General features: G+C 39.2%; 2 protein-coding genes across 6 annotated transcripts; both read right to left on the bottom strand.

The window, feature by feature from the left end:
- Positions 1-3,146: 3,146 nt before the first annotated feature.
- On the bottom strand, positions 3,147-44,168 carry LOC117434145 (rho GTPase-activating protein 33-like). 5 transcript variants are annotated; one of them, XM_059009323.1, is made up of 24 exons: positions 44,094-44,154; positions 33,270-33,338; positions 30,569-30,603; positions 30,157-30,248; positions 25,737-25,821; positions 22,756-22,842; positions 21,843-21,980; positions 21,564-21,650; positions 20,791-20,913; positions 20,293-20,370; positions 19,708-19,789; positions 18,793-18,858; positions 17,788-17,937; positions 17,200-17,302; positions 16,200-16,344; positions 15,770-15,852; positions 15,145-15,252; positions 14,501-14,646; positions 9,513-9,708; positions 8,517-8,656; positions 7,944-8,018; positions 6,518-7,336; positions 5,983-6,323; positions 3,147-5,755 (listed from the first exon to the last, which is right to left on the bottom strand). In XM_059009323.1, exons 1-24 carry the CDS (start codon positions 44,110-44,112, stop codon positions 3,329-3,331), a joined length of 5,694 nt encoding a protein of 1,897 aa, XP_058865306.1. In that variant the 5' UTR covers positions 44,113-44,154; the 3' UTR covers positions 3,147-3,328. The 5 variants fall into 5 exon arrangements, with proteins under 5 accessions (XP_058865306.1, XP_058865308.1, XP_058865309.1 ...); XM_059009325.1 differs by lacking the exon at positions 30,569-30,603 and having other exon boundaries at positions 44,094-44,111; XM_059009326.1 differs by lacking the exons at positions 30,569-30,603; positions 33,270-33,338 and having other exon boundaries at positions 44,094-44,168.
- Positions 44,169-51,993: 7,825 nt separating this feature from the next.
- On the bottom strand, positions 51,994-59,574 carry LOC117433932 (guanylate-binding protein 5-like). The gene is made up of 8 exons (XM_059009361.1): positions 59,483-59,574; positions 58,110-58,529; positions 57,471-57,710; positions 56,409-56,545; positions 55,860-56,152; positions 55,294-55,486; positions 54,676-54,755; positions 51,994-54,052 (listed from the first exon to the last, which is right to left on the bottom strand). The coding sequence occupies exons 2-8, from the start codon at positions 58,514-58,516 to the stop codon at positions 53,327-53,329; spliced, it is 2,076 nt and encodes a 691-aa protein (XP_058865344.1). The 5' UTR covers positions 58,517-58,529; positions 59,483-59,574; the 3' UTR covers positions 51,994-53,326.
- Positions 59,575-60,948: the final 1,374 nt, after the last annotated feature.

Genomic DNA, 60,948 nt, shown 5'->3' with positions numbered 1-60,948 from the left:
CACACGCACACGCACACGCACACACTCCAAGGATCTATGCTGTTGCATAGTTGATAATGGTTTGCAAAAGACACGCAGTGAACACTGGGTCTAACGTCTTACACATACTGTAGGTAGCATCACTGAAACATGTCTATTATATACTGCATAGGTACAATCACCAACCCCTCCCTGCAATACATTAAAACCTCAATTATGTTTTTACACCAGTATCCAATGTGCAATGCTATTTTGCACCCCACCCCCTCCTTTTTTAAAAAAGAAAAAGTCACTTTTTTTGTAGTTTATCCCAGTTCCTCTAGCTTTGCACACCTTATACATTGCAAACCTTTCTCCCCTACAATATACTGTGTGTTTATGCCTCAATACCTCCAAAATAATTCAGGGATATGTATTGCAAGTACTAGCAACAAGTACTGAGCAAATGTGATTTAGGTAGTTCGTAACTGTGCTGTGGGAATACACAGTACACAAAGCAGCAATGGATTCAATTGCAGGGGTATGGATGGGAATTAAATATGTATGACCTTCGAAGCATTTCCATGGAGACTAATGCCTCGTTTCTATCTACACCTTGAAAACAAGTCTGTAAAACTCATCTTGTTCAATTGTGAAACGGTGTCTGTTGCCAGTTTCATCTATATGCTAGAATGAAGTGTGTCAAACGCAGCAGGTATGTTTCGTGGTTTTGTACACATCTTTTCATTTACTCCCAATCCTTCCCCGGATATTAAAATGAATTGATAGGACTTTGAGGTTCAAGAAAACAAGCCTCTACCATCTTTTGGATTGGATTCAAAAGTAATATCCTCCACTTGACGAACTGGGGCTGACTAAATCCCAATTCAAACTGATTTTAACTGGGTCTGCCATTAGGAATGAACTGGACTTCAGCTCCCAAAGACAGATGGAAACAATGCATTAGATAACTCGGTCTCCTCGCTTGAAAAAAACTTTAGGAAGAACACACAGCGCTCCTTTTAAAATGTTAAGGTTTATCATTTAATAAATGAATGCAAGTGTCTAAGTTGGGAAATAATACTTCACAAAGTCTAAAATTGCTTTACATAGAATGTGCGCAAAATGCTTGCCTGCCTTTTACCATACACAGAATCTCACATTTTAAAAGGCCTCCAGGAGCCCTTCACAACTTGGTATGTGTGGAAATTGAGTGCCTAGCCTTCAGTCCAAGCCAACGCTCTGGGCTAGTTTAACTTTTGTACATATCCCATATCCTTTCTATTATTGGACAGTTCTGCTGCTGTTAAGTTCAATAGAATAGACCCCAGTGATGTAAAACTAGACAATTCTGAATACCATTCAGTCAGTATGCGAGTTCAACAGTGGTTTGGTGATATTTTGTATGCATTGGGAAGGGTTTTCCCTTCTATAATTGTGTGTGAATGTCAACCATAAATGACAAGCACCGTCCTCTACGGTTTCCTGTAACACCGATTAATTTTATGCAAATAAACTGTTTAGAAAATCCATAAACTACTGTATAAAATGAACAGAGGCGTTGACAACTATGTTATAGTTTTGTCTGTATTGTATTGCAGTAAAAACATTGACTCAATTCCTAACTCTCTCTGCACGAAGTACCTTAGTCGGTTAACTGGTCCGTTTCTTACAGTCATGTTCCCTGAACTGCTGGTTGTCCGTTGTCTTGAATGTTTCCTGGACCTCCTGGGCAGACATGTAGTGTTGAAAGAGTTAACTGTTTTCTCCAATAACAAAATTAAATGCATACATTTCCAAAACCAAAGCTGAACAAAAGCATTTGAATGAGGCTTCAAATGAAGCTAAATGCCCCCCCCCCCCCTTTTTTTTTTTTTTTTACAGGTCACCAAAAGGAACAGAGTTGAAAAAAAAACCAAACATTTTTATTAAAAGAGCTCATCCTAATACAGAGAGATGTTCAGAGTAAGAGGTACTGACAGAGTGGAATGTTAAGGCGGCCATTACATGGGGCTGATTAAAAACGGACTACATTTCCCATAACCCATTGCACTTAAATGGCCATATTAAAACCATGTATAAAATACAAAGCAGCTTTCTTGAATGTTAGGCTAAAACAGACATTCTACTAAAAAGGTAGAATCCATTATGGATTCTATTAGGGCTGCAGGATATCAAGCAGGTCGGAAATGATGAACTTCCATTACAGTTTCAAAATGTGCTTTTCCTTGTTACATACATAATTACAATACTATTAAAACGGATAGTTACATTTACTGTGAAAAAAACAATAGAAGAAGAAAAGCAGGAGCTGGGGAAATTGGCCTTGAGTCCCAATATATATATATATATATATATATATATATATATATATATATATATATATATATATATATATATATATATATATATATATTATTCCTGAAACAAAAACAAGGCTGTAGTCTGCATAGGATATGTGCAATGCAGGTAAACCGAGTACCTTTTCATATTCTTATATGTTCTGTGTGAGCAAGTCTAAAAGGTGTGCAGAAATGTTATCATATATTAATTGGAATGGTTTATATGTAGTTCCAAAACACTTTACAGCAAACCTTCGTCTGCAAATGTTTAATTTTTTCAAAAGGTTTTATTTTCAATAAAAAAACGTTTTGAATTTGATGTTATTCTTTGACTTTATTTTCTCTTCAACTCCAGTAAAGTCCTTGTTTGGCAAATGTTAATTTCCTGAGTTACCGGTAATAGGACCACCCTCACCACATGCAGTCTGAGCGGCAGTGTACAGCGCAGGAGGGTTCCTATTACATGTAACAGCAGTGAGTGACCTATAAGGGTGTTACAGGAAAACTAGTTTCATCCGAGCCAAGTTCAATAGAAAAAGCAGAAGGGACTTCTGGGAGCAATGGCGTGCTCATGATAGGTGGTAAGAAGTCTCTTCCGGCACAAAGTGACTCTAGAAACGATACCCTGGGATCAAACAGTTTTACTGTCTTCTACTTAAAAATAATAATAAAAAATGGCCATGAAAAATACATATTGGTATATTGTAATTAGTGTACTGTGCTGTTTTGAGTGGAGTTATATTTATTCAATACTATTGCATTCTGCAATTTTGAGTGGTGTTATCTTTCCTAGGTCTGTATACTGGTCTGCAGTTTTTAAAGAGTTAACAGTCTTGGTCATATTACACCTTGGTAGTGAATTTACTCAAGGGTTATCTTGTGGGAGGGGGATTATTGCAATATTGGGCCAGAATTATATATATATAAAAAAAAAAAAGTCCCAGCTCCCATGGGTGAATTAGTATATACAACGCATCTCCCAAACAGTTAGTGTCGAAGAAGTAAATTGTTTAGTTTCTACAAGTCAGTCAGCAGTAGCTCCGTGTCTGTCCTTCTGAATGGACAGTCCAGTTTGGGGCTGGTAAACTGCCCTGTCGGACTACACCTGCTGGTGTCCGGAGGCCTGGACGGAAAGACGGATCCAGTGTGGAGACCAGCCCCTCTCTCCTGGGTACATTCCCATACTGAGGGAGTCCTGGTACAGCACTGGAATTAAACTGGCAAGCATTATATTGCTGAGTGCGGAGGATTCCAGGGTTGAAGCCAAGCTGGGGTTGGGGCCCTCTTGGAGATGCGGTCGTTGTCAGAGAAAGCTGCGCCATGCTGGTAAAAGGAGTTCGAACAGCAGATTCCTCTGTTACCATGGAAACTTGATTGGAATAGGTAGGTCTGAAGTTTGGCTCCGGTTGCCTGGTGCTGCAAGACGGGCTTGATTTAGCATGAGCTGGATTCGGGGTGAAGGAAACACAGCTCCTTGGGTGAGGGTGGTTCATAGCGACCTGCGCTGCCCTGTAGAACTTAAGAACCTGATCCCCGGAAGGCATGACATCAAATGCTTGGCTGTAGTGCCCGGCTGAAGAAGAGGACCTCCTTAGAGGCTCCTCCCGCAGAGTGTGGGTGCCTCTTGGTGCAAAAGGATTGCCATCCCACTGGGGCCTCACTGGACCTGCGGCATAGACATTGAAGCCAGCTCTTTGCTGTTGCTGCTGTAGGTGCTGATGTTGCTGTTGTTGGGGATGAGAGGGCATCTCGCACAGCGTCGCAAGACACCTTGAAGCTCCATCGCTTCCAGATTCAGACGCAGGCGTTTCAGTCGGGTGGTTCACGTGATCTTTTTCCTCTAGATTTTGCAACTCTCCAGGACCTTCAATACCGCCGTTTCCAGGATCCGACTTGCTCCTGAAGTGGATTGCATCTGAACCTTGTGGTTTCTCATCCAGAGATGGAGAAAAGTTATCGTACTGAGATACCATTGAACTTCCAGGCCTCTGCCAGGGGTCAGATGAAGATTCCTGACTTGCGATATTCTCTTCAAAGACTAAAGGAGGCTCTGTACCAGATCTATCATTGGAGTTCCCAGCTGGGGGTGGCTCGGAATGTTGGTCTCCATCTAAGTTGGTTGTTGTCCAGGCTTTGCCTGGGTTGAAAGGAAAATTGACATATATTGGCTCTGGTTGCTCTTGAAGTCTGGGAGGCTTTGGGGCAGACACAGCAGCCTGAGGCCGGTAATCTTGAAGGACCCTGGTCTCACCTTCATGGGCGGCCCCTTCTTCAAGGTACCTGTAACAGACTTTCCCATTTTCAAAGTAGGGGTGTAGCTGTGAGGCTGAGAGATCTGCAGAAGGGGACCGCTGGGTCCTGTAGAGATTTCTCTGGTAGGTAGAGGTCCCCTGATTAGGAGCCCCCTCAGTCCGAGAGACAGGAACCATTCTAAAGGGTGCAGAGGGCTGATGTGCAGGGCTTTCCTGGGGCACTGTGGAGTAGGGAACACCAGCTATTTGTGTGTAACCAGCAGCATTAGCCTGCATGGCTAAGGATCGATCCACGGTAGGGTTCAGGTTCTGCGAGATACCAGTCCAAAGATGAGGTCTAACTGAAATGTCATGGCTCCTCAAATGCCTGTCCGCAATGGCATGTTCAAACCCAGGCCTGGGAAGGCGGTAGGGAACTCCTTCAAACGCCATCTGGTTTCCAACATTCTGATAATTGTATCGCGGGATCGGTACAAAGGAGGGCTCTGGCGCAATCTCATAGTAAAAGTTTTCGTGCTTGACTTGGTCCTCTGACCTCCCAGCGAATATCTGGGGGTTACTGCTAGCTCTATTGTGGTAGACCTGAACCGAGGAAGCGGCAAACCCCCTGGATTGATCCAAATGACTGTGGGTTTTTGGATCCACATAGCAAACTCCTTCCGAATCATTCCTGGAAAACGGAGGCGTGGACTGTGATGACAGAAGCATTCTGGGTCTTGTCTGGTCTTGAGATCGCCTGGAATAGCTCTCATTGCGATGCAGTGGAAACCCAGTGTTCAGTTCTGGTGGCTTCGGGGGCACTTTTGGCCTGGCTGGCTGGAAGGCTCTTAGGTGAGAGGAGCTGTGAATGATAGGAGAGCTCTTGCATTTCGAGTGATGGAATTGTGGATGGTGGTGGTGGTTAGTGTGCTTGGCGGGAGGGGCAGGGTGCTTATGTTGAAGATGGGGGGCAGAAAACTGTCTGGAATAGGCTGGTGGCTTCTTGCTGGGAAGCTGGTTTTCAACGTTCAACTCTGGTACAGAAGAAGAAGTAGTAGCAGCTTGATTAGAAAAGCTTGGGGGCTTGTCTTGTGGCTGGCAAGCCGTAGCTGAAGGAACCTTGGGCTGAGGAGGTTTGTAGGGTGAATCCGTTTCGGCAGAGGAACTACCTGTGGATGCTCCAGACTCGGAGAGAGAGGTCTGGGATGAAAAGGTACCAGATTCCTAGATGGAAAAACAAAAACAAAACTTTTAGAAAAAAAAAAAACAGGTAAAAAAACACACCCTTACAGAACATTTATAGAACTGGTTCTTTTTTAAAAATGTCAAAATCGAAAAAACAGGTATGCCATTAACTTACAACGATAATAAAATACAATAAAAACGATAGACAAAATTATATTTTAAAACAGCACGGTATGAACTTAAAAAACCATGAATATTTTCCTTACCTGCGGCTGGCTCCGGATGTGCTTCTGCCCGTCGGAGTCTCCTTTCTCGCTCTGTAGCTGGGGCCCTCGCTCAGGCTTCCACACAGACAAAGACTGTACGGTGGAGTACAAAGGGTTGGCCACCGAAGAGACGCATTCGTTGGAGTCCACCGACAGAGACCTCATGAATCGCGCCTCTAAGGAAGCCCCTCCCCCTCCCTGTGGGCGGGGCTCTCGCTGGCTCTGCTTCATAGCCTTGTTGGCGCTCTCTGCCAGGGCTAGGGCCATCAGCCGGGCAGGGTTTTTCGGAGGAGGTGGCGGAGGCACCTGGGAAGGCAGTGGGGCGGCTGCCATCAAAAAGCCTGGGAGAAAGAAAATAAAACAGGCGATCAAATTAATTTTTCGTCGAAGCGTAAATACAGAAAACTTCAGTACATGCCTACCTTTGAAGCAACTAGCCAACAAGACAAGATGAAGTGCAATGTACTTGTTTAGATAGCTTCATTATACAAAATTATATAGAAGAATACAAAAATGATAACAAGTAAGCGCTTACCTGCTTGAAGCTGTGAATGGTCCATCACACTAGAGTGTTCCGATAACTGGAAACTGGGGACAGAGTGGCCCTTGACCTTTGACTCTGTGAAGGACAGCTTACTCCTGATTTCCTGTTGGCAGCTCTCGGTGAGCTGAATATCACATGACCTCAACAGCATAGAGATCATCTGAGGGGGTTGGGCAGCAGCAGTAGCCAAGTTCTGAGCTCCACTTGCACTTTGGAACTCTCCAGCCCTTCCACCAATCATCTCCAGGACTTTAGCAGGCACTGTGATGGAGATTGGCTCAGAGATATCCATCGGTGGGGACTTGTTGCCTTTAGGGGAAAGGGCGTGAACCATCTTCCTGGTAAAAGAGGTTGATTTGCTGAGCTTCTCAGGGGCAGGGCTGGTGATCTCTGAAGTCTGGGTCAAGGGGTTCATTACGGCTGAAGTCTTGTGCTGCTGGCAGCATGACTGAACTCGCTGAGGAGGCTGATTAATAAAGCTTTTCCTTACAGCAACTTCTGACTGGTTCATCAGGGAGTCGGGGTCTTCAGTGATAAGCCGCTGTGGGCCGCAACGGAAGGTCAGGGGTTCCAATTCCAGGCCAGCCTCATCTAAATAAGTAGGGCTGAAGTCCATTTCGTCCTCTGCCAGCCACAGTGAGGCCTCGTGGGAAAAGTCAGGCAGCATGTAAACACCCTCGGGGTCCTCAGCCTGAACACTGTCGTAGGAGCGGCAGTGCTTCAGGGTGGACAGAAGTTCTGTTTCCATAGTAACGGAGAGGGCATCACTACTGGACCGAGGTCGACGCAGACGCTGATGCTTGGAGAGGCCTTCAGACAAAGAAGAGAAAATATGAGAGGGCACGAAGAAAGCAACAGATTACTGTTTGGTTTGTCTCTCCATCTCTGTGTACAAAGGCTGTCAGTCATTAGGGCAAGTAGCCAGTCACAGAGAAATCACTGTAATTAAACAGCTACACCTCCCTTTATTATACTAGATTTAATTATATACAATGTAAATAAGTGTTGGGCGTAACATGTGCCTAAATAGCAAACAGAGGTAAGATTTATGAAATTTTATAATCCCTTTAAAATGATTTGCTAGCTACAGACATCCACATCCTCTTCAGTCACTGTGTGTATAATTGTACTATATTAAAGTTTCCTATCTATAGATCTATTTTATAATGCATGTATGTTTTGGCAGGGCAACCTCTTAAATAGAGTACACACGAACGGTTTTAAATTTCTAAAAATTAAAATACCAAAAATCATGATCGAAGGGGATATACAGCCCCAAACAGGCAAGGCCAATTTAGAAATATAACAAAAAAAACTATTTTGATCAGATATACTAAAAGTTCTGCAAAGAAAGAAAGAAAGAAAAGAAAAAAGACAGAAAGACAGAAAGACAGACCAAAATTGGTCTTTTCCTTACCAGCCCCACTGTGTTGAGAACAAAGAGATTCTTCACTCTTAGCTGACCGGAGTGTCACGGTTTCAATCCGCGTTCCTGCAACAAAACAGGAGATTTGAAATTCATACAAACCTGAACTGGAGTAACTTTGTCTTTTGTTTACTGTAAAAAAAAAAAAAAAAAACTCTTGTACATAATATGTACAATAAAAGAAGGTTTCCTGTACCATATAATTGAACGACAAAAGTGTACAGCAACAGTATGTTTTAGTATGCGACGTCTAGGAGTAAGAATATTATTAGATTTTTATTTTACACCCCAAACGGCAAAACACCAAAAAACTAGCGTCGTTTTTCATATTCATCAGATTAGTCGTCCCGCCACTGGTATTGTTCAAACCTGAAGATTATGCTAAAACAATGCTTGGTATGCTACTGACACCAACAATAATAAACCCTGATCCACAAACAGACGAGAACATGAAACATATACGGGAGGTACTGTAAAATCATGGGCAGTATATTAGGTCTAAAAACAAAAAATGCTATCCCTCTTTATAAGATCTGGTACCTTTTTGTTCCCTGATGCTCTTACCCATTTCAGCCTGTGAAGCCTGGAACAGCGATCCAACTCGTGCAGATTTTCTCCGCTGGGATCCTGGCGTTTTACCGATGGCAAAGAAGGCTCTCCAGCTTCCACCTGCCGATTTCCTCACCTTCATGCCGCTCTTCCTCCTTCAAAACGAAGGACAGAATCGCATTACACCGACTGATCCTGCGCTGGCATCACACTGTCAACAGTATTTAATCCTAAACGGCTCAGATAAGAATAAAAAGGTGTATTCATAGTTCTAAAAAAGTTATGCTAATGAAGAGATAGGAACAACTTTATCAGTAGTAATTGTTGTGGATCCTTATTTCCCCCACAAATATTGAGCCCACCTATCCTGCCACACCACCACAGGAAGTACGTACCCCGTTAACTTCCTGTTTCTTGGTTAAAGCCGTGGCATAAGCTTTAGTGGTGTCAAAATGAAAACAACGCTGAATGCAAAACGGTGGTCCTGTGGTTAAAGAAAAGGGCTTGATACCAGGAGGTTCCCGGTTCAAATCCTGGCTCAGCCGCTATATTATTTAGTATTTTAACCATATAAAAAATGTGCAATGTTCTAGTTCTGGTGAGCAACCTGTTAATTATGTTTTATTTTAATTTTTTATACATCTGCAAGTGTTTATCACAGGGTGATAAAAGTTCAAACAACTGTGGAAGTTTAATAAAAGTTTTTGTCTTTAAAAGAAACCAGCACCTTGTGCGATTAATGCAGACAATGTCTGCCCGGCTACTCATTGTTATATCAGTCTTCATGTATAGCAAACTTCCCGGTTCAATCCCAGCTCAGCCAATGACTTGCTGTGTGTGACCCTGAGCAAGTCACTTAACCTCCTTGTGTTCCATCCTTCGGATGAGACGCAAAACCGAGGTCCTATTGCAAGTGACTCTGCAGCAGCAGTTGTGATGCATATTTCACCCCCACGTCTCTGTAAGTCGCTAAATGACTACATTAATAATAATGATAATAATAATAACAACCTTTCTGCAGGTATGTCAATAACTGTGTGGTATTTCCCTTGGAAAGTCATCGGATCTGCCTGCAGTGTGAGAAGGCCGGCCTGTGCAGAGCAGAGGAGGTGGGCCTGGGTCCTGGCTTGAGCCTCTTCCAGAGACAGCAGTCGAGAGGACAGAGAGGAGACCACAAAGGACTTGGGCCTAGTCAACGAACAGAGTCCTGCAACAACAAAAAAAACATGTTTGGAATCTGTGCCGTTGCTAACCAAGCAGGACTCCCAGGTGGCATTGTGTGCAGACCACATATTGTACGCATCTGAAAAGAACACTGTACAGCTTTATTTGTTTAACCCTTTCATGCACGCCGACCTTATACACTCTCTTCTATTCTTTATATGGAAGATACAAATGCATGATGACCTCATAGGTGCCATCTTTTCTCTTCCCATATAAAAAGCAATGGTATTTTAAATGAAAAACATATTCATTATGTATCCAAAATTACTTTTTTTTTAAAATATTTCATGCATGAAGGGGTTAATATAAAGTAAATCAATACAATTCGCAAACACAGAAATACAGCGCCGCAGACTTAGGATTGGGTTCAGACACAAGCACTAAAGTTAATTCGCAGAAGCAAACTCCAAGCAGCAACAATCATGGCAGCAGGAAATGAATTCTCCAATGGGAGAGAGCTGAATCTAGATCTCTAGATTTGTTGTTATTTGAAAACCAGACCGTCGACTTTTTTTTTTTTTTACAAAAGCTGAAAAATTGTCCAGATAAGTCAAAACCACTACAGAATGCTCTTGAAAAGAGAAGGGAAAAGGTTTAAACATGAAAATACAAAATGAAGCCATTTAACTTTAAACTGGTAATAAAAGCAGCACAGCACATTACAGTATGACCAAAGAGGTCCTAAAATCACAAGGCGCTTGAGGCAGCTTCAAGTTCATAATCTCCTATTTTAAACTTAAGAGTCACAGAATCCCCTGCTGCGTTTACAAGACACATTACAGGGATGGAAATAAGACTCCTATTGCATAGCAGTTTCACCCATTCCAGGTTTTATTATGTTCTTGATTAGCCCCAGTGCAGAGGTAACAAGTTCAGGTGTGTCTTATTAAACATGTAGTGAAACCAGGAATGGATCAAACTGCTATGCAATGGGAGTCTTATTATCCCTGATTTTACCTTTGTTGCTTCCTCTGTTGTGCACATCACAGCAATTTTTGACTGCACAGCTGATTTGTGAGGCATGATGTGCGATGAACAGAAATCAAGAATTTGAAATACGTTTAAAACACACAAATGCTGCAGGACGGACAGCACGGGACACAGCAAAGGTAACGAGATGCGTTTCTTGTAAACTTTGCAGGAAGTTCTGTGACACTAAGTTGCCACACGTACTAGAAACCTTGGTTTTGCTAAACCGGACTACAGACACACTGCCACCAACATTGCACCATTCATTACCTTCCAGATAACAAAAGTAAAATCTGCAAACACTGGTGCCTGTTGATACTGGGCTTGACTGTAACCAGTGCCACTGCCCCTCGTCTATTATAAGCCCATAAACAAAACATTTGATCAACAATATACAAGACTTCAGATAGGTAGCTTTTCAACGTCTTACATAAAAAGGTCCTTGCAATAATCTTCACTCATTAACACAGCAAGCGCAACGGTACTGCAAAGCTTTGGCATTGTCAGGCAATACAGCGAGTATTCAGTAAACACTGCATTTAAGTCTTTTTACAGACCTATTACGAAGCACGTGGAGATTATACAACAAATGTTACACAGACAGAATCTGCAGCTGTTGCTTCAGAAAGGACAACGAGAAACGAGAGACGTTAGGAGACAGCTGGACCAAAACATTACCTGCTTGATGTCACTGACTAACTTCCATCTCTGAGGGGGAAAAACAAACAAACAAACAAACAGTCCATCTTGATGACTCTCGGCAGAGTTATTAAAAGATCAATTTTAAGCTTCTTCCTTTAACTGGTCAAGAGGCTAAGACATGGACTGTATCAGCCGTGTGTATATTGAAGTATACTGAAACGGTCTGTGGCCTATGGCAGAACTGACCTTACTTGCTTTGTCCTGCCATGTCATATTCCTGTATACAACCTAAATATTAAAGTCTGTTTTATATTCTACTTGAAAATCGTGCTGCTGCTACAATCTCTACCTCGTTGCTACAGTAAAGAAACTTGCCTCATGAACAGCTAGACATATTTTTGACTGAGATGTAGGTGTTCTTTGATGCCAGTTTACAGGGTGTTTTACAGTGTTCCTTATTTTTATTCTTCAATATGGGTCGTATTTTTGGTGAATGGTTCTAAGCTTCACTGGCAACTTTGTTTCCTACACACAATTCAACTACAACACATAGAGCTACGAATTTTACATTTTACTTTCTGAATATTTTTGGTGCACTTCAAGGATGGAAATAAGACTCCCATTGCATCGCAGTTTGATCCATTCCTGGAGTTTAATAAGACACACCTGTACACTGTGGCTAATCAAGCTTGAAGTAAAACCTGGAATGGGTGAAACCATTGTGCAATAAGAGTCTTCTTTCCAGCCCTTCAGTTCTTCCCCCCCCCAGCCCCATAACATATAACAACAGTGCCCCCTGGTGGACAGACAGTGACTATACCTGCCTGGTTATTAATGTTAAGATATTAAGTTCATTATTCTACACCATTGAGATATTTCTCAAGTAGGAGGTGCTATTCTATTTAACATCTAAAACCATAGTTACCATGATAGCTTGTTGGTACAGCTTTGTCTAGTCCTGTACTAACAGCTATAGATACAGGACTAGACAAAAGAAAGCACAAGCACTGCTTCATGCCAATGGCATTTTGTGTCTTGGCATGGAAAGTTTTTTATGGAACTAGCCGATTACCAGTACATTGAATACATTATACAGCCTGCCTTGGCTACTACAGAGCCTGGATCTTTCTGTGTCCCGAGGACAGATCCCCTACCCACCCCACCCCACCCCACCCCACCCACTTCCCTTTCCCAAATGTGCTAAAATATGCCAACTCTAAAATAATCTACACATCATCTAAAACAAAAGGTTTATTAAAACACCTCTTCCTCCATACAAAAGTAGAATAGGCTCTTATAACAACAAAAACGTGATCATTCATTCATTATCATTATTAAAAACAAAGTGAACTTATGAGCAAGCATTTACATGTGGCAGCAGCTGGCAATTTTAACAGAAGCCTTTAGGAGGCAGTATTTTTTTATACATTCGCCCCGGCCCGTGTGTTCCAGTTAACTTCCGTTCAGTTTTCCTCTGCTTCACTGATGCTGTGTTCCCGTTTAAACCACCTGCTATCCAGCCCTTCATCTTGAGGCTGCTGGCTCTTATTCATAGCCTCAGCCAGGCTCAGCAGCTTGCGTTTTTCAGACGGGCGAGAGATCTTTCTCAAACCTGGCTCCACAGCTAAAGAAATAAAGATCTATCTGAATTTCTACATCCACAGTTAAATCAAACATTACAGTTAACCATCTAAAAACACACACGCATGCACGCACGCACGCACGCACGCACACAGACTGAATGGCAGGGAGGGTTCAATACGGGATTAACATGTGGTTGCAGAGTTTTGAGGCATCCAACATTGTGACCATCCTATTTATGCGCTTCAAAAAACAGCATGTGTCAAATTCAGCAAATTTACTAGCAAATTACCAAAAAACACTGTGTCCCACTTTTTTAAACACAACAGTTTGCAACTGTTATAATAACTGTAATAAGTTCACTTTTTTTTTGCTCTGTACTGGTAGGTATCAAATACTGCTGTTTTAGGTCAACTCTGCCATGTAATACTTTGAGGACACAACTTCCTCAAATGGCTTCAATTGATAGACACATATAAAGAATTAAACTCTCATGCAACTTTCACACTGAGTTTGCGTGAACGTGCATACTGCTGTCTGAGCCCAATCCCTAAACCCTTGGCTTTTCGCAGTCTTTTTTTTTCTGCGTCAATCAAGCAGCATCCTCGTGACACACAGACGGAAAAAACACAAGGTCAAACATGTTCAGCCGTTTAAGATACTATGAATGAATGAACAGGTAAAACGAAACCCGAAATGGCAGATATATGAAGTGGATGAGACTATAAAAATCAGACACTCCCAACAGCAGCTTGGAGGAGGAAAGTGAAAAATACAGGCAGGTTTTAAAACGCTAGCATGTGAACTGGCATTTCCCCCACTTTGTTTCATGATCAATTCAACGCAGCTGGTAACAGCAAGTCACTTTCCTGTAGACCTTCCTTTTTACATATACTGCAACTGCCAGTGAATTCCAGTTTGATTTAGATTAGTTTTTAAAGGCCTCTTCTTTAATAACATTATATTTCAAGGCTTGTTTAACAAACCACTTCTAGGTAGCTGTCTGCCAATTCCAAAAAATAAACTTACATTTATAGTCACTTGTAGAGAGGATTATTGCAAAACAATACCATTTTAAAGCTAATATTGTGTTTTGAAACAGGTAGAAAGATGACAAAGTGCTAGGTAGAATACTGATTTTCAAAAGTTATTTAAACAAACCGTACAGCTAAATCTTTGATTAGGACTTATCCCTTAGTGCCGTATGTTATCACATTGGAACCTCACGGGACTCCTATTGTAGTTCCGTGTCTGAGGAAGTGTATAAATATGTAAAAAAAATATAATAATTGCACCCTATTCTCATGTATACTCAATAAAGGCAGCAGTGTGGAGTAGTGGTTAGGGCTCTGGACTCTTGACAGGAGGGTCGTGGGTTCAATCCCAGGTGGGGGGGGACACTGCTGCTGTACCCTTGATCAAGGTACTTTACCTAGATTGCTCCAGTAAAAACCCAACTGTATAAATGGGTAATTGTATGTAAAAAATAATATATATAATCCAGGACTCAAAGGGTTAACAGAGAGTTGATCCTAATATAGATCTTGAGCTGGTCAAAAGGAGGATGTTTTCTGTGCACTTACCTGCACAGGATTTTCCTACTGAGGTAAAGGAATCGCTGAAGAGAATATCCACGTGATTCAGAAGAAACTCAACCACCACGGACTGAATGCGTACCTCCTTGAAAGCATCTGTCCCACTCAGCCCCACACACTCAATCTCCTTGCAACTAAAAAATTCAAAAAGGACAATTAGAGGGGAAAAAACTTTTAGATGTTACTATTCAGAATGCAACGAGCAACAAACCACTGTTTCTTTCTGTTTAAAAAAAAAAATGTGCATGCGGTTTACTTTACAACACAGGTATGAATGCTTATAGCCCAAAAGGTATCAACTCTAGGAGATGGTAGTACACCTGCCAAAAGCCAAAAACAAGACAAAGGCAGCTGAGAGGCGATGAAAGGGGAGGTTGTAACAGAAATGAAACAAGGGTGACAGAAGTGGAAGGGTAAGGATGAACAGCATATGATCTGTTTCTCTTTAATATTTTCTCTCTTATACTAATACAGGGTGAATATTCCCAATGTCTCAACAGAATAAGACATGCATTTAGTTTTAGTAACTTCCCTACCAGGACAATGTGAAACTAGACCTCAGTGTTTTTGTGAACGAGAGAAACCAGTGAAGCTCTCCTGCACAGCGCCGCAGGTTGCAGTTCTCTCCTTACCGGAGCAGGTTTGGTGCCCAGACGATGGCAAGGTTCTTAATGTGCATGTTGGTTTCTTTGCTTCGTGTTGCCAGTTGGGACAAGTGCCTCATCAGGAACTCAAGAGTCCTGTGGGGAATTAAAAAAAAGGGAGTCAAATCAATTCAGTTCTTTGGCGCCCCCCTTATAAAAAGTTTACCGCGGTAAAATTGCACAGTATTTCTGCAGTTTTCCCCCATGATTATACAATGCATTTACCATAGTTTACCATGTTATTTTTTTATATTATGCTGTACCGTATCTCTCTGGGTTTTACAATGCTTGCCTATGCATTACCATGCTTTATAAAGGGTCCTTATACAAGTAAAGTTGTGGTCCTCACACCCCCCCCCCCCCCCAAAATACCAACAGTAAAAAGGGCAACAGTAACCAGAATTTAAAAACTTTGTTCCCCAGTTTCCAAAAGCCACCGAGCTTCCCTCAAGGCCGGTCAGTAGTCTTGTACTTCAGATTTGTACAATGGATAAAGGTGACCACTGTTCACTGCTCTTTGTTGGACTCTAAGGCCACAGTGTCCATTTGGGAAAGTGACATTATATTTATATTTATATTTATATATATATATATTACACACACATACACATACCGATAGTGTGGTGGTGGTAGCTGCTGAATAACATCATGGACTTTAACCAGTCTCTCCTCTTCACTCATAACAGTCATGCAGTCCTAGAAAACAAAGACAAAGCACTTATTCCAATCACATTATAACACAGGAGGTTGTTAATATGCATCACAGGAATGAAATAACTCCCTAGTATTCCCCATACCTGCTTCTGTGTTCCCAAAATGTAATCTGGCACATGCCCTACCGTGAAACAAGCAATTTTTATTTACAGTGAAACAAATACAGCCCTAATCATAGTTCCAAACCTGTAAAACCACCAATCATTTTCTTGTTCTAAAATAGAACCATGAGTTCCAATCTAGAACACAGTCCATGTAGTCACCTATTAGCTGTAGAATCCCTCATTCTATATTCTATGAATCTGTACAGCTTTAAGATTGGCACTCACTGCAAATTTGTCATAGAGCTGGTAGGTGAGCAAGGGGTTAGGGAGCTCCCGGAAGTAGAGCTTGCACAGGGATCCCACACAGTGGATATCCTGCATGTAGAGTTCACCAGTCAGCTCAGGGATGATTTCACTGTCAAACTCGTGGCTGAAGAGAGCAGAGAAGTTTTAGGTCGGACAGTTTTAAAATGGGGGAAAACAATGTATGCAAACGTGACGCTTTCTTTGTAAGTTTCACCACAGCTGACGCATGCGAAGCTGAAGAATGGCACACATGATTGGCAGATGGACAGGTTCTATATACCCAGAAATAACAACATTTTATTTAACTGCCAAAAAGTTCCTTGGCAAGTTAATATTATTATTTTCTTAGCAGACACCCTTATCCAGGGCTGTGACATACACACCCTTATCCAGTTCTGTGACATACATACCCATGCACACCTTCACTATATCCTGCCGTGGTGGATGATAGCACTATGCATGGTGTCCATTCTTTTAAATAGTTCTGTCATTTTCTAATGAATAATCCACAGATTTGTACAGACGGGTCTATAGTCTATAGAGGGCAGCAGTGTGGAGTAGTGGTTAGGGCTCTGGACTCTTGACTAGAAGGTCGTGGGTTCAATCCCTGGTAGGGGACACTGCTGTTGTACCCTTGAGCAAGGTTCTTTACCAAGATTGCTCCAGTAAAAACCCAACTGTATAAATGGGTAATTGTATGTAAAATAATGTGATATCTGTATAATGTAAAATAATGTATAATGTGATATCTTGTAACAATTGTAAGTCGCCCTGGATAAGGGCGTCTGCTAAGAAATAAATAACAATAAATAATAATAATATAGATTTATGTACCATGATAGACATTCCTACACATTTTTAAAAAGAAAAATATATGCATGCTTGCAGAATAATCGGAACCTTCCTACAGATTTCTATGGACTATTCTACAAACAAAACATTTTCACACGTTGGGACATTGAAAATGCAAGGAGCTCACCGTAACTTCTGAATATTTGAGGAGACTCCAGAGTGTCTATAAATCCCGTCCACGACCCCGTGTTTCTCGATAAACTCTGAACAGCAACTCAGAACCTGTGGGACTAAAAGCGAGAACCACGAGTGAGGTAACGAAAGGGGGTAATCTCTGCAAAAAACTAAGAAAACCGCAAGGTTTGCAATGGATTACATTGCAAGAAAAAAAAGAATCCTGGGATTGCATCAGCCACTTAATGAAGAACTAATACCCCACCCAGTAGTTCTGCTTTGGAAGAAACATTTGCTTATTAAAACCTTTTCCATTTTGAAAGGCATAGCGAGATATTTGGTAGGCAAGGGGTTTGATTTGGGTTAAACGGATGGAATGGGCACTTGATTCATTTGAAGAGATGTTTTTCACAGTATGCGCTTCATCTTCATGAACGTCTAAACCAAATTGGGCTAAGAAGTGTCCACACCAAATTTCACCCCAATTGGAAGTTCTAGAAATACACTAAAAATGATATACCTATTTATGTGTGGCAGGGGTTAAAAAATAATGCGACAACCAACGAGAGAGAGAGAGAGAGAGAGAGAGAGGAGAAATTACCTTCGTAGCCAGAGTTTAGCAAGTGCTCTCCCAAGTCACAGCCAAACACCCTCTCCTTCAGAATCCCTCTCTGCTTCAGCTTCTGTTTACTAGGCCGCGACTTCATGAATGTTCTAAGGAACCCCAACAGCTTCCCATGCTTCTTAGAAACTGAAGAGGAGGAGGGGACAACGTCTTAGGGGACAAGGCAGGCCTCGAGGAGCAATGTTGGGAGGCTAGGATCGCTTCCCAATGTCACCCTGCACAACCCCACCGTGCTGTCACCACACCCCCCACCATCGCACTGCACCCCTCAGGGACCGGACGCTATCACACTGCTTCCATCCTGTGCTCTCTCTCAGTTGGTAAAAGCTAACAAAGGGTGACTACTCTTAGTTTCAGTGGGCACAAGCGAAGACATAATCATAGGCATGAATATTAGACAGGTATTAGCACTTTGTAACGCGTTACAGTTTCAAGTTTTATTTTAAAAAGCCAGCAACAGTACTGTATATTAGTATCGCATTACATGCGAATATACACATAAGCACAGGTTAATAATGTAAACTTGTGTGCAATGAAAAGGACTTGGTGCAGCATACATAGTGGGTCTCTCAATGTTCACCTACCATCAGTTGCTGTATCAGCTTTCAGAGACACATTATGTATTGAATTTAAACAACAAGAGCGAAGCACACAATCAATACATGCATTATTTATAATGTGGTTCGATATGATCTGGAAGGAGAACCCTAATGAAAATTAAAATTTCCAGTTGCTGAACTGGTAACCAGTAACAATTGTGAAAAGGACACACTGGCTTTCAGTAGTGTTCTAGCAAGTATATTTATGAGTAAAATTCACAGTAAATGGGCTTTAACCTATATATATATATATATATATATATATAAAAACTCAAATCCTGTTCTCTTCCACGTCACAGACGCAGCTAAGATCTGACCAGCACAGGCTCCACAGGTCCTCCACAAGCTCCTGGGCTTCTAGGAGTGTGAATTGCATTAGTACCTGAAGAAGGGGAGTTTGGTCCAGGGACACTAACAATTCCTGCCTTTGAGCTGCAGTTGTCAGAATCTGAAAACAGGAACACAAAGAAAGAGAGACGCATTCATTGAGATGCTCCCAGTAGAGGTTCTCGTGAATTTGCTGCTTGGCATAACCTACCTGTCCAGTTACAGGAACTGGACAGCAGAACACACTGTTGTTACATTGTATCAGAAAACAGAACAGGAATTCTGAGATAACAACTAAAGCAAAATGTATATGAATTTTGGATTTAAGATACATTTTAAATCTGAGGCTTTTAGGCTTTCATGAGCTTGATCACCATCCCATGGCACTGAACTTAACGTAACGTGATTTGCCAATGTGATAACCTCAGGAACTTGTGCAAAGAAATATCAATATTACGTTTAATCACAACTGGTTTAGCTGTTAAGATCAATAGGAAAAGTGTGCCGTATGTATGAATCATGTATGATTTTATATGTACGTATGTATACAGCTGTGGCCAACAGTTTTGCATCACCTAGAATTTTACGATTAAGGGAATTAAAACAAAAAAAATTATATGAACATAATTTAGATCATATAATTTTATAGTTTTTTTTTTTTATTACATTTCAAAAGGTCAACCGGAAGCCATAATAGTAGTACAGTATTTCATGTTAGATTTTAAAGCATCACATTTTTCAATTTGTCAGTTTTTTGTTAAGTATGTGGAAAACTACAAAGCGGTATGTAATTCAATATGTTAAAGTGACATTCAGCAGGTTTCATTCAACTTCATGAAGCAAAATTAGTTAATTCTATAGGGTGATGCAAAACTTCTGGCCATAGCTGTGTATGTAAATGAGACACAGAGAGAGAGCGAGAGCGAGAGAGAGCGAGAGAGAGAGAGAGAGAGAGAGAGAGATACTGTACCTTGTTTAGGGACTGGTGCAGAGACAGATTGGGACAGTCTCTCATTGATCAGCTCCACACACTCACTTGGGAAGAACCCAACCTGCAATAGAAAAAGAATGAAAAGTCACGTCAAGAACACATATCCCCCCCCACCTAGTAAAAGCATCCGATAACAAAACGGCCATTGCATTATTATTAATGGCATTATATTATTAAAGCCGTTAAGAAATAAAACAAAGTATGGCAGTGACACACAACCCCCACCATGCCTGTAAATTCAATATCGGGAGATACTGGTACGATGACAAAATGTGATGACCGTGACACCTATTAACTTAATAATGACCAAGTTTCATATGCAAAAATGTAACAGGCAGATGGATAAATGGACAGACACCCCCTCATCCCCATATCATGCTAAATAATGTCAATACACAGTTTCATGATGGATAAAAGCTGTTCAATACAGGAGGAGAGATCTGTGACGTGCCAGTGGGAAAGGGGTATATTTTCCCAGTACTGAATGAATCCTAGGCAGCGGACTCCCATCTCTGCCATTGGGACAGGATACCAAGGCAGAGCGTCCTGCAAACAAGCAGGTACCTGGAAGCCGTGTTTCCCTCTCCACCAGCTAGTTTCCTCCTTCGGTGGCATGTCAATCACAGATAAGATATCGCCAACCTGTAACGGTGTACAAAACGGGTCAGTCACTGATAAAGAATATCCAATTCGAATCGTCAATCAGAAAACAACAAAAGGCATTCATTGAAACGAAGTTGAGTTTCTTGCAGGGTTTCCATGCTAACATATATTAGTAACCTGCAGTAAAATAATTGTTTACATGCAGACACATATTGGTGCCGCTCAATTCACAATCAAGGGATCAAGTCAAACAATATATTGTATAAAACACAACCTCCGCTATTAAATCTCACAACTCGCTTCCACCCAGTCTTGACGATGTGTAACACAACTGCACAAACTACTCCCGGAAAAGGGTGAGACGTTTGCCAGCGAGGTTTGAATGCAATAGGAGTGTGTGCGTGTACGATCAGTGGGCTTGGATCTCAAAAGGACAGCACGCCTGTGCAACGGGTCTACCTCAATGGAGATCTCATCATTCGCTTGAGCTGTGTATCTCTTGGTGACGTGTGCAGCTCCAATGGCAGGGACGTTGAGGGAAGCCTCTTCTTTCAGCAGGAATTGGTTCCCTCTGTTGTCAATCTGGGGAATTAAAAAAAAACTCAGATTTACACCTAGGTTTCTTATTTTAGGTTTTAAAAAGTGATTGTAGCGCAGAAAATGGTTTCCAGAAATGTTTAAAATGAGTCTAAAATGTGCAGAAATGCTGCAGCAAACCTATTTTCATTTTTAAATATGATGGGTCGTATTTTCAAAGGGATTACTGCACTCCAGTCTTTAATGAGCTCTTATGTTTTGAAAGAGGGAAAGCGACAGAACCAAAACAACTGTGTTATAGATTTCAAGTCCTCTTTTTCATTTTGTAACATTAACATGTTTCATATTTTTTTTTAATCTCCTTTGCATTTTATATTTTGATATAAAATGCAAAGGAAACACAATTTTTCAAATCATTTTTCAATTAACTGTCTTAACAGCTTCCAAGAGAGATCCTGCAGACTCAATGATTTTTTTCCTGTTTTATTTATTTATTTTTTTTTAAAAGAATAAAACAAACAAAAAAAAGCCAGAGCCTTTGAGATTACAGTTAGAACACTATGTACAAAAGCTTGCTTTAAAAAAAACTAACCCAAGTCCTATCTATACATACTTTAGCAGGGCTTGTTGGCACACAACTATTTTCGCTCCATGAACACTAAATTCACAAAATAAAACCAGCAGGGAAATACTACCTCCATCCATGTAAGCACGGGTCCACAATTTAGTTTATTGTCCACAATCATGGAGAGACGTCCAAGATACTCAGAAAGCCGTGGAATCTAGAAATACACAACAAATACAGTAGTAATGAAAACAAAAAAAACAGTTATTCCTTAAATTCTCTTTAGCAACTACTGGTCCCACTATCGAGATCTGTGCCCCTCCCCACTCCTCCCCATCCCCTCCTTTACTTAACTGATTTTTTTCAAGAAAGGGTGTGAAGGGGGTTCTATGAATCCAGCAATACTTACATCCACTGTTTCATCAATGTCTTCAATGGGAGGCAGTTGGTCCAGCTGGGAGTATCTGCGATCGTAGATACACTGGTGGAGGTGGCTGTCCAACGTTCGGAACTCCTCGTAGGTTCTCCTGACCAGCCAGGTCTTACCCTGGGCAGGAGCCAAGACAGTGAAAGAGAAGGGGAAAAAAAAAACAGATGGGGTGATGAGTACGTAAAGCCTATGCACAGCCTTCCACATGAAACATGGGGTTAAAGATCACCCTGCAAAGTTTACAAGAAACTCCTTAGGTTGCCTTTGCTGTGTTCTGCGTTGTCCGTCTTGCAGCGTTATCATTTTAAACACGCTGCTGGCTCTAAACACGCAACAGGTCAATGCATTCCTCCTCGAGAGAAAAAAAAGAGTCTAAGGATCACAAGTGCATCCAGATCACGCTCCCTCCTGCAACAATGCTGGTTTTCTGTCCCCCTGAATACACTGCGATGTTTAGAAGAAAAAATTTGAAAAAAGTAGATATTATATTGTCTAAAAACTATTGGGAATATGCTGAAAAAAAAATGCTGTGAAATGGACAACACAGGATACAGCAAAGGTAAAGTGAAGTGTTTCCTGTAAACACTGCAGAGGGGTCCTGTAACACTTTAATGCACCTCTAGCAAGGGCAGTGGCATAGTCTTTTGCTTTTAAAATAGGTGTTGCAATGATCTTGACTTGAGACAGAACAAGGGACCTCCTCAAGACTCGCCTTTTTAGACTGCATCTCTTGATCCGCTCCTCCTGCTCTGCACTGGACTTGCCTGACCTCAGCACCACGTTACTGGACCCTCAGCTGATGCACTATCACGATGTCATTGTAGATACCCGCGGTTGTAATGCTAGCGTGTTGCAGCTTATGACTTAAATGTTAGTAATAGAACCCATTTACCTGGCATGAGACCTGCACCAGAAAGACAGCATCCTTGGCAGGAGACAACGTCCAACAGTCATTGCTTGGATCGTTCGCAAACTGCAACTGGGAAAAAAATAAAATAACACAAAACCTTTTTAAAATGAAAACCCTGATGCCTGGCCAGATTGTTTTGCTTTTATTTGCTATTCATTTCTCCCCAATGACGCACCTTTTAAATACCGGCCAAATATTTTGCAGGTAAAAAGTATCTGTATTGTATTTCATTTTAGTTACACAGCAAGCCTTTTAATATAACATTCAGTTTTGTGGAGAGCGGCGCTATGCTCTTGAACCATCAGTAGGTGGCAGTAGACAGCAAATGGGTAGTGTCCTGGCCTTTCTCTTTATGAACAGAAATACACAAGATAAAAATACCAGTTGCCTTCATGCATGTGTGGCTTTCAGCACTTAAGAAGTCACATGTGTAATGTAGAGGGTTGTGAGAGACAGCAGGGAGGGGGTTAAAACCTCCCTGCGAGAGAATGTACCTGTGTTTTGGTTGTTTGCTTTATTGTTTTGTTTAATTGTTTAATTGTTGTATTATTAATTATCATCCGCACCTGGGCGTTATTGGAAATTAGGCCCAGGTGCGGGGTTTAAAAAGAGAGCAGGCAGTCTGCTCAGGGCTGCTGAATGGAAGGAGGCAGAAAGGAGTGCTCTGCTTCCTGGCAGTCCCGAGAGAAAGGTACAGTGCAAACCTGTGTAGTTAAGTTTTGTGGAACAGGGAAACGGCTTATCCGTCCTGTGATAGTTAGGTTCCTGCGTGTGTAGTTAGTGCTCAGAAAGAGCTAGGTGTTTATTTTGTGTGTTTTGTTTTACTTTTGTGTTTATTAAAAATTAGCGCGTCAGCGCTTAAAAACTCAATTTCTCGTGTCTGGGTCGTATTCTTAAAGGGGCAACGAACCCGAGTGGGTGAGTCCGTTTTACACATGTTTCTGAATATTTTGTCTCTTGTAATGCATCATTTTAAATACTCAAATCAACAACAATTCCTAGTTCAAAAACAAACTTGATAAATGCTCTTGTAGTCTTGATGGCCTTTCTCATATAGCTCAGATTATTTTGGAAGAAATTATTCTGTGTCCATCCGTTTCACTGTTCCAGTGGCCTCAAACAAGCATCAGTCAAACCAAATGTCCATTTCTAAGAGCAGATATCTACAAAACAGTACACTTGGCTACAATTGCTAGAATCAGTCTCCGAAACAAGGAATTGTGGGGAATGTTTCTTGTTCAGAAAAAGACCCCAGAAAGCACAGTGGAAAAGAGCCCTTACTCAATCTGAATGAGGCTGTTTTAGTTTGAAAGAGAAGACGTGTCTTCTTTGAATAGTTCTGAAGATATGCTGGTAGAGTGAGACCTTGTTCTCTGTCGCCAGATTTTGGAAGAGGTTCCATTAACCCTCATCTATAGCTTTATATCAAAAGCAGGCATATTTCAAACGTAACATGAACAGACCAGTGCTACTACTGGTCAAAACTGGCCTAGTGTTCATTTTCTTCATATCATGACCAGAACGTATCATGAGCCAAATTTTCAAAGCATTTACTCCAGTCCTTCAAAAACTCCTATTTGTTTTTCACAAAGTAAAAACACCTGTTCTTTTTACAACACCAGAACCAAAACAACTAAGTGGTAAAATTCAACCTCTCAAAACGCTTAATTAGGCCTTTTTAATTGTTTCTTGCTGTTAAACAGTTGGAGATTTCAACTATAAAAGTTATAACTTGAAGGTTTAGTTAAGTAATTGAGAGCTCAGTTGGCATGAAAACCAGCAGACACAGGGGGTCCCCCAGGACCAGGGTTGGAAACCACTGGTTAAAGCTCATTAACATGCATTTAAAACAGGGGCTTGCTACATCAATACAAACTTCATTGTCTTTATCTGACACCACTGTAATTTACTTCAGTAAAACAATTAACTCCCAGCTACTTACGCTGTTGCCCAAAACTAAACACTTCATTCTCAGTTCTGCATTATTATCCCGCTGTACTATAACCCCACTACAGTTAAGAATGCCAGTGTCTCATCAATGCTCTCTTCCACACATTATAGAAATATCACATTTACTGATGCATGAAGATGATACACATACAGTACCAGTATACCAACCCTTTATTATTCCAAAGAACCTGTAAGACTTAGGACTATACCTGTGTACATAGTATTGGACAGCATCAAAACCCAATACAATAATTATAAATCCTCATATTTAAAAAGGGAAGTGTTTGACAAACTGGGGAAATTAAAGTTAACATGGGGCAGCAATGTGGAGTAGTGGTTAGGGCTCTGGACTCTTGACCGGAGGGTTGTGGGTTCAATCCCCGGTGGGAGACACTGCTGTACCCTTGAGCAAGGTACTTTACCTAGATTGCTCCAGTAAAAACCCAACTGTATAAATGGGTAATTGTATGTAAAAAATAAAGTGAGATCTGTAGAATGTGAAATAATGTGATATCTTGTAGCAATTGTAAGTCGCCCAGGGCGCCTGCTAAGAAATAAATAATAATTTCTGATGAATTTATGAACCCTACTAGTAATGACTGACTTGGACGTCTAAAAAACACATTTTGATTTTTTTTGCAGATTTCACTGATATTAAGGTCAGTTTTCAAGCTCTGAATACAAGTGCAAAGGTGCTTTGATTTTTAAATCTTATTTGACTGTAAATGTCACTTCTTTAAATGCCTTAGTCCACATTCCTGAGCAAGCTGAGAGCATTCCATTTGTCCGTCAAACACCACTGCAGAGCAAACGGACCTCGTCCAAAATAAAAAAGTACAGAAAACAAAATTAATAGTGAACATAAAAACACTAAGGACTTGCAAGACGGTTCCTTTGCAGATAAGTTGTGGGGAAAATGTTCAAAGGGCTGGTTACAATACCTTTAACGCTTACAAGAGAAAACCACAAACATGAAGGAAAAGATGTTTACAAAATCAAGGAGGATCGCCTACCTGGATAGGCCCGAAATCCACATTCTCATAGTGGAAGTGAGCACAGTCTATCAGTTTGGGGAAGTGTCCTTTCACAATGGATAGTCTGAAAAGGAACAAACACCAGAGGGTTAGTCATTTGAATCTTTATTATGAACAGTACAGTTTTGTTGTTGTTGCAAAAAAAAGTTCATAATCTACAACTTTGTTTTCAAAAGTATCACCGTTTCCTCTTTGAACATTAAGGGTGAAACCTGAATTTGCAGCCTGTGGTAAAGACCAGGCATTCAGTACTGCTTTCACTCATCAAAACACCAGGATCAATAAACCGCTTTTGAATTGACACCAGTTAGGATTTGGCCTGGCAGAAACCAAACTAGATCCGATGGAGGAAGTTACTTCATAACAATTAAAAGGAGGTTCGATTTTAAAACATTAGTTATCAGTTAATTTTAGCATCAATTAAACATTGATGAGTTCACAAACAGGAATGAATTCAACATGATCCGTTAGAATAGGGTATTTTTGATCCCTGGATAACATCTAGTTTCAGAATGGATTGTAGAGTAGTGTGGAGTAGTGGTTAGGGCTCTGGACTCTTGACCGGAGGGTCGTGGGTTCAATCCCAGGTGGGGGACACTGCTGCTGTACCCTTGAGCAAGGTACTTTACCTAGATTGCTCCAGTAAAAGCCCAACTGTATAAAAAGGTAATTGTATGTAAAAAATAATGTGATATCTTGTAACAATTGTAAGTCGCCCTGGATAAGGGCGTCTGCTAAGAAATAAATAATAATAATAATAATAATAATAATAATAATAATAATAATAATAATAATAATAATAATAATAATAATAGAGTGCTGATGGAACTGAATAGAGTTTTACTTGCATGCGACTTTGGGCAGATGGAAGCATGACATTTAACTAGATCATTATCATTTCCCACATATAGCTGTGTACTCTAACATTATTTTGTTTTGCCTTTGTAAATTAGCTTACCACGTGGCACAAAAATGGTTCAAGCCCACTATAAATAAAACTGGGAGTACAATATTAAGTTTGAGTCCCTGCTGAATCCTTGTGGTGCCTTTCCTTGCGCTTCCACTATAACTAGATTAATAAAACCTGTTTCTGCCTCAAGCCACATTAGAATGTTTAAAAATCGCTTTGCATTTTGTGCTGTGCAGTACAATACATCTTCTGACAGAAAACCCCAAATCGCTGTTCAGAGGACTGGTTTTACAGTGCTAACTGGTGTACGTGCCAATTATTACCTACATGGGTCTTAATACCCAAGGGGGAGTAACTAAACTGCCTTTGCTGAATGCTCTTTATAAAGCTTAAGCTGTGTACCTTACAGGTTTCTCTTCTGCTAAAAAAACATTTGCATATATTCAAAGGAGAAATGGGAGGTCATTCGTGGGCGGAAAAAGGCTTTGAACAGGGCAATGCTATCTTAAAAAGGGAAAATTGCTAGGGTTTACAACTATGAATTGCTCTGTGTGTCATGTGGTTTCTAATTCTGGCTTGCTTTTTATGATCACATAGGTCATGGCCCTTTACTGCCTCTATATACAGTACTACCAGATTGAGATACTCCCAATAACTTGCCCAAAAGAATATCCCAAGCCAGCTTCACGACAATTGGAGAAGCAGTTCTCTAGGAAGACGTACCATACCCAAGTAGGTACGGCCGCCTCACCTGTCAGGGAAATGCATCCCCAGCAGGTGAAAATGCATTGTTTAAATCTCTGAATGTACAGCACTATAACAGCTCTCTAACATGCGAGTCCAGACAGCCCCACCAATGCCATACAGTAACTCATGCATTTAAAGGTTAGCATGACCTACATTATAAACCCCTCATGGCCCTGTGAGAAATAAAGTCTATATCAATTTTCATCACAATTCTCGAGCGAGTCTCAAAATACATGCGCCTAAAAATGTAAGTGTGGGATATGTAGACACTCCTCCATGATCCGTATTGCTTAGGATAGTAAAAAATCACAATGACACAAATACAACTAAAGCAAATGAATGTTGTTGTTATTATTATTATTATTATTATTATTATTATTATTATTATTATTATTATTATTAATTTCTTAGCAGAAGCCCTTATCCAGGGCGACTTACAATTGTTACAAGATATCACATTATTTTTACATACAATTACCCATACAGTTGGGTTTTTTTACTGGAGCAATCTAGGTAAAGTACCTTGCTCAAGGGTACGGCAGCAGTGTCCCCCACCTGGGATTGAACCCACGACCCTCCGGTCAAGAGTCCAGAGCCCTAACCCCTAACCACTACTCCACACTGCTGCCCCAAGTGAAGTGATTCAGTATCGTTGAAATCAGGACACGAAAGAGAAGAAATGTCACAAAATAAAACGTCAGTCTGCAATTGCAGCCTAGTGCATAAGAAGAGCACAGTTTTAAACAACCCTCCTTCACATTTTTTTTTCCAAGTGATCCCAAGTTCTGTTGCTCCGATATTGTGATTTGCATAACCGTGGCTGCAATCTTGCATGCAGGCATATGTGGTTTTGCTGTTTCTTAAGAGTCCTGCTTGATGATAAAGTGGGGAGTTTACAGATTTGATAGTGAAAATATACCCCTTCTCCACTGGCACACATTTTTGCATATATCAAAAGAATCGCTTATTAAATTGTCACGAAGCTTGGCAATTATTATGTTAATATATATCACGTCATCTACTTTTTCATCACAGCGATAGCTCTGATATTGAATTTGCAGCCGTGGCAACGGGGCGGGTGTGTTACTGACATGTTTGTCTTATTTCTTAATGGCATTTCAAATTCGAAATCCAACATGAAATACTGTACTACTATTATGGCTTCCGGCAGACTTTTTACGGTATCATCTTGTAGTTTATTTGATTGCATGATGTTCAATAAATGATCTAAATTATGTTCATATGTTTTTTTTATGATGTTTTAATACTAAAACTCTAGGCGATTTTGGCCACAGCTGTACATGATAGTAGCTGACACAAACAGCTGTTTCCAAATTCTGTAGTCACTTTCGCCAAGCCAAGAAAGTGTTATGATAATCCACATCTCAGCCAACCAGTAACAGCTGGCAGAGCCCAAAGCAGTAAAACAATACGCTTCTGTGGTCAACACTGCATTGAAAGACATTCCATTTAGGGGTGTACAGTACAGTACAGTATTTACAAAATATGTGAAAAGTAGGTAATATATCTGACCATCAAACAGGGCCTGCAGAAGCTCCCCAATGTCAATAAAAAAATATTAAAAAACAACCTAAAACATAAAAAATATATAACTATTGGACTGTCTTAGAATAAAGAATAATAATAATAATAATAATAATAATAATAATAATGTACACCCTCGCCTTTTGTTCGTTATATAGAGGGGTTCGTTATAGCGAAATGATAATAAAAATGAAGGATAATCTGTTGGAGTAAATTAATCAGATGAATACAAGTCGAATTACATGCACCTGTTCGTTTCATGTATGCAGTATTCTGCCTTTGCTTTATCCAATTCGTTACTCCTTTTTTCAAACAATCAATATAGTTTGCAGTTTTGTTGCAACATAAAATGACTTTCGTTTTTGAGGAAGTTACACAGTACGTGTTTCTTATTTCTTATTGACTTCACTGTGAGGTGGCATCCCGTGCATACAGACCGGGATGTTGACAGTATGTGTATATTATAACAAAAAACCTTAACGCCATATTATGAATGACCCTTCAGTCGATTCAGAGCCAAGCTCAATCTTATTACACTAATAAATGATCAAACACAAACCACCAATTGTTAACTAACAATTAACAGGTCGCTGTGGGAAACGACCTACGCCGATAAAACTAATTCATTTTTTTAAGGAATCTCAGGGTGGAACTATTCTGTCTCTGTTCATTCGATTCTCTCTGCTTCACAATAACACAACTCCTGTCACTGGTATTTAGCCCCAGTTAGTCCCGCCTCGTCCCGCTCCACGGCCAATCACCAGCAGCTCCTGTGGTCCGTGCCTGTCGCCCATAGGCTGTTTGACCGATCCTACTCCAAGCGTTCCTGCGCTACATACCCCACGCACGTTACAATAGTATCTTTGTTTCTTTATTTGGGGTCCTGGGGCCAGGTTCGTTATAGCCGAAGGGCCTCATAGCGAGGGTGTACTGTAGTAATAGTATGTCACTACTTACTGCAGAAAGGAGAGCTAAGTAGCATTATCATGTATTGATATATACCATTGCTTATCATGTTAATGAATTCATGAAATAGAGACAACATTTTATAAAACACAGTAAGGGGACAGTGGTACCTAATAAGAGATAGAAACTGCCCGTCTTCTTTTACACAGACAGAAGCTATGATGAAGTTGTGAGTGCAAGACACTAATTGCACACAATGCATCAACAGTAATAGACTTGGAAGATCCTCACCTTTTGCTCATTTTCCCTTTAAGGGTGGCGATTGTCCCCACGGATTGAGACAGGGGGTCCCCCGTGCTGGAAAGATTATCTGAACTCCTTGCCTGAAATACAGAAGAAGAAGAAAAAAACACATTCTTTAAAAAAAGACAGGCAGAGAGAGACAGAAGAGCAGCAGAGTTAGTGATCAGCGAAGACGTGTGACGATAATCTCTTACACACAGAGCAGGACACGGTTAAGTCACGGGGCAAAAAAAATATACATTACATATATTTTTTTTAAGTGCATTTGGCATACACTTTTTTTTTTTTTTTTAAGCTCACAATAAAGATTTGGAATCCAGGCAGGAAAAATCTTCTAATTTCGGTTTATTTGATTGTGATTATTAGCGGTGTGCAAAAAAAAAAAAAAGAATATACTTACCCATAATTTCCGTTTTACTGAATACGGCAAATTACCTTTAAAAATTTTCAAAAGGAGTAGTGTTGGAACATAAAAGGGATGTTTTTTTTACAAGAAAGTTCAACGTACATCATTCATTATGGGATAGATTCACAAATGAATTTAAAAATATTTTTTGCTTGTCTGTTTTTAAGAATTAAATATAACTTAATATTATTTTAATAACTCATAAGTTAAAGTGAATAAGATCCAATAACCCCAAGTAAATATTTTTTTTTATTAAATAACCGGGTTCATCACTTTTCATTTATGGTTATCAAATTTTAGCCTGGCATACAATTTGATCTCATTTTTTATCAATTTATGTTATCCTAATGGGAATAACTCATTTAACACAGATTTACAGCCATAACAAAAATAACTGTAGCAATGGGGCTTATGGGAAGGTTTGTATGTTTATCAGGCCTAGGACAAATACATTTATATTTGAGATTTAAATTTATAAATATCAAATATTTCAAGATTTTGTCCGCAGTCAAATATTTATTAGAAAATATTTTTATAAAACTAAAAGAGATATCAAAACATCATTGTAAACACATTTATAAATATATTTGAAACAGAAATCAGAATATTTATAAACAAACATTCACAACAACATTATTTGAAATAATTATTTAGAAATCATATCAAATACTGTAAAAACCTTTGTATAAGTCTATTTTCTAGGTATTTGTAGGAGGTCCTAAAAAGGGGGGAGCGACTTATACACCAGTGTGACCTATAGGCTTTTTCCTAAAATTGTTGTCTCAAAAAAGGGGGGGGGGGGCACTTACACACTGGTGCGACTTATACACTGTTTTTTACGGTATATTTGAAATATGAATATAAAATCAATATTTATCTGATGTTTATAAGACTTAATTACTCTTTAAATAAATATTGTAATATTAAAAAAAACATAAGGCTTCAGTGAATTGCAAAAATAAACACACACACACAAAAAAATATATACTTAATAGCTGTAGGTCGCTTGGTTTAAAAACATGATAATACTTTCCTTTGTACCTCATAAAATTCACTAGCAGGAGAAATGCAAAGCAGGGAAGCAAGCAAGCGAGCACGTTGATATCTACAAACAGAAACCAAGACTGTAATCATACACCTGACCCATCTCCTATTCAAATCACTCGCTGGTCTCCGATAAAAGGTTCATGTAATTGGATCCATGGAAACATTACAGGCTCTTCACCGGAGCTGGGCTTGACAATCATATGCTGCCTTCCTTCAACGCAGTCTTCTGTTCTATCTGACAATAGCAGGGTAACCAGAACGCCACACACTGTTAATCAGCTATGAATATTTTAGTAGAGGATTGTTGACCGAACTCCATAAAAAGGGCAATGCAAGTAGGTCAGCCTACAGTACATGGAATTGTTTCGCCTTGGGAAACCGGACTGTTCTGTTATTTCGTATGAAGTTTAAGAAAGTAAATAAATAAAAACACAGACACAGCAGCAAAAGCAAACAGAAGGACGTGGAGACAAAATCAACGCACATCGAACAGCTTTCTATCCACAACTGACAGAGGTTTCTACTTGTTTATCTGGGATGAAAGCAAGGGCTTACAAAAAAATATCTACGGATATGTGTGACAGAGCGTAGGCTCTGCACATGGGGGTGTGTGTGTGTGGGGAGTGGGGGTGAGGTTAATGGCTGGCGGCCATCTTGGTGAAGGACATGTTCTTCCATCATTTAGTTTTTACCACCATTTTTTAAGAAATCTGCCTCTTTTTTTGGTATGAACAGTTAAATCAACTAAAGTTGGTCTTGGTTTGAAATTCTCTCCTCAATGCTTTCTTACTAACCTGCACACTAAAAACGTACTGTATGCCCTTTGCTACAGGAAGAGGAAATGAAAAACGAGAACTGCAATGAAAGCCTCTCAGCTGATTAAACAAGTGGTTAAAAAAAAAAAAAAAAAGAAACATGGTCATACATCCTTAGGAATGCTTGTATGCAAGATGGCTTTTAGAACTACAGCTAAGGCCAAAAGTTTTGCATCACCCTATAGAATAAACTGATTTTGTTTGCTGTTGAATAAATGTTACGTTAAGATATTGAATAACGCATTGTAGGTTTTCCGTATACAAATTGAAGAAATGTGACATTTCAAAACATGAAATACTGTACTGCTATTACAGCAGCTATATACAACACTTGCAATCTCATTTTGCAGTTTCTTAGATTGCACGATGTTAAATACAATATCTCAATTCTGTTCTTAGAGTTTGTTTTAAATAAATGTCTCAATCCTAAAATTCCAGTTGATGCAAAACTTTCGGCCACGGCTCTACTTAACCTCTGCTACCCATTGTAGGACCCAAATGAATAAAATAGCTGAATAAACAAACCATGCTCACAATACTTGTTTCTAGCCCATGTTGGGTGTGAAAATGGAAAGCTCTGGAAAGGTGGAAATACATATCTCAAAACTGATAGCTGGCTTTAAGCCCTTCACAAAAAATAATCAATTGATACGGGGCCTACTAATCTTGTGCAACACTGTGCTTGAACGCGGGCTAGTTAATGAGGCTGAAACATTAGTTCATTGAGAAATCAGCTTATTGAAAACCGTGCTGGGTGAAACGGTTTGTGCACATTGTTTCTTTGATTGAAATACAATACAAGAAAAAGAAGAGAGAGTAAAAATGTAACTTACCTCCCATTTCAGACAGACTCATTGCACGCATAACCTTTGTGCACTGCTGAACCCATTGGGGCATTGAGACTTGAAACCAGAAAAGAAAATGGTTCTGAATAAAAACTTAGCCCAGACTTTAAACATTCATTTCACATTAGTACCAGGTTTAAACTACCAGCTTCTTTGCAGTTTACATAAACAGAGTCTATTTCAGTTAAATAAACAGCAGTGGCTCTAAAAAAAAAATTTGAACCTAAAGTCTTTTAACTGTATATTTTTATTGTAGTAAGTCACAATAAAAGCAGTCCATAAATTGACATTGAAAAAAACACTACGCTAGTCTCAAATGTGAACTTGAGATGATCTGAACAGGTACCTCATTTCAGGTTTTTTCTCCCCAAAGCAATATAATGCAAGTAAATAATACATATGACCCTAGGATTTAAACTCTTACTTCAATTCAAATCAGAAAAGTGTGAGATGAGCTTCTGAAAAAGCCGCCTGCCTGATACTGCCCACACTTTTTCTTTGTACAAAAATTTTCGTTTTTGTTGCCGGTATCATTTGGTTTGGAATTTTACAAAAACGTCGGCTTATGGTTCCCTTTCGATTTCAGGAAAATCATAAACCCCTGCGTCACAAATTGACGACGTTAAGCTGAAGGAACACAAAGCCACTTTGTGGCTTGGAACTTGGTTTCAGGAGACTAGGTTTCAGCCCGCTGCACGGCACACCAGGGGAGACTTGGGAGTTTGAGACAGCAAAAAAGATGCCTCAAACTAGGTCTCCTGGAACCAGGTTTCACAAGATACTGTTCCTGAAAAAGTGACTTTGTGTTCCCTCAGCTTTAGTTTACTACTATATGCTTCAAACACACAAAAATTTGACTATTTTGCTGGTAATAAAGTGCTGCTCTGCCACCGCTTTGGAGATGAAGGCCGTGATTAGTCAAATACCAGTTTCTGAGGGCGACTATCACTTTGTTAGTCAACTATTCGGGGCTACCCCTACTCCACAGCGCTCAAAGAGAGCTCTCGATTTACTAAGCAAAACAGAACTCAAATAACTGTCCAAGTAACAACAAACACAAATAAACAGTGTACAGGATTAAGTTTGGGCCTACAGTATTATCTCTGAATATAGATTAAAGCATGCAGGCAGCACGATTCAAGAGACACCCTGGAGACTAACCTCGGTATGTTTTACCCATCGCTTGTAGGATACTCAACAATTGAATTGTTAATTTAGTGATTTTTTTCCCTTTGTAAAACAGCAATGTGAGGGAGGCAGGCTTACCCACAGGGTGTACAATTACAGTATGTACTGCAGAGCGATCTAAATGAATTAGGCAAGATCCATTGACCTGCATGGTCACATTTAAAGGCTGCCCGGTCAGCTCTGGCAGAAGAGAATGCTTTCACACATCGCACAGACAGATTGTATTCACCTGAATAGATAGCTGGCTCATAAACTGACAATCACATTAAAAACAAAACAATGTGTATGTTGTTTTCAAACCTGAGATGTCTTCAGTTTGAAACTCGCATTCGCAGTCATTTGAACTGTTTTTAAAACGGCATTTGTCAAAATGTCTACTTTTCTTTGATCTTACCCGAAATTACAAAACGTAACACAGAGGTTTCTTATCAATTTCGCTTTATTCAGTCAATAATCTGAACTCACAAAATATATGTATGAACTACTTCTGCTCTGTAAGCAGTAACACACAAGAAACGTTTAATTCACTGCGGTTTGAAGAGATTAATTTTCTATATAAAAAAAACTGCCTACTTGCATATTTCATACACATTTGGATGTAAACTTGATGCTTGAAATTACTATTCCCCTACAAAAACCATGCTCTGTACCTTTACATTTCAAAGACACACAAGGAGGCTGACTTTGTAAATTTGTACGATTCCCTTTACTTTGACATGTTTAGATTAATGAATACTTATGGGAAAAAAAGCAAAAATATTGAAGTGGCATGTAAGCTCTCCAAGTAGCCTGCTAGTGCTATCCAGCAGTTATAATGGCGGTGAATTTCAACTTTAAAAAGCTATTGACTCAGATGCACTTTAGTTGTAATGCACGTCATTAAATTAGGTCTGAACCATTGGTTGGACTGTTTGAACCACATGGCTTTGAAATGTCAGCAGCCAATCAGAATACAGAATATTTCCAAGTCATTCTGTAAGCATATACAGTATATACTATATAACCTGTCTCCTTAAACCTCCACTTTCACCTGAAGAGACACTTTTTTGAGGTGAAAGCTAGTGTTTGTAAAGCACTGTTCATCTAATAAAACTATCAACTCTTACAACGTACTATCAAAATAAACAAACTCTCATGAGAACCAAACACCCATTACTGCAAACACACTCATCTGGGAGGAAACTGGGTCACAACAAGGCCGTCATATTCTCCCAAGACCCCCATTTAAAATTCCCTAGCAAGTTCACAGAAGACATTTTCTTGTAGCTAGGCCGGTTGCTACGGCAACGGTCCAAGACACTGCATAAATCTCAAAGCCTCCCAATCCTACCCTCCCATCCCCCTACCCCAAACTCAGGACATGTACACAGCAGGTGCCCGGGCTCTGACCCCCAGAATCGACACTCAGACTACCCCTTGAATGAAGGGCCATTGTTCTTTTATCTGGAGTAAGTGAGAATAGGAGGCATCTCCAGGGCACCACAGCAGCGTGTCACAGCCAAGCAGAGCACTCTGTTCTGGGGAGGTCTTTTCACCAGGGTCTGCAGTTCAGCGCTGTCTGCCTCTATAGTTCACCAGGGAGACAGACACTGTATAGTTCAGAAAAGAACAAGTCCTGATCAGTTCTGAAGGGTGGAGTTTTGATATGGCGCTGTTGATTTCAAATGCACATTGAAACAAACCTTTCAATATCTTGTGTGCTAAATCCAGGACAATGGAATCCTAGAAGCACAGAGTAAAACAGGCTCCTAATAGTGGTTCTGATAGAGAGAGAATTGTATCCAAATTTGAAAGGGACTGACGGAGAATGGTTTTAATGGGGTCTTGTTTGGCAATGGTCTTATTTAGAAGCAGGGAGTTTCTTGTATAATATTTCATTACAAGCAAGTGTCGCGCTCTCATTCTGGTCATGTGGTTTAGTAAAGCTACACTGCTGCTCCACTTTCCAGATAAATACGTGGGCCAGTGCAGTTTAAGCAAGTCTCTCATGTAACAGAACTGAGTAATAGACAGACGCGCCTGTCTGCTCTGCCGTATTAGACAGCAAGTTCAAGGTCTGAGGGCTGAGATATGTCGTGTTAAAGACATTAACCCTCTAACCCCCCTCATCAGTCATTTAAAATACTTAGCCCAAATTAAAATACACCACGAGATGAAACACTGCAGCAGCAACAAAAACATTGTAATGACATATCTCTCACGGACGCTGTTTTGAGAATGTAAGACATTTACTAAGAGCCTGTCAACTCACACAGCTGCAAGACACTGTTAGAGAAAGAGGATGACTACGAAGGTGGTGTCACTGTGCAAATTCTCAACCGTTACGTTTATTAGGCCTGTAAGTGAAGAAGAAAAAAAATAGTCTCAATTTTATAAATTGTTTCAATTGTAGTAAGTTTCTCCAACAAATCTATTAACTGCTAAAAAAAAATAAGGTCGTGTTTACTGCGATTCCAATACAGATGTGGTTTACATAACCACGTTAAACAAGGCACCACTGGGGCTGAACCACCCTGGTGCCTGCCCATTCACAAACCGAAACTTGACCTTTTCTACCTAAAATGAGGGGCCCTCATATTATGAACTTGGCCATTTATTTGGGGAAGGGGAAGGGAGGTGCAAATTAGCCCCAAACGGTTCTTCTTTTTTTTTTTTTTTTTTCACTGGGCTCTTTTTGAATTACATCACAGTTATAAAAGCAGACCCTCTTTTTCTTCCTTTTCTAACTCGGATCTTTTTGTGCATCTGAAATGTTTTGGGTCAGATTATGTAAAACAAAGGTCAGTCGTATCTGCATTCCAGGAGCATCCCATGGAAACCAGCAGCGAATGCTTTCCCAGTAACTTTCACAGGCTGTATGAAAAGAGACAGGGCAGAATGCATACTGAACGCCTGCGGGTTTGAGTCTTGCACAATCCTGCATTATTGTACTCTGGCAGCTGCCTTATAGTGGAAATGAGGCAGGAGGACAAACTATAAGGAAGCATAATGAAGCAGATCAGCAAGATGCATCCCACGCCTCAGTAAATACAAAATTAGAGAGAGAAAAAGCAGATTGGTGTCATTTTTTTTTTTTTTTTTACACATCCCCAGATTCTGGTTAAACGAGCCCTCTCACCACTTAAAACACGTTGTATAAAGAGACAGACAGCAGCTCTGACTCTCAATATATATGGTATGGGGCTAATCATTAGTTTCTCATGCTGGTAATCAGCCATGAAATTAGTTTGCTGCTGGTCTCAGCAGAAACACTACACACCTGTTCTTATCAATATAGACATACAAGCAGGTGCCTCCATATACTTCCGAGGGTCTACTGTGCTAAACAACGTCAAGCAAGCTGAAATCACAATTAAAACTTCCAGATGCAACAAATATTTAAGTGCGATAGACACAGACTTTCTTCATATCCCCCACCCCCAAAATTTTATGATTTTGTACTAAAAGATCACCAGTTTCATCTCAATCCGATAAGCAGCTCTCTAGATTTATGAATGAATCCCCATACTACAATAACAAACAAACAAACAAAAGCTGTGTAATATAATAAAAAGGAAACTATTGTTCTTATTTGACTATGGAATATGAAGATTTTCTTACGGCCTTTCCCCCTGTTTTAGTACCAGTTTTACACTCAGATTAACCCAACTGGATCTCCTGTGTGCCAAAATAAGGTCAAGATGAAAGTTAGGATTTATATAAACAGGGCATACATAATGAGGAGGATGCTTCTAAATAGCTTGAATACCAAACATACCCGGGAGAAATGAAAGCTATCCAATGGCCACAGTCTGATCATGAATTGCACAATTTTCAAACGTTCAGTATATCCCCATAGGTTTAGAATTCAGAATGCAACAAATTCAGGATACGTTGACCCAGAACTACGAGCAATGTTCATGTTTTGATGCATTTGGAGAATTCTGACAGTATTCTTTTTAATGCAAGAGTTTTTTATACAGCCACCATTTTGGTGCCATTAGATCTGATTTGTAGTATTACGGGGTTTTTTTTTACAAAAAAAAATTATCCGTTTCTTTTCTTTCGTTAGACAGGGTAACGCATCGGAAACTCGTCACGTTTTCTCAAATGTCAACACAAATAAAGGCTTGTTGGAATGACTGAAAACGGGTTGTATAATTGCTCCTAGCAGATCTATGATACCGCTACTTATCGTATACACGAACTATTTAACATTACGAAAGACATCCGCGTTCCGTCGACCCAGATTGGTCGAATCCTAGCCTAGACAAAATGCAACATTAGTGGAGTCCTATTTTCCATGGGTAAAATAATTTGTTGCAATGAAATAAATCGTTTTTTCATCAATTCTAATTACAATTTCAAATGTCCATATATTTCGTTGCAATTACGTCCACCTACCCTTCACCGATTGCACTGGTTTTGAAATCCCACAGTACAACATATATTAATTTTACCAGTGGTCCTTCTTAGTTTCCACATGACACAGTACAGCTGCTGGTCTGTGGTGGAGCCGCCTGAGTTGACACATATTATTTCTGTCCTTTCAAATTGAGGCGGGTCGATGGCTTTAGAATTATAAAAAAACAAACACACCCAAAATAAACCGGACTAACCAGATGTTGTTCCTTAATCAATCAAGTTTAAACGCATGCAAATTGTAATCAGATTAACGACGTAACTACTCAACATCAGTACTGTCGTCTCGCGCTTTACTGCACACCCATCCCTCATCGTCTGCAATATAGACAAAGAGTTAAGAACTTAGCATCAATACTTCTGTAGCTAATACTCCTGACTACTCACCACCATTCCGGATCCAGATTTGCTCTTTGAATCCACACGGTCAATCCATTGCCTTACATTTTTCTAACACAGCGACGGCTCCTTTCCAGAAATATAAATTTAAAAAAAAAAGAATAAAAAAACGGAGCTATGTTGTAACCCCTGGGTTGCATTTATGGCATACGCGTTCAGTTCACCTTCAAAGCCTCTCCTTTCAAACCAGCACGGGTAACACGATTGTTACTGCAAATTTTCAGTACGATTTACGATCCATTTTAAAAGCACGCTTCTTCTAATCCCCTCGGTCCATGTACCTAACTACCTCCGAACAATGTATTCGGGTCTCCTCATGCAAACAAGATAAGCGTCTTGTGAATCATTTCGACCCTACCAAACTACTCGAAGGGGAGATTGTCTTAAAAAAAAACGTCTCTATGATTTAAGACTTCCACGGATGGTCTCGGTTGATTTTCATTACTTAACCAAAACAATTGGGAAGTCTATCACGTGGGAAGTATTGAACTACTCACCCCTGGATCATCAGTCTTTGATTTCTCATCTCCGCCCCCCCCCCCTTAACACCAGAATGGAACGTTCCATTGAGGTGCCCCTAGACAAAAGGTATTGTGCATTGGGAGGCAGGGAGACAGGCTCAAGCAGCCTGATATTCCAACAGCTGACTGCGAGCACAAAACGCACACTGTCTCGAATCAGTGACTGTGCTTTATGGCGTCTTGCACTGACCGGACATCTTTCTCAGAAAGATTGATAATCTACGGGCTAAGAGTTTCACCCGCTTTTGAGTTGGGATATATATATATATATATATATATATATATATATATATATATATATATATATATATATATATATATATATATATATATATATATAATTCATTAATTGATTTATACAAAATATTTACCCTGTTTCAATACAAGCAACACAATAAATACAGGTGTGGTTCAAACTTAGTCAGCAGCCTACAAAAAAAAAAAAAAAAAAAAACATAAATAAGACACATCTATACGTTAATGTGGACTAAAGAAAAAACCACAGCAGCAAGAGGCTCTAATCAATTCCCAAATGGGATCGTTACAGCCAGAGAAGGAGAGATTGTCAAATTCCATCTTCATACTATAAGTAAACGAGTGCCATGTTTTTTTTTGGGGGGGGGGAGCCGATAGGTGAAAGATAGTTCTCCCAAACGTGTGCGGACCCTCGGGACTGCCAAGCTAGCAGAATCCCGAGAGTGTAAACTATAGCCAGTGTTAATCCTCTCAACCATGACATCCAGATAAGGAGGTACCAAACCTTTAAGAACCTCAAAAACAGAACAGCACCAATGAAAAAGCCTACCATGTGTTAATGAGAGTGCATTATATGCATATGACAATACACACACACACACACACACACACACACACACACACACACACACACACACACACACACACACACATATATATATATATAGTCAAACCTAAAAAAATGAAGGATAAATAGACTCAATACCGGAATGCCTGAAGATTTTAATAGAAAGGCATAGTAGATTGTTACACCATTTACTATCTAATAAATGACATCACAAACACACGAATAGATTTAAATAGAAATAAGTGTGCCTGTAGTTATCTTGGCATCAAAAGCCTATAAGTACCTCCACTTTTTGTTTTCAAACACACTTTCCCTTTGACAAAGGTATCTTAAACATAACAAAAAGTTGGCTTTTGTGAGCAAAAGCTTGTTATATAGTGTATAGTATGCAAGAAACCGTTTCTGGACAGTTCAATATTTCTTTTATATGCATGGTCAGGAGCAGGTAAAACAACTGACCTTAAAAAAAAAAAAATACATCTTGCATTATGCTTTATGATTGCTTGCTTTCCAATGATGTCCTGTCCTGTCAGTTGAACCTAGGGGCCCAGATAATTAATTAAGAAGTTAGTTGAAAGAAGGTCCTGGCTTGGAATAGGCTGAAAAGTCCACAAGGGTGTATACCACTGACAGAGAGAGCTGTTTAAACTGTGATATTTTAAGGAAGAGGGATCTTTGATTGAGACTAGCCTGCTCCACAAAAACCCAGCCTCGCGCTGGCTTCAACTCTGCATAACCGGCTCGGGGAACAATCCTGACAGTATTAGAAAAACGGTCAGTTTTAGCACATGGGATTGAACAGCACATGGATTGAAGCCTTGGAATCATGGAAGGCAGCGCCCTCTATGGGTTAGGATCTGTGATGCACAACATGCTAATTCTCACCGATGAATTTTCTCCACTTGTTATATTTGGGCCCCAGGTGACTTTATAATTAAACACCCTGTATATTAAAGTATGGATCAAAAAAAAAGAAAAGAAAAGAAAGATAAAAATATAAACAATCTGAAAAAAAATACACGGGCCACATACCTAATATTGTATTTGTTGTAAAATATTCAAAATAAATGGTCATTTGTAGGCCTCTGTGCCTAACGCCCTCTAGTGGTGTGTAAGTGTATAACCCTAAAAGTTGTTGCCATACTGTACGCATACTGGCCACTTTATTAGGATTTGTACACGTGTTTACTTTTCTATGCTTTTATTTTGTATTAGTGTTTTTTATGATTGTTGTATCTGTTTTTGTCCTGTTTGAATGACTGGTCTCTTTTTGCCATTGATTTTATAATGTCGTTTCTTGCTGCCTTCTCTTGCCAGGACCTCCTTGTAAAATGAGAGAGAGAAGCTACACGTGTAGGAAATGCTTTCTAAAACAGTTAATTTATCACGGTTTACAGTTAATTGGCAACAGTTGTATTTATAGTGCTCTTGTGATGCATTTCTGCTGAAAAGTGTCTTATCTATTCAGATAGGGTGATATCATGTTCTTTCCGGAAGTTCACTTACAGATTTAGCAAGAGAGCAAGACAGTTTTTCACACTTCCTCCTGTGGTCTTCCTCTGAACGTATTTCTTTTTTATGTTGCATTACAAGCTATCAGCAACACATCTCCAGTGCTGAGTCTGCACCAGTGCTCTCCAGCATTTCTAAGGAAAACAATGCACCCTCAAATGCAGTCCCTATTTCATGTATTACTAATGAGTCAATTAGCAGACGCTTTTATCCAAAGCGACTTACAGAGACTAGGGGGTGAACTATGCATCAACAACTGCTGCTGCAGAGTCACTTATAACAGGACCTCGGTTTTGCATATCATCTGAAAGTTTCTTTTCGCGTTATAAGATGCTTATTATGAAATTGAAATTAGAAAATGCAAGGGTGTCCTGGTTATTCCAAATTCATCTAAATTAAGAGCCACATTTTGGTCCTATTTTTGCAGCCTTTTAGTGACTCCTCTGGAAACCACAGATCTGATACACATGCCATCACAGCTTATACTTTTTAAACCTGTGATCAGCTTTCTCTAAATCTACGGACATGAGATCTTTTTTTTTCTATATCAGTAACCAGAACTGGACAGTTTTCTATCAAGTCCCTGCAAAAGGAGCTTATTTAGAGAACTGATCACAAGTCTCGTTTCCTTACCAAGTAAGAGACCTGTTCAGCTGTAAGCGAATTTTATTTTGAGACTGTGGTTTCATTTTTAATGTGTACCTTAAAGGTAGAATAACTTTTATGACCTATAAAAAGATTTAAAGTTTGTTCACTTTATGACATTTATGACCCTGATACTGAGAGTCTGACCTGCATTGGGTTCTTCCAACCCAGTCACTATCGTATATATTTCAATTTCACATGAAAACTGACTAAGTTCTGTTAGATGACTTTGAAATACAGTAGTGTACACATGCATTAGTTTATCCCATTGCTTCTGTTGTTGTGATTTGTTGTGCAGATGAAATCAAACCACTGCAACGGAAAATCTTGGACAATCGTCAGAATGGGCAAATTAGTGCTTGTCTAATTTAATTGATGACTTTAATAGGCCACACAGGCAATTAATTTAAAATAGCAACAAATGGTAAAATGCATGAGACTTTTTAGAAGTTGTTTAAGATGCCTAATTAAAACCCAAAGTGTCCTAACATTTTCGCACTGTTGTTTCTCTATCACCAATTACTGACCGGAAATTGAAATTCTCACACCCAGAGGTTTTCATGCAGACAGGTATATAAAGGATATAAATGACAAATCTTGAGGTGTTCTAATACATTTGCACACGACTGTATACATGTTTAATAATTTCAGACCGATATTTAGCACTCAAAATTCACCCAAACGTCGTACACATTAATGTTTCACTGACTGATCTGACCAGTCCAGTTATCAGTTTTCTCAGTCCAGGAGCTATGGACACTTGACCCCCATTGCATAAAAAAAGGCTCAGTGTGACACTAATTCTCAATGCAACTACCCCCATATACTTCCCCTAAACTGAAGACCAATAACATTTACATATTTCTTTTTCACCAGACAAAACCAAGACAAAAAAATCAGGTAAATAACCTAAAGTGACCTTGAGGACGTCAGATAATTCACACTTCTGAAAAAACAAGCCCCTTTATTTGGTGGTACCGAACGCTGTATGAAGCATGGGGAATATTGGTCCCAGAAACTCAAAACCCTGTGTCTGCTTGTGCTTTCACAGAATCTGGATATCTTAAGCCAACAAGTGTGTACCACACTCTGCCCACCCTTAAAAAGAATTGGATTTTCACTGCAGTTACCAGCACAGTCTCTGTGGCCAACTTTAAGAATGACTACAAAGTATTTGACTACAGTGACTATGCAGTGGGATAGATACAGGTATAAAGCTACTGCTGTTATCAGCACCTGTCTTGTAAGAAGTGCATGCATAAAACATACATTACTGATAGCAGACATTCGAATAATATGTTTCAAATGAATCCAGCTGCTTACCTGAGCCTCTTCTTTGCATGGCTGTTATATGATCAGCAACTCGTTATGCTTGTTTCCTGGTGGCCTTAATCAAACTTCCCTTTCTGTCTTGATAGATGATTGGCTTGAACTATATTGCTGCTTGAAAATAGGAAGTGCAGTACCATACTGTGGTGTCACACGTGGCCCTTTTTTTAAAGAGGCAGGCAACATTAAACCGCAGACAAAGTCATGCAAGGTATTCAAAGGCCAACATACAATGGTGTGGTGCAAGTAAGTGAAGTGTATAATTGTACATTCGACCTGTTTCATGAAGGCAGGGGTTTGGTATAACTACCGTGGGACAAGATTCTGTTAGATATGAGAAGCAGGTTTGCTCTGGTTAGCCTTGGATTGAGCCTCCTTTCAGAGGTTCCTGTTTTATGTGAAAATCGCTTTGTAGTCTAAATGTAAGTTTCCTTTCCTTTAATTAAACAAGGTCTTACAGCGATGGCTTCATTCCATGTAGAGGAATGTGCAGCTACTAAGCAGTCATGCTTTCTTACATACCACTGCAACGTGCTGCACACAACTCAACACTGTCTACAGCTGCGGCCAAACTTTTTGAACTGTCCTAAAGAATTAACTAACTTTGCTTCATAAAGTCGAATGACACCTGCTGAATAATGTTACGTCAACAAAATTTAAAAAATGTGACATTTTTCAAATCTAACATGAAATACCGTACTACTATTATGGCTTCCGGTAGACTTTTGAGACATCATTTTGTAGTTTCTTTGATTACATGTTATTAAATTATGTTCTATGTATATATATATATATATTTTTTAATTCATGTCTCAATCCTAAAATTCTAGGTGATGCAACTTTTGTCCATAGCTGTATGTTAATAGCACAACTAATGCTGCATGACTGAAAGTATTAAACATCAGTTCAGTTTATATGGCAAGACATTCGTTTCTTGGTCTCGTCTGAAATGGAGCTACAAGTGAACCAAGGCATGTTAAGAACGTGTACGTTAACAATCAAAAATGTCCAGCTGTCAAAACTGGCCGGTATTCAGAAAGCAACAGGACTAGGGAAGCATTCTTGAAGCAGCTGGCATGACTAAGAAATTCAATAGAAGTGGAATGCAACAAATCTTTTTATACATTTCTAGCAGCGCGGGACAATGGTTCTGGCTGCAGTAAGACACACTGCCACAGATGCGATGTTTCCACTTCCAATTATCCTGCTGCACCATCGAATTAAATCTTAAATCTGAAACAAACATCCTCATAGTAACTGCCTTGTGGAAAATGGGTTCCATTTTACACAGGGCAGGGGTTCAGTACTAGTAACCCGATGGGTTGTGGGTTCAATCCTAGGTGGGGGACACTGCTGCTGTACCCTTGAGCAAGGTGCTTTACCTAGATTGCTCCAGTAAAAACCCAACTGTATAAATGGGTAATTGTATGTAAAAATAATGTGATATCTTGTAACAATTGTAAGTCGCCCTGGATAAGGGCGTCTGCTAAGAAATAAATAATAAGAAGAAAGCTGACTATCGCTGTTGGGAGCATGGCATGGGGGCATGGCCCTAACTAGCTATGAGGACACAGAGGTCGTGCCCTCAGTTGTTTTATTGCATTATCAATGCTGATGCTCATGTAAAAATTCTGGTAAAGACTCCTTCATTTTGTTGGTTTGCCGTGTAACATAGATTTGGAAGTTGAATAGTAAATACCAAACAGTCATATAAATACTGCCAGCTAGAGCTTGAAACCTCAGTTTGACCTCGGTAGAATGCCAGCTCTAGTTATGGCTCTACATGGGCATCTCTATCCTCACCATGCTGGGAGAGTCACTCAGTACAATCCTCATAGTAACTGCCGTGTGGGAAATGGGTTGCATTACCCATGTAACAACTTCTATTTCCTTCAAAATTCACAGGATCCAAGTTTGTACCTAACCCTGATCATTGGCTACTCCTACTTTGAGAACTGTGGTCATATGGGCCTGATTCAAACTACTTCTATCTGTCTATAAGGGCTTTTTTAAATATTGGTTCTACTCTATCACGAGAACATAAAAAACAGAGGGCTGGCCTTGTATTCCATGACCTAAAAGGTCAGCGGTTTCTCACCACTGCAAGTGGCCTAGTTTATCTGTGTGACCAAAATGGTTTAAATTCCCTAGATCGCTTTCTCTTTTGTCTATAAGTGTGTTTTTGTTCCTAATTACTCCATAGAATGAACTCACTTCATAAAGTCCAATGAAACCTGCAAAATGATGTTGCGTTAACACACTTAACAACTTTGTAGTTTTCCTTATACTTATAATGTGACATTTCGAAATCTAACATGAAATACTGCACTACTATCATGTCTTCCAATAGACTTTTGCAATATAATGTTCAGTTTCTTTGATTGCATGATGTTAAATAAAATATCTAAATTATGTGCAGAATGTTTAGTTTAGTTTTGTTTTAATAATGTCTCAGTCCTAAAATTGTAGGTGATGTAAAACTTTTGGCCATAGCTGTACATTGTTCTTGTTTTGAGTTTTTATAAAAGCTCAAACAATAAGGAACAAGAGGTTTTTTTTTTTTCAAAATCCACTACAATCATTCTTAGTGCAGAACTGATACTTACAGATGGTGTATTTAGTCACAAGACTTACATTCAAAATGTGAGGGTATTTCCAGGGTCATATTCAAAACTCTCAACATTGACACATTTCGATTCTCATTATTCTCAGAACTAAAGCCTGATCTTGCTTCTTATTTTTATGACCTACTGTACACTGAAACTTGACAGGTAAGAGACAAGACACACGCCGCTCAAAGAAAAGAACTGTCACTCCCTGAATAACATTGTAATGTTACTGCCATCTACTGGCATCACGACATACGCACGTGTACAGGAAACCCCAATGTAAAGTCACTTAATAGGGCGTTGGGCCACTATGGTATCCTGCTCTGTGGAGTTCTGGGCGGACCGTTTTTGATGAAACTGGCTGCTCGCACCCCAGGTTGAAATTTGCAGTCACTTGATCTGCAGTTGCTTGCCTGTTTTGCCTTGCACTTCGAATTCATGCACGGATATCATGATGCTGGAGTATGCGCTTCCGCCCACTGTTGCCCTTTGCTGATGATGTCTTCCCCTCGGAGTTCCATGCCGACATCACCTTAGACACCGTTGCTTGTGAAACATCAACAAGTTGAGCTGTCTTGGTCACCTGCCAAACGCGCCCCAACAATCCTCCCTCTTTCAAAGTCACTGAGGTCTCCTCTTGCAGCCATGCTAGCCATAATTATAGGCAACCAGGCCTGTCCAGCATTTTTATACACAACCCTAAGCATGCTGGGATGTTATTTGCTTAATTAACGCATGAGCCACACCTGTGCGGAAGCTTGTCAATTGTATTCCCCTAAAAAATTAACTACTTAGACAACAGAGGAGGCAGAAGAATGTAGGCAGTAGAGCTTACACTTCAGAACAGACTGATTTCCTTTTCACCCGCACGTACACACACAGTACCTCAGACTCAGAGAACTTCACTTCAGTCTTTTACTGTAAGAATGAACGTGAAAGTGAAAGTTAGAATCACATGATGCACTCAAATTGCCTTGTACTCTGGGACTAAAGTGTTTCCTCTCAATGTGACCTGAATTTCTGTACAGCAGAAAACTGTGTCTTTACTCAGACAGTGTTGTTTCACTGGCTTATCTGTTCGTCTAAGACAAAAGTGGAGGAACTTTCTAGAGAGTTCAATGGTAAGAAAGGATCATTAATACATCTCACTTTTTTTTTTTTTTTGATTGTGGCTACTTGGTGAGTTTTGTACATTATACTTTAGTGAGTTTAGTAAGCATTTGGACTTCTGTTTTAATAAGAACACATCTGAAGTCAGTTTACGGTTTCTATGTTGCTTCTCACGATTTTATTTTAAATCTTAGTGCCGGTGAAGGGTGACGGGCAGTGGCACTTGTTACTGTCATTTTGCACTGTGTTTTGTCATTTCAGCATACCGGTTTGGGTTTTCACATATTCTTTTTACATTCTTTACCCATGCTTTACCGTGCTTTCAATTGCTACACAGTTCTCCTGCTACACTGGAATGTGAAACAGGGAAACTCAGTTAGTTTGCGCACAGGACATTGACCTTTGTAGCTATACGAGAAGGAAGAGAAGTTTTCCCGCTCATTTCTGTGTAGTTGGCTGTTTTTGTAGTTGTGGCTGGTATTCTGCAAAATACAAATAAAAAGTAAAAAGTTTGGTCAAAAAATGTCCAGGGGAACAATTTGGACAACAGTCATACGCAAAAAACATTATCATAATAGACGTACCCCCCCCCCCCCCCCCCCCTCCCCCCACCAACTCAACACGACACGACCATCATGACAGTAAAAATAGACACAATGAAGCGTTCTTTCCTTTGTATAAGTTAGTGATCCGCAGATGTGTCAGCCGCACGAAGAGCACAGCCTGTGTTTTTCACTAACTCTACTGTGCAGAATATTTTTTTTTTTCTATGTGTAAATATCAGGACTTTCTTCCTATGCATTGGGACGCGGGACATTTGCTAGGAAATCGGGACTGTCCCGACCATATAGGGACTGTTGGCATGTATGTGTTGCTACTGTTGCTTTGAAATCGAGGTGAGCGACTAGTCGACTATTAGGTGCTAACCCTAATAATCAGTTACAACAAAGGCAAGGTGACTATTTGTTTACAGTTGTAGAACAGAATAAACACAAAACACAGTCAGATATGTCTAATATGAAAGGTTTTGTTCAAGGTACAGTCAAAGAAAATGACCAAAGAGCATTAACAAATTAAAATACGCCTACGTATACAGTACTACATGATATTATACAATCTTAGCAACATTTTTTTTTTTAAGAAAGCAACCACCGTTTTTTAGATTGAAATCAGACTGATCCATGCAGTATGAAAGCAGAAAAAAATGTTTTCATACCAGTATCTAGACCACAATCAGCAGCCTGGCGTTTGCTGTGAATTTGCCCTTAGACAGAATGACAGAAGTAAAGTTTTCTGTCTTTTTTCCCTGTAGGAAATGGATATGAAAGAACCCTCGGTGACTCTGGACCACCAGAAGGAGATAATAGACGATCTGTCTGACCTCTTTAACAGTGAAGAGTTCTACGATGTGCAGATTGTAGTTAACAGCAGAGTTACCATAAAGGCTCACAAGGTCATTTTAGCTCTTCGCTGTGATTTCTTTAGGAACATGTTCTCCAATGACGCCTGGAAAGAAAGCAAACAGAAGGTTGTCGAGCTTACCGAAGATGATTGTTGTGTTGATCACTTTGAAACCTTCCTCAGCTATTTCTACTGTGGGTGCCTCACCATTCATTCGGAGAATGTTTTTGCCATCTATATGCTCTCTGATAAGTATAACGTTGTGGCCGTGAAGGAAAGTTGTGAGCAGTTTGCACTGGCCAATATAACCACGGGCACTGTGAAACGTGCCATCGCCTGGTGCCATTATGCCAAGCACATGAGCTTCAAGGCATTGGAGGATGCCTGCAATAAGTTTATTGCCTTGAACATGATGGAAATCATCAAGTCTACTGACTGGCTCACAATTGAACCAGACCATCTCTCTGCGCTCCTGCAGAGATCCGACCTCGTGGTTGAAAGGGAGTTTACTTTGTTCCGAGCTTTGATTAAGTGGTTGAGTCACAATCAAAACCATACCAAAGAAATCCTTCAACACATAAAGTATCCACTGATGTCGCCAGAGGATGTATACGATCCAAGCTTCTCAGAAACACTGTCAGAGCCTGTTAAAAAGGATTTCGTTTCCAACAGCACATTGGTTTACCAAGTTAACTCTCTGCCCATAGAGACAATTGGCCTGTTTCATGACATCACTTCCCCTCTGTTTAGTATGAGACTTTATACATTCAAAGACTTTGGATGTGCACGCAATATTCAGAATTACAGCTGCATGCCAAGCACTACCATCGAGTTTTCCACCAAACTTTTTCAATTACGTTCAACATGGACCATTACATTGCATCGAAATGATTGTTATCAGTCTAAAAGCAAGCCATCCGGTCTCCCTATATTATCATGCAAAGTTAGAGAGTGCAACCTCAGTGACACAAACCATGAACACCAGCTCACTGTGCTCTTGTATAAATGTGTCGATGAAAAGTGGCTGGCGTGTGATTTGAAAACGATCAATGTTCCACACTTCCAGGATGTGACAATACAAGATCTGATCCCCGAGTCAAAACTAAAGACATATGTTCACAACAACACAACCCGACTCCATTTCATCGGGAAGACTCTCTGGATGAGAGTCTAGAGGTGCATTTTCTATTGAAATGACCAGGGACGGTCTCTGTAGGTCTATGTGTAGTGCTTGCAGTAGTGACTAGAGTTCACTTTCTCTAATTCTCAACATCAAGTTTGCTACGGTATTTCTTTGTTCTAAATTAAATAAGATTCTGCTTCCTCGACTATTTTTGTAAGTCAAACCTTTTACCCCTGGGATTAGTAACCTTTTGAATTTAGCATTTGTGTATAACAGCATTTCTTGCAAACAGTGAAAAAAATATTTTGGTTGCTGGCTATGCCAGTACTAATTACACAACTTTTTTTATATATATATGCTTTAGCATTTGGTTAATTAAATTGATATTATATTTGAAGTGTGTGAATGCTTGTCTTAATAAATCTAATTTTGAATTACCAAATTTACGATAGCCTTGTTATAAATATCATTCTAGATGAGTATTTAAATATGCTGTGTGTGTGTATATATATATATATATATATATATATATATATATATATATATATATATATATATATATATATATATATATGTATAGTAATAAAGGCAGCCCAGAAAATGATTTGTATTGTAGGCCAAATATAAAATCTTTTTTATTTATTTTTTTTATTTTGTTTAAATCTTCATTTCACTGCAGTTTGCATAATAAGCTTAATTTTCTTGTTTTTAAAAATCTTACTTAGATAAATTGTAGATTACGATTTTAAAGTTGGTTATTGTTTTTCAAGATAAGCTTAATTTATTAATTTAATTATTTTTATATCTTATTAAGATAATTATCTTGCCCCATTGGCAGATAATGTTTCTTACATTAAGTTGAAAAATACTTGGTTTTAACTTTTTTTTCTAATGAAGGATTTTGCAGTGTATGTGGTTTTAAATACCTACAATACATTTGATTTACAGTATGCTTGATCATCTCGGAATTGACCAACTGGATAAAGTGGCAGTCCATGGCAGCTGTTAGTAAAGTTTATTATGATGTAATTCTGGTGGATTACCACCATCATATGTGAAATACCTTATAAATATCCATTAGCCCTGATGTATGTGCTTAATGCTCCCTGCCTAAGGCATATACATTATTCAAAGAAAGCACCACAGACCTTCGTTTTTCATGATCTTGTAATACAGTGACCATCGTCGAACCGAGAAACCAGCTATTACCATGTAACTGTGCTCTTGTGTGAACATTTTAATACATTGAATAAATAAAACTAGCTATAGCAACTGTTTCAGGTATCCATTTGCATGGTTATACATTGCATTTACCTTTATCACTATTTTTACCATGCTTGATCATTCTTGCATATTCTGTGCTTTTACCAGGGCACACTTTTACAATGGATATGAGCAGTTCAACTATAGTTTTGTTTTTACAGTTGAGACAGAACAGGAACAAGCCTTCCACTGTACAGTTCAGCTGTCCATAGCTTTAACATGGTTGCTTGGTAACTGGTGCTGATAGAAACAGTGCTTTGGACTGAAAAAGAAAAGGTACATTGATGTAGTATATACTTGTCCACCAGGTGGCACTAGTTGTGCGTAAATATCCATTACCAGCACCAAATGAAAAAGAAACATATTGTGAAAAAAATCAGGCCAAGGGCAAGCTTACCATTATTTTATTGATATCAAACATAATTGCAAGCAAACAATGAATGTTATGCAAAAATAATAATAATGTCATATCATGCTCTTTAAATATTAAAATAAATTGATCAGATTAAAAAAAGTAGATTATTGATTAACAAAAACAATACAGACATCTGAGAGGGCTGAATAAAATATTTTTGGTAACATATTTGCTCTATTTCAATCTAAACACAATTATTTATTTTTATGTTAATTTGCTAGTAGCTCTATATTGGCCTACAAAAGAAAGCAATTGAAGCTTGATTTTGTGTTTAGAGAATTTATATTAAAACCACCACGAATTGTTAATGACAACAAAATACAGCATGAAACACTTTAATCGTACAATGAAGAAATATATTGGAATAGAAATAACAATAAAAAATAAAATGCAGCTAGTCTCTGTTGAAATCCTAAACGTCCGACACTATCTCTACCCTTTAGAAATTGTTCACAGAAACTTAGCCCAGAAGATAAACAAAAACATCGATATATGCAAATCAATCCATGATTTAAAATAATAAGTGTAAATAAAATGTATAAAAATGTGTCACTAAATTCAAGCAAAGCTAAAAGGAAAGCAGTGCAGATTGAATATGATCAAGATGTATGATGCATTGAAAAACATTTCAAAGTAATCTTCATGCTGCACAAAGCATACAGGATACTCTTCTAGCATCCTGTCTCAATGCCTCTTGAATAGACCTAATGTATAGGGCAAGGGACAATTCTATTAATTATATCAGCAGGTGAAGCCTATATCTTAATTGTGTGTTATTTCAACTCTGAATGAATCCAGACAGCCCAAGTTTACGAGATTGATTTCATTGATTGATTTCAGGGAGATCTTCACAGGGACCCGGCGCTACTGAATCTAAGAAACTTTTGACATGTGTTAATGCTGATTCCTTTTTTTATTTTAAGTTATTTCTGAATTGATTATCTAGATCTCAATTTCAGCCTAGAGTGTTTTTTTTTTTTTTAAAGGGATTCTGCCCCCCCCCCAAAAAAAACACCCCACAGAAGTATCAACCAAAAGTAAACACTGATATTGTGTACATTTATTACTAAGATATTTGGATGAAACTCATTGAAACCAACCATTAACTCTGCGCTATTGAAATAAAGCACCCTGTTTAATGTGTGTGTAAATACAGTCATGTCAAAGAGATAGGGAAGAGTACAGTTATCCTCATATTTCCGTGAGGTTTTTATAATTTTCGGGAGGAGGAAGGGTGTTATGCGGATCAAGGAGAGTCCAGGAAGTTCAAAGAGAGTTGGGCTGTCTGTGAATCACTAGAGAGGTTTCATTTGATGTCTTTTTTTTGTTTTTTCATTTGTGCGATAAAGCCCTCTACTTTTGTTAGTTCTTTCTCTATACTTTGAGCCAGATCACGGATCTCTTTTGCTCTTTCAGTTTTACATCCCTTATGGATTTCAATAGACTTCTTAATAATAGCATATGCATCCAGCACTATCGTAAGTGCAGCCAGCACTATACCTGCTACTCTGGCAACGTTAGCAGCTATTCTAACGCCTACAGCTAAAACGTCATCAAGCACTCCTACAAAATTACCTAAGGCAAAGAGCCTGAATACATTATTCATCCAGTTACTATCACTTGCTTCCTTCTGCTGTGAAAGTTGGTCACATACATATTGCAAGAGTTCTGCAATATAGTTTAAGTCCTGCATACTTTTTTCATGCGCTTCCTTTACATCACTGTTCAAATTTTTGTTTTTAACAAACCTGCATATGTCTGCGGTGACAGTGGTAACCCCCCCAGCCACACCAACTCCAACCCCTACACCAGTCAGTATAGCAGAGGCTCCAAACGTAAAGGGAAGCAGTGCCAGCCCTGTAATGGTTAGAACACTTCCAACTACAGCAGCAGAACTTCCTGCTACGTTTGCTATGGTGGAGTGCATTTGAAGTTTATCCATGATATCTGCAATGTTCTTAAGATTTCCGACAAAATCTTGTATTCTTGCCTTCCTTTCTGCATACTGTTGTTCAATGAAATTAATTGTTGCCTGTCAGAAAACATATATAATGTTAGCATGCAAAGAAAATTTAAAGTACAGTACCATCAATCATTATAAGAAATAGTTCTCATTCTCCTCCACTGTCTAGATGGCAGTATTTGAGTTGCTGGTTACTATTGTTAAGATCGGCAGGTAAATCGTAATTACTGCATCATCTCTTTAGTTAGCAGCCAGAGCTCAGCTTTCTCAGCTCTTTCAAAGCTACACAGTCAGTTGCAAGATCTGTGCAGCCACCTTGCTTCAGCTGCATGTGATATCATGCAGTTGATCGTGACGAATGCTCAGCTGCACAAACCTGCAAGAATCTCAGTCATCTGCATCTCTGACTGTTACTTCCTGAAATGGATTAGGGTCTATGGTTGTGCATTAAAAACATATTTGCCTGGGGCTCCCGGGTAGCACATCCAGTAAAGGTGTTCCGTGTGGAGTGCATGAAGCGCCCTATAGCCAGGAGATTGCATGTTCAAATCCAGGCTATGTCATTGCCTAGGGACTGGTGCCAGGGTAAAAACCATTGGCCAAAAAAATATTTGCCCTCCATCTATTAAACACTCAACAGTCCTAAAACTGTTGAACTGTTTAAATGTTAACCCGAGTGACTTGGTACTTACCTGAAAAGCAAATGTCAACAAATCCACTAATTCAGTCTCACAGAGTTTAGAGAATGTATTCTCTTTTGCAGGTCCCATACCTACAATGACAGACATTTTAGGTTTCTAATCTCTGATTATCCAAAACCACATTGATTATCTGGGAGTGATTCCTAAAATTAACAGATATTCATTCCATCTCCAAATACAAGAGATTTTAAGTATTGTAAGTCCTCCCTATTGTAACCTATGAGCATCTAATTCAAAATGAAAACAGCACAAGTACCATTCTGAACATTTTAAAAATAACTGAACCATTATGATCAACATATCTGACAGGGAGAGTGGTGAGAAACAACGCTCAGTCAATACAGACTAAATACTGTTGATGCTTTTCTCTACAATCATTTTTTTAAATTAATTTCAGTCTACTTTTTTGTCTTTGACTTACTGAAGAATACTGTTATAAATGTGCTCTCCTGATCTCTCTGCATGTGAGACACACTTGGCTAACGCCTTGCAGACCTTAACTGAAGTCACATGCAGAGAGGTCTTTTGCAATGGTAACTTTCATGTGACTGGTACCACATTCAGCAATAATAAGATAGCTACTGTTTAGTTCAGTGGAATGTTTTTCACCTGAAAGCTGTTCATATTCTTCTATCAGCTGGTTGACCTGACTCCTCATTTTTTCAAATGCCTCTTTGCCAGTATAGTCCGTGAGAGGTCCAATGTGTTTTTTCTTGAGCATGTAAAACTCTTTCCTGCACTTCAGTTCAGATTTTTCACAATTCATTTTCAGGAGAACCTCTCTATTGTTTTCAATTAGTACCTAAGATAAAATCAGCAGTTAAAATATATAGATGCTATACTGAAGCTATCCAAAATGGATGTCTAACTTTTACAAACTTGTTCCATGGCTGCCACTAATCATGTTAACAGTTCAAACTTCATTTTGAGGAATAGACCATCTTTTCATCAAAACCCAGATGTAAGCTTTCCCTACTCCACTTTCCAAAAGCTGGAGAGTTAAGGTAAAATATTATCATTATTAAATATGCTTAAACATTTACAATAGATGATACAACCTAGAAATGCCCGCTCCAAAAAAAAGGTGAATGCAAAGCTATACAGTACTGATAGTTTACTGTAGCTACAGGGTTATGCTTGCATTTTATATATGTTTGTATCATTTTTTAACATACCAAAAGTTCAGATTTCTTATCCAGAGTTTTCTGCATGTCAATGAAAAAGTTGGTGTATTTTTCATATGTCTTCACTGCACATTGCTGGGCCTGTGAATGGATTTCCTCCAGTTCAGTTTCCATGGGTAGTTGATCGATGGTGGCTGTCTGCACGCAACTCTGAAACTGATCCCAGGCTTCTCTGAATGCATGGTTTAGTTGGGTTTCAGTCATATCTTTGGCAGCCTCTCTTAGACACACACTTTCATTATTGTTCAGCATTCGGACGTAGGACCGTGCCAAGTCTACAATCCCTTCATAGAAAAATATATTTTAGACATTAGTGTCTGCAATCCATAAAACTGTGTACAGTTGGTTATTCACTGATGCTTGCTTGAAAAGTTTGTGCTATTGATAATCCAATATAATGGATCTAGTTTTTCCTGGATCAAATTCATGTTTACATCTGTGTCTAAACACAAAAGCATGTTAAAATACTGATCATAGTATGTAGTAATGTATGGGTCAGAATATATTATCACACAATGATAAATCACAAAAAAGTTTTACCTCCAGGCGTGCAGTGTGTCTTTTCCATGCCAACTGTCTTTGGAGTGGAGAGTTTATCACAAACACAGGTGATTAACTCAGACAGAGCATTCCGGAACTTTTTATCTAAGTCTTCAGGCTTCAATTCTGGCAGGGCTCTAAAATAGATGGTCAGTTAATCATTATTTAATCGAACCAAAAAAAAAAAATTCCAATGCAAAAACCAGACATATATGTGCAACCTCTTTCTAGACATGATGAGTTAATAACGAAACTGACATTTATCGTATGTCTATATAAAATTATAGTTGAAAAGGGTAGAAAGCCCATCGCTGGGCTCTGTGTGAGGGGAGCTTGCTAGCCTTGTTATTATTTAGAGAATAATGTCAGCCTTGCTGCCAATCCCAAGTAAACCTGATCCACCCAGAAGCCCAGGCGAGCACCACATTTTGTAATGACACTGTCGACACAGTTTTGATTCATTCCGCAGGTCAGGAAGCATGTTTCTCAGTATCTTTTCTCACGTATCAGAATGTATTACTGTGGCAGGGTGAAAGCCCTAAATGTAAATAGTGTGTGTGTGTTGTGAATATAGGGTTGGCAGGGAGTTGTTAAAATCATCCCTGCCCGAATACAGGTGTGAATGTGACTGGGGCCTTAATTGAATGATTAATTATTATTATTTGTTTATTTAGCAGATGCCTTTATCCAAGGCGACTTACAGAGACTAGGGTGTGTGAACTGCGCATCAGCTGCAGAGTCACTTACAACTACATCTCACCCGAAAGACGGAGCACAAGGACGTTAAGTGACTTGCTCAGAGTCACACAATGAGTCAGTGGCTGAGGTGTGATTTGAACCGGGGACCTCCTGACTATAATTGAGTATTGCTTTGTTTCAGCTTTTTACTTTGGCTCCTGTGCCTTGTTTGTTTGTTTATTAAAAGTGTGCATATGTTCTTAAACTGCAGCTTTCTGTCTCTGAGTCTCATTCTTGACGCTTTCCTGCTACAGTTACTAAAAGAAAAACCGTCTTATGCAGGATCTGTCAGAGAATTTCAATTGAGAACTGTAATAACCTTACCTCCTTGGTGTTGGTAAAAGTTGGACTTCCATATTAGTAAAAGCTGCCTTAATATTTTCTTTTAAACATCCGTCCATGGAAATCAGCACATGTTTCAGAAATTCCTCTTTTTCACAATCTTCAAACTGGCAATCTCGAATCACGAAACAGAAATGGTTTGGAAGATAATCTCGGAGAGAACCACCACTGCCTTCTTGGTTCCTGTCTACTGTTATTTCTCTCACTGCCTGCAGAAGTTCACTGGGCTTGAAGTCAAGGGAATTTTTTTAATGAGAGGATGGAGGATAAAATGAGAGGCCAACAGATTGTTATATTGTGAGAGAATATATGACTTAATTAATGGACAGTTTTTGGCTTTTTGGAACAATGGCCTTAATTTACACCTGTGCATTAGTTTAAGTGGGTTTTTGTTAGCAATATCCTATACCTAATTGTAACCTTTAGTGTGGTTCGAAGGCAAGAGCTAGGGCTCCTCCCCCACTCCGTCCCATAAAAATATCTGTCAATCTAACTATTTAAACCTTGAGTAGCATTTTCTAAGTTGAAGAGAAAATCTGAGGTAAAATAATTGGTCACTCTAAATAAATAATAATAATAAAAACACTTATACCAAGGAGTTGAATCAATTGATAAGGATACATGATATCTCTGGTGTCACTTCTGCTTAAGGATTTCATTGTATTGTAGATCAGACTGCTGGAGAGAAGTGAAGTCAGTACAAATATCTGTTTATCTTGAAGGACTCCACCTTCAACGTCATCTGTCCCCTCAGTGTCCAGCAGCAGGAGATTGGTGTCTGGACGGGAAGGATGGGGTCTTGCCCACACCCAGATCCCTTTGGTACATGCTTTATAGCCGTGTTCAACTTTAAATCCATTCCTATCCCCAAAGAAGCGAGATAAGAGGTACGACTTTCCAGTCCTGTGCTTACCAAAAACTGATATTACCTCAGTCACACCTGTCAAAGTTGATAGGTACTTTGCAACTTCTTCATCGATGGCAAGTCCGTCGCTTGTGAATTTGACAAGCTGCTTTGGGACATCCATTTCTTTCTGTTTTCTGCTAAATCACATAATACAGAATGAAGTTTATTATTTTTTCTCTTCGCAGTCTATTCATCATTGCTGTTCTGATAATTTGCTTAAACATAATCTTTGCTCATAAAAGATGATATACTGGGCTAATGTACAGTATATCATAATGAATGCATTAGGAACTGATAAAGTATAAATATTATTAACTATATTAGGAATGGAACAAGCATTAACCGACACAATGGTGAAAATAATTTATTTTCTGTATAGGTAGAAGGTAATGTGCAAACCCAAGAGCATTTGTGTTGCGTCCTGCCATCTCCCATGTTGAAATGGAAAGTGAAAGGCTTCTCTGGCACTCTTGAGCCCCCTTTCCTCTTTATTCAGTGCCAGACTCTCAGGAAAGTAAAGCTCACTGCCACCCATAGCTTTACTCCTTTCTAATCCCCCTCGGGGGCGATGTGAAGTTTGTTTCCAAACTATGTTGACCGACCCCACTCTATCCCATTATCCAGTTCAAGCATTCCATTCCCTATTCCCTACTTCAATTCCCTACACACATCCTTTAATCAAAGAAACTACAAAATGATATTACAAAAGTCTACTGGAAGCCATAATAATAGTGCAGTGTTTCATGTTAGATTTTGAAATGGCACATTTTTTTTGTTAAGTATGTGGAAAACTGCAAAGTGGTATGTAATTCAATATGTTAAAAGAAGCACAATTAGTTCATCCTATAGGGTGATGCAAAACATTTGGTCATAGCTGTACTGTATAATGTATACTGTCCTATTGAAATGCTATTTAGAGGCCTAATCAAAAGAATCTGTGTCAATAGCTTTTAAAAATGAATTCTCACTGGCATTACTGGTGGTTAAGGATTCACATCATTTATATATTCAGCTTTTCTCAAGACTATTAGTCAAACACTAACAGAAGTTGCATGGAATTGTATAAAACTATTATACAAAACTGTACCTGCTGTTGTAGGGAGATTCAGTATTAAGTTGTGCAGCTCCTGAGTCGCCACCACCCACTGTTCCTCCTGCAACAAGAACAAGGAAGTTAAATAGCACCAGTGCCTGGTGGTACAAAGGAGATATGGATGTAACCACTAGCTCCTGATAGTCATCTGTTAGCAGTGACGTATAGAAATTGAAACTTTCAAAGGCATTCTCAAGGGTGTATATATATATATATATATATATATATATATATATATATATATATATATATATATATATATATATATATATTAGGACTGTCAAGTGATTAAAAATGGATCGCGATTTATTTTGAGACTAGAAAAACAACCAACTGCTTCTGGACTTTGCATTGTTATAATCACTGTGGTTTTGTAGAATTACATTTTCAAGCTGGGCCTTATATTTACTTTACTAGTGTTTGAACAAACCTCCATTATTCATTAACCACATTATTAGATCTTATCCAGAAACAGATGAAGTGCGTTTATACCTGCACCCACTGCTCAAACAGGACCTATCCTTAAAAATTGTGTAATGACCTGGAATTTTTCATTTAAATTCAAACATGCTCAACCTGGAACCACTGCTTTCTGAAGTTCTGAAAGTGCTTTTGCCCTCAATATAGTATATATATATATATATATATATAGAGAGAGAGAGAGAGAGAGAGAGAGAGAGAGAGAGAGAGAGAGAGAGAGAGAGAGAGTAGGGGAGGAAAAAGGAATGTAGTCATTGCGTAAAGCAGGGTACAGGACTACATTCCCCAAAATGCACTGGGCCCTGGAATTGGAGCGGAATCACCTGGCTCTAATAGAATGAAGGACAGCTCCCTGTGATTAAGCGGGCAAGCATATAAACCAGAAACTGGGTGCAGTTGTTTGTCAACCTTTTGTTTTGATGAATAAATACACAGGCACCACCCTGTTAAACTAATTTATTGTTGTGAGTAATGCTTCTTTTACACTAGAAGACACTGATAAATAGGGTGACCATATGGCTTCACGTTCACTGGGACAGTTCAGGCTTTTCAACTCACAACCCAAGGCATTCTGGTACGTTTTACCTGTCTCAGGTACTATTTTTTCCTTGAAGAGAAGCAGGACTTCGCTTACCAGAATGCACTGGGTTGTGAATTGAAAAGACCTTAATTGTTTTATGCTTTTAAACAGTTGACGATTTTAAGTTACTTCTAAAATGGTATAGTCAGCATGAAATCACCAACTGTTTAAAAGCTGGAATCAAATAAAGGTCTAATTTAGCACATTATTAGTTCAATTAAAGTTTTTAAGTAAATGAAAACCAGCAGACACAGGGGTCCCTGAGGACCAGGATTGGGAAACCCTACTAGAGGATATTAAAACACAATACTAAGTTAGTCTAGAAATTTCTGTAGATTAAAGACTTGTGGTATCACACTAATTGTGTGAATTAAATAATGAGCACTAATACAAGTGTTTA

This window comes from Acipenser ruthenus, chromosome 38 (assembly GCF_902713425.1).
Source record: "Acipenser ruthenus chromosome 38, fAciRut3.2 maternal haplotype, whole genome shotgun sequence".
NCBI classification, from domain to species: Eukaryota; Metazoa; Chordata; class Actinopteri; order Acipenseriformes; family Acipenseridae; genus Acipenser; species Acipenser ruthenus.
The sequence above is the reverse complement of the archived record's forward strand: the minus strand, read 5'-3'. Positions and strand labels throughout refer to the sequence as shown.

Coding starts and splice junctions, on each gene's coding strand:
- LOC117434145 (XM_059009323.1), bottom strand. Junction 25,822..30,156: donor AAAGGGAAAATGAGCAAAAG/GTGAGGATCTTC, acceptor GTTCCTTTTCAG/ACTATCCATTGTGAAAGGAC. Junction 9,709..14,500: donor AGTAGGAAAATCCTGTGCAG/GTAAGTGCACAG, acceptor TTGTTGTTGCAG/GACTCTGTTCGTTGACTAGG.
- LOC117433932 (XM_059009361.1), bottom strand. CDS start 58,516: ATGGATGTCCCAAAGCAGCTTGTCAAATTCACAAGCGACGGACTTGCC. Junction 57,711..58,109: donor AGTGACACCAGAGATATCAT/GTATCCTTATCA, acceptor CTTCAAGCCCAG/TGAACTTCTGCAGGCAGTGA. Junction 56,153..56,408: donor GACACACTGCACGCCTGGAG/GTAAAACTTTTT, acceptor TTTTCTATGAAG/GGATTGTAGACTTGGCACGG.